The sequence below is a fragment of the Mya arenaria genome, chromosome 11 (assembly GCF_026914265.1).
Source record: "Mya arenaria isolate MELC-2E11 chromosome 11, ASM2691426v1".
NCBI classification, from domain to species: Eukaryota; Metazoa; Mollusca; class Bivalvia; order Myida; family Myidae; genus Mya; species Mya arenaria.
This window is the reverse complement of record NC_069132.1, coordinates 27310548-27369324: the sequence shown is the minus strand read 5'-3', so window position 1 is coordinate 27369324 and position 58777 is coordinate 27310548. Positions and strand designations below refer to the sequence as shown.

At 35.6% G+C, this 58777-nt stretch overlaps 4 protein-coding genes across 6 annotated transcripts; 1 reads left to right on the top strand and 3 right to left on the bottom strand.

The window, feature by feature from the left end:
* Positions 1 to 2923: 2923 nt before the first annotated feature.
* On the bottom strand, positions 2924 to 18005 carry LOC128208282 (putative transcription factor p65 homolog). Its single transcript, XM_052911804.1, has 11 exons — positions 17871 to 18005; positions 15101 to 15241; positions 14640 to 14860; positions 13946 to 14183; positions 11439 to 11573; positions 10599 to 10697; positions 9849 to 9940; positions 9487 to 9625; positions 7746 to 7811; positions 7180 to 7287; positions 2924 to 5135 (listed from the first exon to the last, which is right to left on the bottom strand). Exons 1-11 carry the CDS (start codon positions 17896 to 17898, stop codon positions 4390 to 4392), a joined length of 2013 nt encoding a protein of 670 aa, XP_052767764.1. The 5' UTR covers positions 17899 to 18005; the 3' UTR covers positions 2924 to 4389.
* Positions 18006 to 27574: 9569 nt separating this feature from the next.
* Positions 27575 to 40723, bottom strand: LOC128209534 (protein FAM50A-like). Of its 2 annotated transcripts, none has more exons than XM_052913604.1 (6): positions 40634 to 40723; positions 34925 to 35133; positions 34527 to 34666; positions 33187 to 33286; positions 29559 to 29628; positions 27575 to 28417 (listed from the first exon to the last, which is right to left on the bottom strand). In XM_052913604.1, the coding sequence occupies exons 2-6, from the start codon at positions 35115 to 35117 to the stop codon at positions 27907 to 27909; spliced, it is 1014 nt and encodes a 337-aa protein (XP_052769564.1). In that variant the 5' UTR covers positions 35118 to 35133; positions 40634 to 40723; the 3' UTR covers positions 27575 to 27906. The 2 variants fall into 2 exon arrangements, with proteins under 2 accessions (XP_052769564.1, XP_052769565.1); XM_052913605.1 differs by lacking the exon at positions 40634 to 40723 and adding an exon at positions 37533 to 38463.
* Positions 40724 to 40733: 10 nt separating this feature from the next.
* LOC128209532 (NADP-dependent oxidoreductase domain-containing protein 1-like) lies at positions 40734 to 45749 on the top strand. Its single transcript, XM_052913603.1, has 5 exons — positions 40734 to 40936; positions 43330 to 43526; positions 43642 to 43980; positions 44684 to 44867; positions 45335 to 45749. Exons 1-5 carry the CDS (start codon positions 40734 to 40736, stop codon positions 45498 to 45500), a joined length of 1089 nt encoding a protein of 362 aa, XP_052769563.1. The 3' UTR covers positions 45501 to 45749.
* Positions 45750 to 48163: 2414 nt separating this feature from the next.
* LOC128209699 (delta(14)-sterol reductase TM7SF2-like) lies at positions 48164 to 58073 on the bottom strand. Of its 2 annotated transcripts, none has more exons than XM_052913860.1 (11): positions 57987 to 58073; positions 57708 to 57765; positions 57151 to 57393; positions 56845 to 57003; positions 56149 to 56341; positions 55584 to 55778; positions 54340 to 54563; positions 53225 to 53393; positions 50790 to 50870; positions 50139 to 50261; positions 48164 to 49892 (listed from the first exon to the last, which is right to left on the bottom strand). In XM_052913860.1, the coding sequence occupies exons 2-11, from the start codon at positions 57711 to 57713 to the stop codon at positions 49732 to 49734; spliced, it is 1554 nt and encodes a 517-aa protein (XP_052769820.1). In that variant the 5' UTR covers positions 57714 to 57765; positions 57987 to 58073; the 3' UTR covers positions 48164 to 49731. The 2 variants fall into 2 exon arrangements, with proteins under 2 accessions (XP_052769820.1, XP_052769821.1); XM_052913861.1 differs by having other exon boundaries at positions 57888 to 57991.
* Positions 58074 to 58777: the final 704 nt, after the last annotated feature.

Here is a 58777-nt window from a genome sequence, read left to right as displayed (position 1 = left end):
AAAAGGTAAAATTGCTGACGTGGAATATTTTATTTGTGATTTTTTTTTCTTTTGTTCAACTTTAAGACCTTATCATTCTAATAAGTCAAGTGTAATTTATTGGGGGTTTTTTATGAAAAAATACAATTGTTTTTGTACATGAGCCTTTTTTTCTCTTTCTGAAGTTGATCAGATAACCGGTTTATTTCGCAATGTCTTAAAAGTGTCCAATTTCACGCGCAAATGTTGTGTTATCACTGAAACGACTTTTATGGTCAGCGTACCCAAATTTAAAGCTTTACAATGCCAATGAAAATTATAATATTTAACGGTTTTTCATAAAAGCCAAACGGCAAGTATTATAGGTATATATATATTTTTAAACATAAAAGATGTCAGATTTGTTCATTTGTTTTAACGATATGTTTGCATTCTCAACAAAAAGCGGGTATTGTGCTTGCAATGAACAAAATGGGTGTAAATGTAATGGAACAAAAACTCGGCCATGAAATGTGTACAGATGAGTGATAACCATCAAGTTTGAAAACTAGGAAGTTATGCATGCAAGCACAGCTACATCATGTATAGAAATTCCATATTTGCATGGACTACTTTATTACACCATTTTATATATTTATAAAGAGTATGCTCTTCCCAGTTCACCATACACAGTATATAGATAGCAGCATTACTTGCAGACAAGTTAACACCTAGAATGCGTTTACAGAAACGCAAATGTAAACGCTCTATTTCTTTAGAGTTTGTAAAGACCCAAACTTCTCATGCATAATTGAGTAAAGACAGTACAAACGAATCAAACTATTGGCATTTTGTCTTCACTGTAAAACTAAATAAACAATATCACGTTTAGGGCCTTCAAGGCCTTTACTGTTAAAAACATTTTTTAATAATTACGATCTTCAATCTCGAGAGAAGTGTACTCATACATCCAGTATTCATCTTTGAAAACAGTTGATCATAGTTACAATTGTGTTTTTAAACGTGCCAAATACAATACGGCATAACCTCGACAAGAGGTGCCAACAGTCGCATCCCTTCTAGGAATATCGGGTATTTTTATTATTGTATATGCATGTGTTACGCAGGAGTAAGTATGCAATACACACGTCTCTAGTCGTATTTTAAGTCCTACAAACAATTACTAGAACGCTTCATGATCATTACCGAATGATGCCCTATTTTTTTGTAAAGGTGAGGCGACAGTCATGCACAAAAAAGGAAATTAAAACTTTTGTAAGTTGTTGGAGTTGTCTCTCAATATTGATTATATGTGACACTGAGGTCATGCTATTTCGCTTACTAAAACGCACCGTTAGCCATAACCATGCTAACTAAGCAAAAACAATTTTGAGGTTTTTTGAAGTATAGGTTGTGTATTAATGGTGCATTACCCATGTAAATCTGTCATTTTTTGCATTACATTAAGACGGAGGAAATGCTTTTTATATGTGTATTATCAGTCTATTTGTATTCAGTATGCCAGTTTTGACAATATTATTTGAATATTTATTAGAAAGGCCTTATCGACATGCATTGAACTAGACTACTGGTAAGAATAGTTCGGAGCATCTTAATAATTTGAGACTTAATGACCCAATGCTTTTAAGAAGTATATATCTTAACTATATACCCGTGAAAACTAAGCTGATATCATTATGAAGATGTTTTAAGCGTTTGATACAATTTTTTTGTGAAATCAGTAATTAAATACTCTATGATGGACATTTTTAAACACGCTTTTTGGAGAAAGACTTTCTTCTACGAACAAGAGGCCCATAAGGGACTCTACTGCCATGGCTTTTCGGTCATTTTCAAAGGGCTATAACCCATTCATACATGGTGGGATTTGGCTGGTTTTGGAAAGTAACAGTAATTAGACTTATCAGAAAAATAAAAGGAAGCTATTTCGTGTTCAGTAGTTAAATTATAGCAATTTTGACAAGTTCAAATGTCATTTTCCAGTCATGCATGGGCGGATCTGACTGGGTTTTGAAAGGAGCAGAGGTATAGTCATTATAAAACAATTTTGCTAGTTTGGTGAAGATCAGGAAAAAATTGAGGGTTTATTGTGCTCACAAGCTGTATTACAGCAAAGGTGATAATTTCAAAGGCCATAATCCAGCCATGTATGGGCGGATCTGGGTGGTGGTTATAAGTACTTTAATATGTAACTAGAAATGTGTCCATAGGACACGGATGCCCCCACTTCGGTTTTTTGTCACAGAAAATAAGCCATAATGATTTTTGAAGTATTTTTGGCAAAAAAGGGCCGTAACTCCTAAATGACTAAAGCGATTTCCATGACTATCGAACTTGATCAAGATATTATGGTCACAAACATGTGTTTAAAGTTTGGTGAGGATTGGACAAACAGTTTTCAAGAATTAGATCGGAAACAATCTTCGGGACGTATTTTTCAAGTCTTTTTTTGCAAATAAAGGGCCGTAACTCCTAAATGACAAAAGCGATTTCCATGGCTATCTAACTTGATCAAGATATTATGGTCACAATCATGTATGTAAAGTTTGGTGAGGATTGGACACATACTTTTCAAGAATTAGATCGGAAACATATATTTTTGAAGTATTTTTGGCAAAAAAGGGCCGTAACTCCTAAATGACTAAAGCGATTTCCATGACTATCGAACTTGATCAAGATATTATGGTCACAAACATGTGTTTAAAGTTTGGTGAGGATTGGACAAACGGTTTTCAAGAATTAGATCGGAAACAATCTTCGGGACGTACGTACGTACGTACGGACAAGGGCAACCCTATATGCCGCCACTTTGTGGGGGCATAAAAACGGAAGAATTTATTGTATTAACAAGCAATGTTTACAGATGCACGGACGGACACACGGATGGCCGACACCAGACCATGGCAAAACCTCTTCTGGCCTTTGGCAGAAAAATAAAAGAAAACATGTTCAACATTTTATTTAGAATGACAAAAAATATTGTTACAAATAATATTACAATCTGAAATATATACAGATGTCAATTATACAATGTAATGATAAGTCAAGGGAATACACATAAAAGCTCATGTTAAAACAAATTAGCATACAAAACAACTCTATTTAAGACAGTATCCCTAATAAAACTTGCATTCCATACTTCTTTTCCTCTTATGAAAATGTTAAATATTGCCCGCGCATTATGGTTCCCCCCGTAACATCCACTAATGTGACTTTAACAAAATTTTGAAGTAAAAAAAGGAATTTTACCTCTACTGGTTAGCATGGTATTTGTTTCTATTTACGAATACAGAAATAAATAGCAGTTTGAATGAGGCCTCTTGAAATCTTCTCATTACTCCATGACTTGATAGTCAAACCGGTCAACAAATTTTAATGTATGTTCAAAACCCCCTTAACAATAACAGTAAACATTTAAATGTTGACAACTATTGTTTCAGTTAAAACAAATTACATCACAATTTTAAGTGGTGTAATAGATATGGGCCCTATAGACCTAAATAATTCAGGTACAAATCCTGATTATTATCTTTTTATATTGATAAATTAATACCATGTCTTGATTCATATACTACTATTTCATTGACTGTTCATTCACTATGTTTGTGTTTAACTATGAAGATACAAGGACGATGTTCCTGGTACAAGTCATAATATCCTATCTGTTATGTTCTGTTCGTAATTCATCACCTTGATACGTTTCTTTCTCAAATTTTCAGTAAGGTTTTATTTTTTTTATGTATACATCAAAGAGCTGCGAATGGGCCTTTATAGAAATATGACAGCATTATATATTCCCATGGACTTGTTTAGAATTCCATTCAACTTATTAACTGTAGATCCACATGTCCTTCACAGCAGGACTTTGAATGTGATATTTCAGAAGAATTGTATCAACTCTTACCTTGCAATTCATAAACAACATAGCCAACTACATCAAGGGGAATATACATTATTCAAGTTGAAGACAACTTGTATCATTATTAACATGATTATTCACTAAAAATCAGACAATCAACAACAACATCTTTATATATAATGGAAACAAATCAACTCAAAAAGCACTTTTCAGTTTACATAACAATTTCATACAGTTTCGTCACACCTTTTCATTAGGGCTTTTGTATGGGTCTCTTTCCTGTTATTGTCAGTGAAAATAATATGTTGAATTCCTTGCAGGAAACATGACTATATTTTTCTTCAATCTTTAACCATTTTTTTAAATTGCATTCTACAAATCAACCATTTCATTCACTTAGAAAACGCTAACAGGACCGTAACATGCATAAAATGCAATAACACTTACCCATAACTTGTGCAAATATGACCTGAAACTCATACCGTGCATCTAAGTTTCAAATTACTTTAATTCTTCAATATTCATAAAACGCCTCAGTTGATTACCATTTATCAAATATTCTGAACAGCAGCACTCGTTTCATCGAATGCTTGCTGAGAGTTCTGTCCGCTAGTTTCCCCACCCACTGTCTCAAACCCACCAACATTGGGGTCATAATTCAGTTCGCTCGCATTGACAGGTAACGGAGTATCAAAACTGCTGAAGGATACCATTGGGGAATCTCCAGTCTGGTTCAACAAAGCATCCATAAGAGTTTGGTCAAAAGATCCAAGAGAATTCATTTCCACATTTTGCGTCTGCATATTCGGGTCACTGCTTGTTATAAAGGGGCTACTTGCTTGACCCCCAGCAGCCATTTGACCTTGGTTTTGATTGGTCATCGCTTGAAGCAATGCTTTTAACTGCTCAGCTTGTGGGTTTTGTTGCTCACCGTGTACCTGTTGCATCATGGGATTGGATTGGACAGGGGCTTGCTGAGCCTGTGGTAAGCCTTGATTTGATGAGTTGTTCTGCATTAAAAGATTAGCAGCAAGCATTTGGATAAGTTGTTGCTGAAGCTGCAGCTGACCTTGACCTTGGATTTGAGCTGGCTGCTGTGGCTGTGATGTGGTAGGATTGTACTGTATTTTTCCACCAGATAAACTGGCCTGAGATGTGATAGTGGTGTTCATGTCGATCGGACTTGGCTGGGTGCCAAGGAATGAGGCTCCTCCAGGCATGGATAGTGGAGCAGACACCTGGGTACTCGGTGCTCCAAGATTGGAGAGCGAGTACTGTGGCATGTCAGGACTCTGGGCTATAAAGAAGAAATAGCAAATTAAAAAAAAGATAGAAGACAAAATACCATTACAGGGTTGTCAATAAGAACCAGCCACCGGCCGAAATGGACGGTTCAAATGGATTTTGGGCCGGTTCATATTCGGAAGAAAAAAAATGATCGCGAGTTTTTTTGGTAAATGTTCTTTACCGCTTAAAACAGCCCTTTTCGCCTATAACATCTCTTTTCGATATTAAGAGCATCGCCTTGACTGGTTTAAATTTTTCCGATAATCTAAATCATTATCTTACGATTCGGCGTATTTGTAGACGCAGTAGACGATTTTTTTGTTGATCCAACATTGCCGACATTTTGTCACGATTCTGAACCATATCCTGTGACGTTAGGCGCGTGATCAATAAAATATAGTTGTATTATTGGTAGTTAATTATAACTTGCAGCATTGTGTAAATTTCCACGAGGAAAACGAGACAGAAATGCCCACAAACCTGCGCAGTCAACGTTTTACGCATCTTTTATACCAATGACCTTATTTCGCGATTTTCCAAAATTCTTAAAATAGTAACATAGTGGTTTTTTTTAGTGCTTTGTATATATCGATGTTTATACTTCATGGAAATTATTTTTTAGCAAATAAACAAGCAACAGATATGAAAATAAATGACCCTATATTATGAGTACGTAGGATTACGTATCTTTGAAGCTATCGATAAAGCGTGGATCTCCGAATCTATGAAGCTATGGATAGATAAGTAAAATTGCGTATCTATGAAGTAAAGGGTTAAATTAAATACTCCCAAAATGCCCAAGAATGCAGGAAATGAAGCGCTGAATTTCAAAATTTTCCGGGGGGGGGGGGGGCATGCTCACAGATCCACCTAGCTGGCCGCCTTCTTTTCTGTTTCAGTCGGTACAAAAAAAACTTATTGACAACCCTGCATTAAGGGGTCATAATTTGAGCACACCCCCCCCCCACTCCAGCAATATCTAACTCGAATTTTTACTAACTTTGCCTAGGCTATAGCCACAACATTAATTGATAACAATATTTTAATACAAGTGTTTGCATATTGTTTTGACGGTTGGGCCTTGATCCTTATTACAGAATCTATGTATGGTCATGTTACCCCCATACTGAATCTATGTATGGTCATGTTACCCCCATACTGAATCTATGTATGGTCATGTTACCCCCATACAGAATCTATGTATGGTCGTGTTACCCCCATACTGAATCTATGTATGACCATGTTAATTCCCATGCAAAATCTATGTATGACCATGTTAATTCCCATGCAAAATCTGTGTATGACCATGTTAATTCCCATGCAAAATCTGTGTATGACCATGTTAATTCCCATGCAAAATCTGTGTATGACCATGTTATTTCCCATGCAGAATCTATGTATGACCATGTTAATTCCCATGCAGAATCTGTGTATGACCATGTTAATTCCCATGCAAAATCTGTGTATGACCATGTTAATTCCCATGCAGAATCTGTGTATGACCATGTTAATTCCCATGCAAAATCTGTGTATGACCATGTTAATTCCCATGCAGAATCTGTGTATGACCATGTTAATTCCCATGCAGGATCTGTGTATGACCATGTTAACTCCCATGCAGAATCTGTGTATGACCATGTTAATTCCCATGCAGGAACTGTGTATGACCATGTTAACTCCCATGCATACTGTGTGTATGACCATGTTAACTCCCATGCATACTCTGTGTATGACCATGTTAACTCCCATTTTGAATATGTGTATGAGTATGTTAACTCCTATGCAGAATCTGAGTATGACCATGTTAACTCCCATGCAGAATCTGTCTATGACCAAGTTAACTCCCATGCAAACTCTGTGTATGACCATGTTAATTCCCATGCAGACACTGTGTATGACCATGTTAACTCCCATGCAGACCCTGTGTATAACCAAGTTTACTCCCATGCAGAATCTGTGTTTGACCATGTTAACTCCCATTTTGAATCTGTGTAAAAGTATGTTAGCTCCACCGCTAAATCTGTGTAAGCTTTAAAAATGTATAGATCACCAACCTTCCTCTTTGATCATGGGCTCCTGTTTCCCCCGGTTGGCTGCACTTGTTCTGGTGGCCTTAAGCTTCAGGCGCTGTTTCAAGGTCTCTTGGGTGACAACCTGACTCCCTGTGGGAAAATAGAGCATACTTTGGTTAGAGTTGATTATATTAAGCGGATATAAAAAGCGGGAAACTCTTTTGCTAAGTTGAGATTGTGTTAAGTTGAATATTTTCATGATAAACTGATTTAAATTCTAATTGCCTCAGTTCTTAGAACACATTTGCTTGTACTAGAACATGTACTCTACAGGCATTGAAATTGTATGATACAACGAGGCACCTTATGCTAATAGTCAAATATCTTTGTCTCCTTAACAGAAAAATCTTGGCCCTTTAATAGTTCACAAGAATTAAGGCAGACATATTACAATTGTATTGGCCAAAAGGGACCAACTTTCCTTTTAAAGCAAACATCATTACCCATTAGCACTTCAAAAAAAGGTCTTCTAAATGCCATGTGGATTACTTATCATGAAAAGACATGGACAAAATATATGCAACATGCTAGCCCATCATTTGACTTACCACCTGATTCAAGGAAATTGAGATTGGCCGCCTTCCTCTTCCTTTTTTCCATAATCCTGTCCGGATCTGTAAAATACAGTAAATTTTCAGTACTGTTACTGGGCATTATCAAGCCTTAATTAAGAGGCTGTTTAAAATGGCCCGTCCCGGTTGGTAAGTTTATATGACCGAGACATGGCTTTACATAAAACAAGAAAAAAACATGTACAATTTGTTAGGCTTTTCAAGGGGTCATTTTTTAAACTAAAAGCATTAAGGTCAGGTCAGCTTTGCCGCTGCAACCAAACAATGTTCTAATGATGGCCTTACTTGACATTATCACTTGATAAAAGTACAAAATATATCAATCAATATATCAATATTTAATGAAACAAACAAATGAATGAATAAATGAAACGAATCTCAACAATAACAAAATAGCAAGTACTTAAGTCAAAAATATCAAGTCTCATAATAAAGGTTAAATAATAGATGCACAAGTACAGATAAGATGACAGGTCTGTGTTTGGATGCAATAAAATGCTGGTTGATTGTTGTGTGATTGGTGGTTACCAAGGCTTCACAATTGGGATTCCAACAGATACTCTGGGTTCCCCACAAAGTCAGACCACAATGTCACTTATCATCCTCATATTGATCCTGATTTATATATATATTCATGTAAAACTTTGTTTTTCAATTGTTGTAAAATATTTCTGTATAAAAAAAAGTTAACTGGAGACATTATTTTTAATTGTATTCTTTTCCTTTGAATTAGAATTTCAAACCTTTTATTTCTCTTTTACTTGATCATAAATACTCTTCACTGTTTGCAAACATATTCCGAGACTTAGACTTGTAACCTTTGCTTTCACATACAATGTAATTTAAAGAAACAACAGAGCCGCAGACAAATGCCAACGCATGTATGTTGTTTTTTCACCACTTAATCAAGGCGAAATACTTGACAATTATTTAAGACAAAGTAATGGGCTTTTGAATAATTCCAACATCAAAGTAGATAAAACATCAGTATAATATGATGGGGTCAGAAAAAGGTATCAAATTTGTTCAACATTTCTTTGATTACAGATCAAAGGAGTTTTATACTTTCAATGAGATAAGACACCTTTGTGATATCAGCAACTCTGTTCATCTTAAATATCACAAGCTAATGACCAGTATACTAAGTAAGATAAAAAAAACACAATTCTAAATAATAATTCATTCAGAAAATTAAAGATAGTAAAAAAAACACCTTTACTTTAGCACTTCACACACTGTAAATTGAAAACCTTCAAAGAAACGATGGAAAAAAAGGCTTATGGAATGAAACTTGAGAAACGAACAATGAGTCAAAAAAATGGAATTAATATTTATGTCATTGTCAATGGTACAAAAGGATGACATAAATATTAATTCCATTTTATGGAAAAAATTGATACATCAATAAGAGCCTTTGAGTACAAATATCTTTTCTTGCTTTACATATTTATCAAGTTTCATTTGAATGTCCTTAAAACATTTTTTAAGCTTTCGCAAATGTTATAGTTTTTACACAATAACGCCGACAACACCAAGGCTCTGACAGAACATTGACTTACTTCTTTGAAAAAACAATAATAAGCCCCAAGGGTGGGGGTAGTTGTCTGAGGAGTTACCCAGTTTTCCAGCATCCAACCATGCACCTGTTCCAACATTTATCTTTAAAAAGGACATACAGGCTAAAAAGACAATGCAAACAAGAATCCCTATTTCTTACCTGGATCTTCTGGCTGGTAGGTGAACTTGATGGGGTCTGATCCCTCCAAGTCCGAGGATCTCTGGAGTTGCATCTCCACTTCTACAGGCTGCTGGATGTACTGGTTACTGTACGGAGGAGTCTTGAATACTATCGCATACTGGAATACAAATTATGAAAAGCATGTGTAAACAGGTCATGGTACAGTGAGAACTTGCACACAAGGGGGTGGCAAGTTTCATAGGCAGTTTCCTCATTGACACTTTGTAGCTAACAAACAACTATGTCAAGGCATTTACACAATAATGGCATATTGCTGTCTTTATTAATAACAATTAAGCTAAAATAAACAACCGACTAAAATCAGAACCTTCTAAAGTTACCTGTCTGTGCACGTCATTCTGTCCAAAGTCGCCAAATGCCTCCCATATAATCTGACCTTCTCTTTCTTCAAAGAATCGCACACGGACGTCATCTGTTGGTACATAATTAAACTGACTGTAAAGAATTGTGAAGTGCATACCACATATAAACAGTACTTTAATACTGTTGAATATTTTTCATGATAGATATATATTATAATGCAGGATATATATTTTTCCTGACCAATTCGGGACCAAAATTCCAGTCCAAAAATCGGCCCCATTCCGAATGCTTGAATTTCTTGTTCTCTAAATGTGATGATGAAATAATTTGACCCAAACAATTTTTGTATGAAAGAGTTGTGTATTTTTAAAGAAAAAAACTTTACCACATTCTTCATCTTCTGTGTCTATTTTTGAAATCATTATTACTTATTTGTAGGTAAAATTATAATTCCCAATCACAAAGGGCCTAGTCCCATTCCTTATGGGGTGGAACACACACTGTAATACCTGAACAAGAACGGAATCATTTTAGACAAAGTAAAATATTTTTGTTCTTCATAAATATGGGAAAAGTTTAGTTTTCCATTTTGCAAGGGACAATAATTGTACTAAAATTAAAGCAAGAGTTAAGGAACATCAAACAAGACCAATCCCATGCACATGTACATAAAGAAACTGCAAATCTATCTAGTACAGCAAACAGCTACTGTCACTCTGGATGATTTCTCACAGGAAATAAATTTAATTATTTAATTGTTTTAATACCTCGGTTGATTTTCTCACAGAGCAGGAACACCTCATCTCCTCCTTTAGATTTCCCCGAGGTTTTGTCCACTCGACAAATCACCAGGTCATTCAGAGCCTCTGAAATAATACAACAATACAATTTGGTTCATGCTGACATTGTGAACAAAGTGTCAAAATGAAAATACTGCATTGTACTGCATTGAAGTTCTACATGATAGCGGAAATGGAACAGAATTTTTTTATTGGAACAACATTCAGAGAACAGTTGTTCATTTATGAAATTTTCACCCTTCTATTAACTGATTAATAAGTTAGGGTGTATTTTTAAAAAAAACTAGAATTCTACAAATTGTATGTGTCTGCCTCAAGAGCATATAAAATTTTCTATTTAGTCTTCATGACCTTGACCTTTGACCTATTGCCACAAAATCAATAGGGGGTCATCTACTAACCATGACATATATGTCTACCCAATTTGAATTCTCTTTACCAAGCCATTCAAAAGTTATTGATCAAAACGCCCCCAACTCTTCTAGTGAAGGTTACCATGACCATGACTTTTGACCTATTGACCCACAACCAATAGGGATTCACTATGACAGATGTCCATCCAAAGTTTGAAGACTCTACACCAAGTTGTTCAAAAGTTATTAATCACAAACTATGTATGAGTCAGCCATACTTAACAGGCAAAACAGAAATGAATAAAACAAATACAGGATAAAATATTTTGAATCTAATTTTGAATCTATTTTTTTCTGTAATTCTTAAAAATAGTAAAGTCTAACAAAATTAATATCTCAAAATTCTCCTATAAATATAAGAAGTCTAACCATTATGAAATGTAAGAAATCTTACTCTTATCATGGATGGCTTGTGAGACAACAGGCTGTACAATGCGAGTTATCTTCCCCTGTTCGTCTGGCAGGAACACTTGGAAACACAGTCGTACCACGTTTAGGTCAATGTTCTGGCCCCGGTGCTTGAACCCAGCTAAAAAAAATTATAATGGTAATTCCAGCATACATCATTTCTATTGCATGTATTTGTGACTTCATTTGCAGAAATTAGTCCTGTAGGTGCAGGCACGTTATAATATAACAAACATTACATGATGCATCCATGTGATCTGGTTGAAAAAACAAAATTATCATCATATAAAAACAAAAATTGATCATCATGTGAGGAATTAAATTAGGGATTATTTTCAAATGAATTTCAAAATAGCAGGGAAGAGTTGACAAAAATGAAAGTCATGTTTTCTGCCATTTAATATAAGGACTATTTTAAGATATTCATAAACTACAGTTGTTATGATTGTGGGCTCTGTATTGTGCAGATTTCCTGTTTTGAGATTTTCATGTATGATATTTTAGGTTATTCCTACAGACTTTATTTCTACTGCTGTACTAAAGATGAAGACAAAATATTCTCACTTGCAAGACTTTTTCAGTCGATTTTATTTAACTGATATAGTAAAGAAACACAGATTCTCCAAAATAAAGATCTGTAAAAAATACTTATATTGTACTGAACTCTTTTTAAATAGATTAAAATTTAAGTAACATTGATGAGCATCATGGGAATGTTTAAAATGAAATTAGAATGTAATGAATCAGGTATTCCTAAATAGACATACACATATCTTAATTAGGTCATCTTGTGTGTTATCAATACAGTCATATTTGCTTTGTACCAGTAAACAATATCTCATTGAAATTTGTAAATTATTTTTACAATAATAATTCCTCTACTAGCCTAGTATTTTAAAATATAAGAGAGAAACAATCCTAGCCACTAAAGCTTGGTTTAAAAACATTCTTGATTTCAAACTCATCTGATAAAAGATATTTCTTTCCATATTGAGTTATGTAAACAAAATCTTGCAGTGTGCCCGAGATGAGAAATCTTGGATTCCCCCAAATCAATATAGTTATTTTAAAAGAATTTCAAACTATTGGTTCAAATCAGTTGTATATATGTGGGCTATTTGAGTAGGTGGAAATAAGTTCCCAAAACTAAGAGGGGACTTCCTGCTTAAACTATAAAGGTAGTGGGTTCTTTACATGAGGATAATGGCAGGTAATGCTGAAATCTGGCAGAACTGCTACAAAATCCATTCAACTTTTTTTGTTATATAGCAATAAATACATATTTCTGGTACAAAAAACCCATTATCCTTCCATATTTAACACGACGTGTATATAATATCAGGATGTTTAACATTTATTTATATATTAAACTTGATATTATTCAATAATCCTATATATATATATATCTTTAATTCATAAAAAAAAACAGTTTGTCACATTTCAATTCCTCCATGCTTGTATACAATATCAGTGATACAATCACATTACATAATTTGCAGTCCAGACGACAACCTTTATATGGAACTGCAACCTATCTCTTCAAAAATCGGAGCTGCAACCTATCATTTTCTTTTCGTCCTCATATCTTTTAAAATCATTAAAATATTTGTTGCCAAATGCATATGCCTGTTATGTTTAAACAAAACTTAAGTGTTTTTGCGATTTTCCCAAATTACAACCTCATTTTCTGCTAAATCCGAGCCAAAATGATAAATGGAACTGTAACCTACCAGTCGGATTTCGTACATTTTGGAATCATTGCAGAAGTGTTCTCGAGAACGGTTAAAGTTTCAAGGAAAACATGGATATGCTATTACAAACTAGGTAGGTGGGCATATGATAGGCTATGTTAAAAAATAAAGAAACTTTTATAATTATATGTATTGCCTTGATTTTCGGCTCCAGTCGAGCGTTTTGGTGACGCCATCTTGCACTGAAACCTACCATTTGGTCACGTGGATTCCCCGCCGTGAGATCAATGAGCTGGGAATACTGACACTAGTCAGATCAATGAGCTGGGAATACTGACACTGGTCAGATCAATGAGCTGGGAATACTGACACTGGTCAGATCAATGAGCTGGGAACACTGACACTGGTCAGATCAATGAGCTGGGAACACTGACATTGGTCAGATCAATGAGCTGGGAACACTGACATTAGTCAGATCAATGAGCTGGGAACACTGACATTGGTCAGTAACTTTGTGAACAATTGTACCTAACCCTGCTATCTAGAACATTTCCGCAGAGCTTGCAAGACTGCACTAATTTCAACCACAATATTGTTTCGCATTTTGACACATAGGTTTATCATTTGTGAATCAGGGCGTAAATAAATGACCTTATTAATATTTAATGTCAATTGTTGATAATAAATAAAGGTGCCATCAATTTTTAACCTTGCAAACTTGCCAAAACCAAAACTGATGATATAAAGGACCTTACCAATTTAAAACAATCTACTCTACCACATCTATATACTATAAACTTACTCTGAAAGGGGTCCACATTTATATCCTGTCTCATCTTCAAGTTTCCATCAACGTCTTTCTTCTTCGCGCACTGGATGCCAAGGTGTGGGAAACTGACTGTGGAAGTGTCGCGTATGCGAAGTGTGCACACGCCCTTCTTGCAGTCCTTACCCACAAGATTGTGAGGGTGGGGCTTGTAGGGTTCGTCTTTGGTCACACAGGACACAACGATCACCGCAGGGCCATTGTAGTTGTGTATCTAGAAAGGCAAACATTACAGATTTAATTTTTATTATTGTTTGTACATTTTTAAATGGTAACATGAGCTTAGAATAGGTATTAACCAATATATTTTCAATTTATGATCTAGAAAAGGGAAGGTATTAGAAGTATATATGCAAGTTTCAAGGAATGGATGATTTGGCCAATTTGCTTTTCAGTGCTTTATGTTTGCTCTGTATTTGTTTTATAAAACTAGAAGTTGGAAATTTGCACATAATAAACTATGTATGAACAACATGAACAAATGCCACCTATGTAGAATGGAAGTAAAAACCTAAACCAATGCCTCTAGCATAATGACAATCAAAAAACAAAACTTATCTCAGATCAGTTCAAAGAAAAGATCTGAAATTATTCCAATGATAACTTCTATACACCTACTTACAATGTATAACAGAAGTGCATCAGGCTATCAAGACAAAGATATTATTACCTTGATGGAAGGGAATATCTTCCTCTCTGGTGTACTGTTTTCTCCAGGAATGCTGCCTGCAGACCGACCCTCGCACTCATACCGGAACCTCAACCCCCGGGCCTTAGGCTGTTCCACAATCTCCACATAGGGGCCCACAGCCTGGGTCCCTCGGGACGGCTGCCTGCTTGTGCTTGGGCGGGGCCTTTGTTGTCGAACTGCCGCTGGGTTCAAGTTTGGGTCTGAAAGGAAGAAACAAACTTTTTAATACTTCTTAAAGGGAGGCTTTCGAAGTAAACAGTTAGATATAGAAAAAATATTTTAATTCTTATGAGATCAAAATGTTTGTACAAATGGAACTATGTAAAACATCATCAAAATTTCAAAAAAAGTTCTACCAGTATATTGTTTAGAGATATTAAGGATTCATGCCTCTTATAAATCTGATTTTCAAACTCTTAAAGCTCTTTCAGTTTATGTACCTGAAGTTTGCTGTGTTTGTCTCAGCTGTTGTATCTGCTGGGCCAGGCCCGGGTCCATGTTCATGAAGTCCATATTCTCCAAGTTAATACCACCTGACTGTAGGATTCTCATCAAGTCCGCCGAATTGAGCTGTATCACATCTAAAAAACAAATCTGTACATATACAGTCTGTTTCATTCTACCAGGACTGGTGTTCTTCTAGAGTCGCCCAAATGTGCTGCTGGTGAGACTTGCATTCATGACCTCTTTGCTCATAGGGGAAACCCATGCATATAGACCTTTTTCACAATCAAGCAATTTTCTTAAATTCTCTGTATTACTTAAAAGCTACAGTCTTCATTTAAATACTTCATACGTCATGGAGAACTATCTTGTCAAGTGCATTGTTTCTCTACAAAAAAAAATTGCCAGTTCTATTATGGGCTGCATTTCGTACATTGTGTACAACACATGCAGTCACAGTGTGACCTTAACCTTAGAAAAAAAGACAAATATTATGCAGGACAGCTTTCCATTGTGCTCTACATTTCCGTGAATTAAACCAAAACATACAAACCATCATAGCATTGTAACTGCTATGACAAGGCTGAAAAAGATGTACATCTAGGGACTTAAAAAAAATACACTTGGTTCTGGTTACCCAACCCTACCTATGAAGTAGGCGCCGATCCTACAGTTTATATGGTCTGTTGCTAAAATACATAATAATAAATAAAAATTCAAAAAAAATAAGTGTTTGTTTCAATATGAAGCTTAAGACCTTCAAAAAGGGACTTAAAATAACAAAAATAGCTACATAAAATTGATATTGTTGTGTACAACGCATTGAATCTTACTTACAGATGTATCCATTAAAAAATTACTAAATTTGTCTACTAAGTAAATCCCAGTAAATTTTAGAATAGCATCCGTATATATATATATCTGTACTTATTATGTGACCTTCAAAGCCTTTAAAGCTATATACAGAACATTACATTACCACAATTCTACAATTACATCAGTAATGTTCTTACATAAAAAAAGAAGCTTACCTTCCCTACATGTTTTTGAAAACCCTAACAAAACAATTATTTTTTTTTTTTTTATTTTTTTTTTTTTTGGGGGGGGGGGTCTAGGGTTTATGGGCTTTTTAATGTAGTTACAAATCCATATCAATAGCTCTTAAATAAAAAAGGAAAAACTCTATAGACCTATGTTGATAGGTACAGACAAACAGACAAAGGGAAATCATTATGCCCTCCTCCCTTTATTTTGGGTATATAACTTTTGTCAACACTGATAACGCATGACAGCAGTTTAATAACTAATAAGCAAACTAAGCAAAAAGACATGCTGATTACGCTTGAGTGTTATTTACATCTTCTAACAAAAGTACATGGTCTCATATCCAAAGAAGAGTAAAAGGACTAACACTGATTTTTATATTGTTTCCAAAGTCAAGAATCCAAAGATCTGCTGCAAGATTCATCACCAAAGGTCACCGGCTATTAACAAACGAGACAACATGTGTACCTCACTCCCCAGGGCCATAGACATTCAATTAGGGCTAAAAAATTTTAAATACCTGACCATATCAGTGAAAATCAAGTTAAAAATATACCTGTAATAATCGGAAGTGTTTTCAAAATCGGATAATTTCAAACATTCCTACTTCAATAGAACTGTATATGATTGAAATAAACTTAGTTACTTATCTATGAACTTACAGAACTTGATGGTGTTAAATCATACTATATAAGTATAACCTTTGACTAACTAAAAATGTACACTCTCCTGTCGTGTAAAAACGATCCCCCCTTGTTTAAAAGCCAAATTTGGTATCTATGATATACCCATACAGATACAGACAGCTTCATTTCAAGGTAGTTCAACCCCTGAAAATGATACATGGCCGATTCATTTAAATTGCCACCTAGTCAACCTAAATGGCTGTCAATGAGTCTTTTGATGATTTTTCTACTATGTTAGACTCGAGACTTCCACCTTCCCAGCAAAAACTAGCAAACAGTCCTTGCTCAGAGAATCCGCGCGAATTATCTTCCGTTATAAATTAAAATTTCTACGAAATATTATTGCCTACTATTAAACACGTATTTATTTATGTCATTATGCCAAAAAACATGTTCAGATATCATAAAACACTTACATGTGTCAATTGTTTATCAAGAAACCCGATATCTGTAAATCTGGGATAACTTTGACAGGTTGTGTACATGTATAAAACGGTATTTGTGACCCAACATATGTTTTATGTGAAAATAACAACTCTAATGACAAATTCAATCCAGTTAAGATCACTGTCGGGTATACATTGAACAATAATATTACCATATCTTATTTCGCCCAGTGTTAAATGGTAGAGAGTTGAAGCGTTACAGGGATACATAAGAACTGTCAAAATAAAAAAAAAAAGTATCCCTGATCGCTCATTATTGATATATCATAGCGAAATTGCCACCCTAATTTCCTAAATAATAACTGGTCAACTTAATCAAGTACCAGTGCCAACCATTCACGTGTGTAATTGATCAGTTCACAGTTTATTGAAAACATACATATACCATGCATGCTCAAACCGATGCAAGGTAAAAGCCTTAAATATATAAGTTCCTGTGAAATTTGATAAAACATGGCCGAATCTAGTGACAGTCAAGAAGTAAGCAAATGTTTGCGTAAGATATTCAGCTAAAGAGTGGAGAAACACATCAATCGACCATCGAGAAAATGTTCCTAACATTCTTCATAACACTAAGCAATTATTCTTACCTGAATTAGGTGTTTCTGTACTGGTCATTTTTAATCTTTTGCTGTTGTTTGTTGAGGCAGTAGAAGACGTCCGCGGTTTTCCTATACGTCATTCGCTAAAAATAGAATTTTCGGAATTCTGCCGGAACAGGAAAGTAGAATGGTTCTCGGCTGATACAAATAAAAGCGCGCGCGAATCTGACACCAACAGTCCAATCTAAAAATAGATGTGGTAATTCCATCTGTTTAATTTACACCGATATTGTGTACTGATGAATTGTTATAAATAGTATATTTTTAATGCTAGGGTGTGTTTGATATTGTTAATAGAAATTGAAAAAAATCAGTTCCTTATAATTCCACGGACCTGTTCACCTGTTTTACAAGTCCTTGATACTGCACACAAATCAAATTTTATTTTCAGTCGGTATGACATAACAGAGAAAACATTAGCTATGAATAGCTATTGACCGACTACATATATATTATAACAAGCATATATCTATATAACATATTTAAGTATAAAAGAAATTGTACCTAACTAAAAGTGAATTAGCACATGATTAAGACATAGATACCTGTAGATGTCATATACAGTATACACATTTAAAAACTGGGATGCTGGCGCTAATCTTGACCGTAGTCTAAAAAGATCTTAAGATGATATTTATAAAAAAGTGTGCATTTCTTAAAAGGATACTAAAACACATATCAGCTTGAATCAGATTCAAGGTAACCTGATTAGCACCAGCCTCTCAGAAGTTGCAGCAAACATGTATGCAGTGAACATTCAATCATATAAATATAATTTAAAGCAAATGTAAAGGCAGAGGATATCTATGACAATAGCGCTGATTAGAAATAGATATGATTGATGCAATACAGGCTAGGTAAGCACTAAGCATAACTAAACTAAAAAGCATGGCAAAAGCAAAGCATGGCAAAAGCAAAGCATAACAATATCAAAGCTTGGCATAATGACAACAAACAGTCAGGGTTGAAACAAAAAGAAGGGAAGGTTTAACTATGAAAAGCGCAACAAGAACACCTACAACTCTGTCCGTTCCATGCGTTGACCAAACTCCGAAACTGACTCAAGTTTGTTTCGTCACGAAAGTGCTGAGGGAGTGAATTCCAGTGTTTGGGCGCCGCTGACCGGAAAGAGTTGAGGCCATACTTTGTGGTCCTTACCTGGGCTACCTCTGCAGTGTTACTATACCTAAAAGAATAAGAGTTGTTTTTTATTTTAACTAAATCGTGAAGATAAACTGGTGTTTGTTTGTTTATGATTTTAAAGGTTTCTAAGGCAATAGTTCTAAGTCTTCTAATTTTTAATGATGGAAGATGTGACTTAATAAAGAAGAAGAATTTGATGTATGGTCATTGCAGATAAACCGTAATGCTCTCTCTTGAATCTTTTCAATCTTATTAGTATTTACTTCTCCACAAAAATGCCAGGTTAAGGGACAGAAATTAAAGTTTGACATAATAAAAGAGGAGTAGACATTAAGTTTACCTAATTTGCAGAGATGTTCCCAAATGCGTTTTAACACATTTAATTGCCTTGATGCTTTCTTACAGGTGTTTGAAACATGAGTATTGAAATTTAATCTAAAATCTATTGCAACACCTAATAATTTTACTTCTTTTTCGCATGGGATGATACTTTTCTCAAGTTAGATGGTTAAATTGCATTTTTTAGATTTAGGACCTATAGCTATGGCCTGAAATTTGTCTGGGTTTGCTTGCATTTTGTTTTCTGAAAACCAGTTTATCAAAGAGATACTGTCCTGTTCAAGGGTGTTTTTAACATCATTTATATTGTGATCAGAATGTGACAGAGTGTTATCATCAGCATAGTTATATTATTTACTTTTGTTGACAAAATGGAAAATATCATTTATGAAAATATTAAACAAGACAGGCCCCAGGATAGAGCCCGGGGGCAATCCCTTATAAATATGTTCAAAGTCACTTGTAAATTCACCTAGTTTAACGCATTGATTCGTATTGCTTAAATAGCATTTGATTAAGTTAAGTGCATTTTGACTTACACCGTAGTATTTATAAGCAAGTCATGAGTAAGGCAGTCAATTAACGCTTTAGAAAGGTCCATCAGTACTGATGCTACATATTTGTTTTCATCTAGTGCCTGCTTCCAGTCTTCAATGATTTTTAAGAGTGTTGTTTGGCATCCGAATTTTGGTCTAAAAGCAGACAAGAATATATTAAAATGTTGTTCAAAGAAATCAACTATTTGAGTGTTCATGACGCGTTCTATTTTTTTTTTGACATTACTGGAAGAATACTGACTGGACGATAGTTGCCCTTCTCGAGATTACTGTTCTTTTTATGTAAAGGAGTAACTTGTGCCATTTTTAAAATTGGTCCATTTTTAAACTATCAGGAAAAGTTGATGTTGAAAATGACTTGTTTACAATAGAAGTAATGTGATTGGCGATGACAGGTTTAGCTAATTTTACCAGTTTAGATGAGATACCATCGGCGCCTGTTGCTTTTTTTGATACATACTTTGTCGATTTGTTTATCAATAAAGTTAGAATCTACCGGTTTAAAATGAAGTTCGGTTTGTGTTAGGTCGTTTTGTTTAATTGATACAATACTTGGATGGTTTTCATTCACATCGAGAGAATTATTTCCAATATTTTTGGCTACGTTGGGGTCCAGGGATATTTGTGAACAGGAGCAACAAATATCAGTTTTGGTGGGTTTAAAAACAACTCCAACACATCTTTTTGTCAAGAAAAAATACAAATAAAAAGATGGCCCAACTCTGAAAACAAACATTTTGACAAAAGGAACAGAATATTCAATCTTCATACATAACCTATACTCTTATAAGTCTTTCTTCATTTAACATGCTGATCAAACACTAAAAACCAATGTAAGTCGCCTCTCCTTTCGTCTGGCGAAAATGTCAGCTACTCTTTCTGAACTTATTTCTTTTTTTCCGATAAATATTGAGCAAGCCAAGACCGGAGAGTCTTTCTATGGACATCGTATTTCTAAGCACGTAATTGTCGAAATAGACCTTTCACCTGTTGTTGTCGATACTGGCATCGCCAGTAGTATGGCCATACAGCTCCTGACATGCAGATATAAATCCTCTCGAGCCCTTTTGATGGTTGCCTCGAGCGAGTTTCGGACCGCTTCCGGTGTCACACGCGTCCGTCGCATTCTCCACCGGGGCACTTTGAACTCAATTGATCAATAACACCACCAACGCAATTAAAAAAACTTGGCGCAGGATCAGTTAAACAGTTTCATCTATTAGAACTTCAACAACTTGGCTCAGAATCAGGCATTGTGCCCTGTATTGGCAACAGTTTATTTCATTTTTCTATGTTTAAGTGCTTTTATATGTTTATGTTTTCTTTTCCACAGTTGACTCGAATGAGTATTCGACTATGCCATGCCACGCACCTGATATTTAGTGGTATTTCCTGTACGAAATTAACCGACTGGTTGTGAGCAGGAAACCAGGCGTCAAAATCAGACTAAAACCAGTTGGTTTTGAAAATTTTAAATCTAGCACTCATATGGATAACCAAGCGTCAAATTTAAAACCAAGCGTCAACCAAGCGGAAAAGAGGCGTCTATATGCGAACATCATGCAAATGAGCTGGTTTTAAATTCCAGCTGGTTTTTAAAAAAACAGGCGTCAAATAAACCAAGCGTCAAAAAACCAGGCGTCAAAAAAAAAAACAGGCGTCAAAAATTGGCATTACTTGAACACAACCAGTTTGAGTTAAGAACAATTTATAGTTTGGAAAACAGTACAATAAAACATTGTTTAATATATTTTCTTAAAAAAGGCACAGCTGAAAATGTTTTTTACACATTTTTACTATCACTTATTGTTTTAAGAGTTCATATTCTGTGTTTAATTTGTTTTCGACAGAATGAACCTTGTTTGGTTATCGCCCCATTTAGTTCTGCTTCTGTTGGTGATTCCGCTTCATTCTTTCTGCACCATCTGGGAACGTAATCTGTTAAAATAAATTTAAATGTATTTATTCAAATGATGATTTCTGGATCTATAGCTATAATTACAAGAGGGATGTAATTGTTAGAAGATAATTTATAGTTTTACCTCATGCCTACATGGATTTATATTTGTAAATTATAAAAAAAATAAAGTTTCAAAGGTGAAACTAAATGAAATAACAGTCAGCAACCCACCATTTTCAGCATGTTCTTTAGCCTTCCAACTTTCCCATCAAATCTTGTTTGGTCACAGGATCCTCATCTTTGTCACAGACACAATATTGGTCATCTATTGTAATTAAATAGGATCATTAGGCACACACATACACACCCACGTATATATAAAGTTAAATGCAGCTTACACTTTCATGTAATAGAACTTGTGCATATATCCATATACTTAAACACATTGTATTACAATCACGAGGCTTCAAAACATTGTGTTAATGGAGGTTCAGGGAGCAATATACAGAATGAATAAATGCTGCCAGATAAATAATTGCAAAAACATTCTCCTTGATAACTAACCATTTTGTATTTATGTCTTTTTTACTGTGTAATAGTATCAAAGATGCGTGCTGAAACTGTTCTTACCTTTCAAAGGAAAAAGGTTTATCCACACAAAATATGAGCTTCAGAAACCGCCATATGTTTACATGATTCTTCTCCATACATTTGAATTTCCTACACAGATGAATGTTTACTTAATGCTGATTGGCTTAGATAAAACCCTTCAGGAAGCCTTATTGCCTGACTTTTGAATGGACTGATAAGCCCAGGCTGTTATGTACCTGGACTCATGGAGAGAAATTTGGAAGCAACTTACCAGTATTAAACTTTTATAGTATGCTTACGGTTCATTTAAATATAAATCTTTATTGCTATGAATTTATGATTTGCTACTTTTAACATAACAAAATAAATCTATAAATTTAGAAACATTACAACAAAAATATATGTATTATAAATATATATTAATAATGATTTTTTGGTATGCAATCAATTATTCAAGCAATATCATAATAATTTGTCAAAGATGAATTCTGAAATTAAGCAGAAATTAAAAATCATTCAATTTAAGTCAAATTAAAAAGAGTTTGAAATGCAGAATATGGTTTTAATGTGAATGTTTACTTTGAAATGAATAATTTTAAAAAGAAATTCTAATGCATAATGCTTATATACAGTAGAAAACAGTATTTTTTCAATGATTTTCCAGTTTCATTTTTTATTCCCTGTATAGAATTGTAATTTTATCACATTAAGAAACAATTAATATGTACCATTAAAGATAATTCCATAATTTGTTTAAGTTTCTTGGAGGCTTTAATTTTTCCTAAGTTCCTTTTGACGCTTGGTTTGAAAATGACGCCTCAATACTTAGAGGCTGAAAAATTGTTCAAGTTCCTTTTGACGCTTGGTTTGTAAATGACGCCTCCTTTACTGAGAAAAATGACGCCTGGTTTGGCAAGAATTTGACATGTCCTGCTCTTGTCCAGTTGGTTTTAAACACGTCGAGGCAAAAACCAGTTGGTTGACGCCTCTTTGACGCCCGTCAACCAGCTGATTGATGCCTGATCATTTCGTACGGGTTACACCGAGAAGCTGTGTTAGTATTTAGATAACGATTAGGTTTTGAAGATCATACATTAAACTTTTGCTTAAATTTTAAGATATTTTATAAAGTTCAAAACTACAAGTAATCGACTACCAATAGGACTTGGAAGCTGGTACAAATAATATTGATCTTAGTTTAAGAAAATGTGAACATTGATCAGTTATCAGTTTCAAACTATTTTAGTTCTATAACTGTACGTATTGATTTTATTCATATATATTAATTGGTCTACAGTAAAGCATAATTGTACATTGTGAAGATACAGCTGTACTGCTTAACATAGATCTCCTCAGTCGAGTGCCCATCTATCACTGGGTGTTTCGCCCCTTATCTCAGTACACCCTCTAGATGGCGGGGCAGGTAGTGGTGATCAGTCAAGTGGGTACCTCGTCTATGTTGGCTTCCAAGTCGGTTCACTGCGTCGTAGCCAGAGCCAACTGGACGCCCTCTCTGCAGCTCTCCCAAGAACGTGGATGGCGGCATTTTCCACACTGACTGTGATTGAAAGCCTCTGCATCCAACTTCCACTGGGAAGAGCCACGTCGTCCAACCCCTCTCTCTACATGTGTCTACCAAGTCTTGGTATTTTCCCTTCTTCAGTTTGTATGCCTCCTCACATCTCTCTTCCCAGGGTACTGTTAGCTCGACCAATACAACCAGTTTTGGAGGCCTGGACCAAAGTACTCTGTCTGGCCGAAGGGTGGTATGGGCCACTTCCTCTGGAAACTTCAACTTTTTCCCCATCTCTACCAACATATCCCAGTTTTGCGATTCTTGTAGGATGCCACTGGACGTGTTTTTTTCTGGCTTCTTCTCCCCTTGTCTTACAAAGCTGATTAACTGGGGGCCTGTCTGTTTCAAGGGTCTCTCCTTCCTCCTCTCATTTTCTAAGATGTTTGCCATCTCTCTTAGAACCTGGTCATGCCGCCAGGTATACCGCCCTTGCGCCAAAGCTGTTGGGCAAGAAGATAGTATATGCCGCAGCGATCCGGAATTCTCACACAGTGAGCAGGAAAGGTCTTCTAATAACTTCCACTGCTTCAAATTGGTTGAATTGGGTAACATGTCATACAAATCATCATCACAAATGTTGTCGTTGGGAGAGTGAAGATTTACTTTAAAAAATCACCACACGTCAATGGAGGTTTCAGTCAAAGTTGTAGGGAATAGTGCCAAAATGACTAGCTCCCTCCACAGACAGAATGTAACCATGTTTATATCTTAACCCTGGGCCCGTTTCATTAAATAATCTTCAGAAGTAATTTTACAAATAATTTATAAACAATCAAAGATGGATACAAGTTCATACAAATATATAGCAAGGAACACATGTACGTGAACGGCTATTTTGTTGTTGTTGTTGATCAATCTCAATGCCTTGTATTTTTGTAGAGGGTCTTGCAATGAAGTTTCCTGTAAAGTTTCCGTGATTTTGGCCTGGTAGTTTCAGAGATGTTTTTTAAAGAAAAACAGGAAGATTTGTGTTATTGTTGATCAATGGCGACCCCTTGTTGTATTTTTGTAGGTTACCCAAGGAAGCTTCCTGTAAAGTTTCATTGAATTTAGATTGGCAGTTTTAGAGGAGATGTTTTTTTTAAAGCAAAACAGGAAGTTGGCCATTTTATTGTTGGTGTTGTTGATCAATCGTGACCCCCTGTTGTACTTTTGTAGAGGGTCACCCAAAGAAGCTTCCTGTAAAGTTTCATTGAATTTAGAGTGGTAGTTTCAGGGGAGATGTTTTTAAAGCAAAACAGGAAGTCAGCCATTTCGTTATTGTTACTGTTGTTGTTGTTGTTGTTGTTGTTGATCAATATCGTGACCCCTTGTTGTATTTTCGTAGAGGGTCACCCAAGGAAGCTTTCTGTAAAGTTTCATTGAAATTGGACTGTTACAAGTTTCAGAGGAGATGGGTTTTTTTTAAAAAAAACAGGAGGTCAGGCATTTTGTTGTTGTTGTTGCTCAATCGTGACCCCCTGTTGTATTATTGTAGAGGGTCGCCAAAGAAAGCTTGTTGTAAAGTTTAATTGAATTTGGACCAGTAGTTTTAGAGGAGATGTGTTTTTAAAGCAAAACAGGAAGTTGGCCATTTTGTTGATGTTGTTGTTGTTGTTGATCAATCGTGACCGCTTGGCCAGGGGGGTAGGCATTTAGGTTATGACCAGAGGGTCACCAAAGGAAGCTCCATGTAAAGTTTCATTGTATTTGGACTGGTAGTTTCAGAGGAGATGCTTGTTAAGGCAAAACAGGAAGTCGGCCATTTTGTTGTTGTTGTTATTAATCTTGACCCCTTGTTGTATTTTTGTTGAGGGTCACCCAAGGAAGCTTCCTGTAAAGTTTCATTCAATTTGGAGTGGTAGTTTCAGAGGAGTTGTTTCTTTGAAGCAAAACATAAAGTCAGCCATTTTGTTGTTGTTGCTGTTGTTGTTGTTGTTGATAAATCGTGACCCCTTGTTGTATTTCTGTAGAGGGTCACCCAAGGAAGCTTCCTGTAAAGTTTCATTGTATTTGGACTGGTAGTTTCAGAGGAGATGCTTTTTAAAGCAAAACAGGAAGTCGGCCATTTTGTTGTTGTTGTTGTTAATCAATCGTGACCCCTTGTTGTGTTTGTAGAGGGTCACTCCAGGAAGCTTCCTGTAAAGTTTCATTGAAATTGGACTGGTAGTTTCAGAGGAGATGCTATTTAAAGCAAAACAGGAAGTCGGCCATTTTGTTGTTGTTTAAATCAATCGTGACCCCTTGTTGTTGTTTTGTAGAGGGACACCCAAGGAAGCTTCCTGTGAAGTTTCAATGAATTTGGCCAGGTAGTTTCAGAGGAGATGTTTTTTTAAGCAATTGTTGACAGACGGACAGAAGGACAGACTGACTGACGGACGACGGACAAAGACAGATCACAATAGCTCACCTTGAGAACTTCGTGCTCTGGTGAGCTATAAAATTTCTCCTTCCACTTTAATATGAATAAGTCTCAATTATGAAAAAATTACTTCTCTTAATCAATTAGTTTATTTGTCAGATTTTTAATCCCTCACTTCCTTCTACTGGCTTATAATGCAGTATACTGGTAACTTGATATATCCATTTAGCATGTACTTTTATCTTGCATTTACTCACTGAAAATGTGGTTTTACACCATTGTCTAAAAAGGATATTTTGCAATGACTTCTTGATATTTAAAGCAATATGTTTTTTTTTTGTTTTTTTATAATTGATAAATATCATTATACTGCATTTTCAGGAATGTTTTGAAAACAATACGGTATTTTCCAAAGACTAAGTCGACAAGAGCAGTTCTCAGAATCAAATTAACACTGAAACTAATGCAGAAAGCTTTTAATCTGGGCAAATGCCCTTTCATGAAGCCATTGCAGATTTTTTGTACAGAATTTAGTTTTGCTTTGTTTGGTTAACCAAGTTATGACAGCTGCCAAACATACTTGAAGGTGAGAGAACAAGAGCTGTCACAGGATCGTGTCAAATGCTCCTGAAAGGCCTCATTGGACAGGAAACAATTATATTTAGGGCCTGTATGGACAGATAGCCTTGAGAATGTAACACATAGGTAATCATGTTCATGATGAACTACCTTCCCATGAAGTTTGGAAATATTGACCTGAAAGTTTTAAAGAGCAAAGAGTGGACATGGAAATGATAATTTACTGCAAAATAGAATATATGTCAACTGATTTCTAGGCGTAAGCATTATTCAGTCATTGATCAGAAACAGATTTTCGGCTAAAGGTCACCATGACTTTGACCTTTGTCTTCAAAATCAATAGGGTTCATCAGCTGGTCATAACCTAAATGCCTACCAAGTTTGAGGTCTCTGGTCTTAAGCGTTGTTTAGTAATTGAACACTAACATATTTTCAGCTGGAGGTCACCACTACCTTGACCTTTGACCCACTGACCTCAAAATCAATTGGGTTCCTCTGCTTGTCTACAAAGTTTGATGTCCCTGGGCCATAGCTGTCATCAACCATCATCAGAAACAATTTTTCAGCCCACGGTCACCTTAATGTACAGAGGGAGAGACGGTCCAATTATTATATGCCCCTTTTCGGGGGCTTCATAACTTACTAAAAATATGGTTGTTCCACAAATAGCCATGAATGTATATTTAATTTCAAGAACACATCAATATTGAATAAATTTGCCACAATGAGGTAAAATATCTTAGTCACAACAACACTTAATGCCAATCATGTGTTACCATTTTCAGAACAACCTCTCTAAAGTATGTAAGTAGTTTGCTCCATCCAACCAAACAATATTTTTTGCAAGGGTATAAATGTAAGTAGCAACACAACTGTATACATATTTCATGTAACAACATTTTAACATGTATTTTAGCAACATTTATCTGACAAAGAACACAATCATGTCCTACTTTTTCTGTAAAGTTGGAGCAACTGGATATACAATAGTATGTTATTCACTTTACGGTAATCTTTGCAGCATTTTTGTCTGACACAGAATATGAGTCCCACTTTTTCTCTGGGTCATAAGGCTCCCAGCGACTGGCAGGGAAAATGTGCTTGTTTCTTTCATACCACGAGCGAACACAAACTTTCCCCGCATGGGATTCCTCCTTCTCTACAGAAGCATCGTTTGTTATCCTGATATCATCTTTCACATTAAAATTGAACAGTGGCCCACTCTTTCCACGCGCCTTAGTGACAATGAAATCGTAGAATGAATAATGATGGGGAATGATCAAATCTTCCTTCACATACATCAGTTGGTCAACAGTAACGGCTTTAAGGTCATTAAACTCTTTGCGGAGTGTCTCCAAAGATTTATGTAGGAACTGCTGCATGGTATTTCCTTTCTTCATCCGGACTTGACGCCGATGTCCTGACCCATCCCAGTAACTATAGGTTATTTCAATCTCCTCATTCTTAATGGTCTCTTGTTTCTTTCTCCATTCCTGGGCAATCTGCTCTCTATAATGAACAAATAAATAATAATAATACATTATCTTATAAAAAAGGTCAACAAATGGTTTTAGTAAAACTCTCAACACGACTTATGACCATAATAAGATGAAGGCCTAGTTTGCATGAAAATCAAAGGAAATAGTATTTCATACATGGACTACATTGTGTGTTCCATATACTGTAGAACAATTTCTTTTCTAAAATGTTCCTCTTATATTCATGGAAAATAATTTATGACACCTAGATAATTTCAGTCTGTCTGTGATTCTCTGGGAGCCTTATGAGCAAAGGATAGTCAACAAAGCTCGGCCCATTTACATCAACCATTTTTCATCGGCTCCATTGAGAGACAGCTACAAGGTGAAATTCACCTTCATTCAGAATTAAGTGAACTGCTATGAATGCATATCTCTCAGATCTGTTTCCAAGCATAGGAACCAAGAAAACAATGGGGCTCAGACAAAAGAAGACCTATTGGGAAATTGTGTTTAAAATGCTGTTTATTTTTTACTATATACAAAAGCAGTAAACATGGTTCAATTGAGATGTGTTTGTTACTAGCTCAAGCTAGTAATGTAAAACTTGCTACATAGTTATGCTGATAAGCCCAAAGGTAATATTTGATACATGTTCATGCTGATAAGCCCATATGTAACACTTGCTACATAGTCATGCTGATAAGCCCATAGATAACACTTGCTACAAGCTTATGCTCATAAGCCCATCTGTAACACTTGCTACATTGTCATGCTGGTAAGCCCATAGGTAACATGTGCTACCTTGTCATGCTGGTAAGCCCATCTGTAACACTTGCTACATTGTCATGCTGGTAAGCCCATCTGTAACACTTGCTACAGAGGCATGCTGGTAAGCTCATCTGTAACATAAGCTACATGCTCATGCTGGTAAGCCCATCTGTAACACTTGCTACATTGTCATGCTGGTAAGCCCATCTGTAACACTTGCTACATTGTCATGCTGGTAAGCTGATATGCCCATAGGTAACACTTGCTACAATGTACATGTTTATGTTTATAAGCTTATGCACCACAAGTAGCCCAAAGTTAACACTTGCTTCATGTTCATACTGATAAGCCCATAACTTAGGTAACACATGCTACATGTTTATGCTGATAAGCCAACAAACCTGAGCCTGTTTTCCTCCTCCTCCCTGTCTTTGTCTGGCAGGAAGCTTGTGTCCACATCAGGATTCATTCCTGAAATACATTTGAGCTCAATTGTGAAGATAACTCACTCACAAGTCAAATTTCTTGGGTTGAAGAAAAATAAGCCTTAGTTTCTTGGGCTCAAACTACCATTTATAGAGCAAGAGGTGAACAGCTATACTAATATACTCGACGAATCATCTGACTAGAACACTCCCCCCTTCATGAGGCAAACCTCTTGGAAGAGAGAAAGACACATAGACAATCAAATTGGCAACCCTGGTTTCTTATTCACATTAGATTACTCAATGAAAAGAGGGTAATAATGGGGACCTCGAAGTATCCAACAAAGCTTTAAAAACTAGACGGCTTTCACAACATGCAGTACATATTCTAGAACCCAGTTATAGAAGCCATCTCTAAATCAATTTAAGTTTGTGATTGTATGTAATTGTATGTGAAACATGACTGTGCCTTTCATAAAATACTTCTGGAATTGAACAAAAAAGGAGAGAACACCAAAAACAACAGATAGATTTACATTAACAATGATAAAGATTAACAAGAGCTGTCAAAAAATCAGTATGACTATTTCACCGCTTTTAACCAGAATAATAAGGACAATCATTTGCATGATATGCAAGATAATTATCTAACTAAGTTAGTAAGATAAATTGGATGGTTGCGAACCATTCTGTAAAGTCTCAATGCAATACATCAAGTTGTTGCTGAGAATCTATTAAAATATGTGTACTTACATGCAAAATATTAACTTGTGAGAATATCTAAATCGAATAATAGAGGGCCATACTTAGCATTATTTGCAAGATAGAGTTATCCTACTTGACTAACAAGACGCCAATGCAGCAACGCCGCATTAAAGCCGGATTTTTATTTGACGATGCAATTTTGCAAACCTGAAAATACAATCATTGACTGTGGTGCTGACAGGTCAATGGTGTGTGTGCCAGTGTGAACGCATGTGTGCGTGTGTGTGTGTAAAGTAACCAAATGTCATGAAAATTGAAAAAAAATAATTCAATATCCTGCAGGAAAAAACTGTAATTTATGCTTAAATTCTATTATACTTTAATGTGACTATGATATCCTGGAGAAAAAAAATGTAAAAGTTTCTTGAAAATCTATTATACTTTAATGTGACTAAGACATCCTGGAGAAAAAAAATGTAAAATTTTCATGAAAAGTTTCATGATTTTTTTTTTATAACATCAGGAAAATATTTCCTTAGATTTGACCTAGTGCCCTAGTTTTTGATCTGAGGTGACCCATAATCACAAATGTTTAAGACAACAAGTAGACAAATATTCTGAGCAAGTTTCATAAAGATTTGACAAAAATTAATGAATTTTTATGGCCGTTGAATTCTTTCTCCTAAGGCAGTAACTCTGTAATTGGCTGAAATAGAATTGCAATTCCTGTACACTGCACTCCCTCTCATTATGATCTATCACTGTATGAAGTTTTATTAAATTCCATCCAATAGTTTTCAAGTTATGCTCCGGACAAGAAAAATATAACAAAGGGCAATAACTCTGTAATTGGCTGAAAAAAAATGCAGTTCCTGTACATTACACTTTCTCTCATTATGATCTATCACTGTATGAAGTTTTATTAAATTCCATCCAATAGTTTTCAAGTTGTGCTCCGGACTAGAAAAAAGAAACAAAGGGCAGTAACTCTGTAATAAGCTGAAATAGAATTGCGGTTCCTGTACACTGCACTCCCTCTCATTATGATCTATCACTGTATGAAGTTTTATTAAATTCCATCCAATAATTTTCAAGTTATGCTCCGGACAACAAAAAGTAACAAAGGGCATTAACTATGTAATAAGCTGAAATAGAATTGCGGTTCCTGTACACTGCACTCCCTCTCATTATGATCTATCACTGTATGAAGTTTTATTAAATCCCTTCCAATAGTTTTTAAGTTATGCTCCGGACAAGAAAAAAGTAACATAGGGCAGTAACTCTGTAATAAGCTGAAATAGAGTTATGGTTCTTGTGCACTTCACTTCCTCTCATTATGATCTATCACTGTATGAAGTTTTATTAAATTCCATCTGATAGTTTTCAAGTTATGCTCCGGACAAGAAAAAGTAACAAAGGGCAGTAACTCTGTAATAAGCTGAAATATAGTTATGGTTCTTGTGCACTTCACTTCCTTTCATTGTGCTTTACCATTGTATGAAGTTTTAATAAATTCCATCTGGTAGTTTGCAAGTTAATGTCTGGAAAAAAAATTGTCAGCAAAAAACCCAAATAAAGGCAAATAACTCAGTAATTAGTTGAGGTTGAGTTATGGTTCTTAAACACTGCACTTCCTCTCACTGTGCTCTACCATTGTATGAAGTTCCAATGAATTCCATCCAGTACTTTTCAAGTTATACTCCGGACAAAAAAAAGTAACAAGGGGCAATAACTCAGTAATAAGCAAGAATAGAGTTATGGTTATTGTACACTGCACTTCCTCTCACTATGCTCTACCATTGTATGAAGTTTGATTACCATTGGATAAAAACTCTTCATTTTATCACATAAAATGAAAACTTTAATGCAAAATTGTTAATGCCTGCCCAAAAACCGCTCGCCTGCCCGCCAGGTTTTCGCCATTCTATAACCCGTAATTTTTCGATGAAAATTCCGGCTAATAAAGTAAGTTGGTTGGAACATGTTTCTTACATTTCGAGGCGATGTATTTGCTGAGATATTGGCTTAAATGTTTTTACATGAAAAACCTTAACCAAGATGTGTTGCCGACACCAGGGTGAGTAGAATAGCTCTCATACTCTTCAAATAGTCCAGCTAAAAAGTGTCTGTTTAAATCTGACCACATTTTACAACAAAGCTTCAGCATTTTTTCTGCTATGTAGGCACATGTGAGTAGTTATTTTTCAAGTTAAGGATTAACAAGAGCACCAACTGAATTTAAAAACACCCAGTGAGGTGATATCTGGTTGTGGGTTCAGCCAAATTTAGGAAGGGACACTGTAAATACAGATTCAAGGGTCATAAATCTTGAGTGACAGGAGCATAACCACTGCTAATAGAACCTGACCAAAATATTCTGCCCAAACAAATTCAGACCAAATTTGGTGATGATTGGACAAAGGCTTCTAATGTAATTGATTGGACAAGACCATTTTTGAGTAATTTCCATAATTAAAGGGCAATTAACTCTCGAACAACTTTATAATAAGCAATACGGCTGGTTATTCAACTTGTCTGAGATCTAATGTCCATACTAATTTTGACCAAATTGGTGATGATTGGACAAAGGATTCTGAAGTTACCATGTTGATCAGACAAGAAGAATTTCAAGTAATTTCAATCATTAAAGGGTGATAACTCTGGAGTGACCAAAGAAATATGGCTAGTTATTGAACTTGTCCATAATTATTATGACAATACACATTCAGACCAAATTTTGTGATGATTGGACAAAGGCTTCTTACACTTTTGATCGGACAACATATTATTGGACGGCTGCCAACTGTAGACCACAGTTAAAAACTATATCTATTAACAGGCATTTATAAAATAACAGTTTCATTCAGACAGTCAAATCTTTTTTTTTAGGTAGCCTTACCAAGTCTTTTCTTCTTGGCAGGAACAGGTACCTCCTCCTCCTCCTCCTCTTCTTCTTCATCCTCTTCATCTTCATACGGATCAAATGACAGGGCTGCAATCTGCAGGAAATACAGTGAGAATGAGGCCACAATTAATAAACAGTCTGTTTAACATTTTCCATTTAACATTTTAGCAGCAGGTAGGCGGGTATTATTTTGTATTTACTTTCTTACCCCTTTATTCTTTAATAAAAAAAAAACAAATACAAGAATATGACCACTCAGGGATGTGATTGACCTGGCAGCTGGAGGGCTGAAAGAATTTCGGCCATGGGTTCTCGAGGTACTTTTGGGGTCAAAAGCACACTGCCGTATAAGATAAACTGGCTTTTTAGAAGCTCTTTTGAGGGTTCTTCTGACTTCAAAGTGAAGCAAACTGGAACATCTACATAAACAACCAAAAGCACTAGTAACTTTTTAAATCACCTAAAAATAAATTTATTTTTATTTTTTTGTGGGGGTTGGGGTGGGTCCCTGGGGCCATCAGATCCGCGGAATTCCGCGGACAAATCACATCCCTGCCACTGAAGAGGTTAAAAAAAGTTTGGGTTGCAATAATTTGTGCGAGTCAGTAGGGACTTGCAAAACAATATATAAGTTGTGGTACAGATCTGCCCTCTTATTGGTTCTTTTCAAAAATCAGGGATCAACCTTAAAAGGAAGACTCCCTAAACTGTCAAAATTCTCCATGTTTTGATAGGGGGAGATTTTCTCTATCATACAGAAATACAGAGTGGAAAGGGTAACTGTTAATAATGATAGAAAATTCTCCCTAATTGTGTAAAACTCCCTTTTCCATATTTTAGCATGATTCTTGCAAGACGATGGGAGTTTTTGATGCAGTACAGAAAGAGTTCAACTTCATAAATGTTACGGTACATGTACGTCTTTGACATAATTAAGGTACCGGTATAAGAGACATAATTACACATATCATTCTGATGGCTTTTCAATAACAATTGTAAACCTATGATGTTTAAAACAAATTGTGTCTTAAATATATGTACTACAATAAAAACAACTACTAACATGATTAACCTAATGATAAAATCATTTCTCATGAAAACAAAATTAGCTACGTAAGAGCTACCAGAAGCCAAAATTTCTATTGAGTATTATTTTGCTAATTAAATTTGAAAATATTTAAAAATGTGGTATACATGTTTGGGGAAATTCTTCAAAATGGCAGATTTTTCATCACAAATTTGAAATTTTGTCTACTACTTAAATTTTAATTTCGAAACTCCATCCAAGACAGTGTTTGGTTAGTCTGATACCATACCGTGCTTTAAAACAATACCTGTTTCTTCTCATTTTGTTTTCTGTCCTTTCTTTGTTTTTCAATAAGCCTGGCTTCTGCATCCTTCTTAGCAAGCTGTTTCTCACGAGCTTTAATCACATCCTCCTGCTTGGCCCTCATCTCCGTTAGAGTCACGAGTCCTGTGTAATATACCAGTGTTTTATGAAAATATCATGCTTGATATATTTTTACTGTTTTTATTGGTAGACAGGCAGTCCATGAGACAAAACATGGAAAGTGATTAAACCTGGGTGTGGAACAAAACACTATATATTCCCATTGTTAGCTATAATAAAATGGGTGACCCAGTAATAGAGCTATATAAATTGCAACTAAAAACATGTGAGCGCAATTGAAATATAACTTGTGTTAAAAGAGCTAACTGAGTGTTTCAATACCAACGGTGTTAGATTTGAGCTGCTGCTCTATAGCATCGTAGTGGCTTGCAAACTTATTTTGGATGCTGCCAACATTCAAGTCTTCTTCAATCTTCTTCTTCCTCTGTTCTAGTTCCTCCTGCTCTTTCTGACGTTTCTTTATCAAGATCTGCGCCCTTCCCCCCTCTGATGCTGCTCCCTTGTAGTGAGCCATGATGTGGTTAATCTTTCTGCAATAAATCATAAATATATCATATACATATAATATATATATGGAGGGATTTCTAATCAGCCAATATGCTAAAAATAGATTTACTGATAAGCACAGTCCATAGCAACTGTAACAAGTAGTACAAACTTTGTACGACCTAGCCTCTGTTTAACATAGATTTGCACTGGATTGGGTATGGACTAAGAGCCTTTGTCTTTTAAAAAACAACACTCTGTTATGACACAAAATCAATATTTTTTCATACCTTTCCCTTAACCTAAAACAAATGAAATTTAAGTGCAAGAGGTTAAGAGGATTTCACAGTTGCTAAATTAAAAAGTGGACAATTACAAATGCAGTAAACATTTTGTTAGAGGAAAAGGACCATCTGAGGATCATCCAGACTCTAAACTTGAAAAATATACACATACGGTACATATTAAGGAATTTGAAAACTAAATGTAATAACACCAGACAGATCTTTTTTTCAAAATAAAAATATTTTCGTTTTTGATGCTTCAATGTATAGAAACCTTATAACCGAATATGTATTGATATTACATACTACAGTGGTATTAAATAAGAAACAATTTTACTAGAACCATTAAAGGTGATTACAATATGTTTAAGATTTTACAGCAGGTTGATAAATAGAAACAGAAAGGCCTTAAACACTAACAGCTACATCTGTATCAAAGAATACAATGAAGTTTCAAAGACTCTCTTGCAGTATGACAAACAACCGTTTAACTCACCTTAAATACAAAAACACACAATATTTAGATTGATCAAGTCTTGCAGGAAATGTGCCATATGTTTGTATGCATATACATGATAACTTATATAATTAAGGAAGACCATTACGCATGAACACTCTTACTCATGTTTGTCATTAGTCCAAATTAGATTTAAATGCAGTGACCTGAGCTGTGAAGCGGATTTCACTCAAGGTAGTCAAAAAAAGGAAATAAGGTATACATGCTGTAAAAGAAAGAAAATATATGTCGTTTGAGCAGCTTCTGAATGATGTTAATTAAAGCTTACACTGGCATCACCATTCATCAATTTAGTCATTTAATTATATTAATCCCTTACACAGAGTTTACATTTTTCGGTGAAGGATTATTTTTCGGTGAAGGATTCTGTATTCTTTGTACACAAATAAAGCAACTTTGAAATGGATTACTGTATGGGTATTCCACCTTCTGATGCGATAACATTCCTGGGATGTGGATAAAGGGAGCAAGGGTGACAGGGACATGGTCACCGTCTCTGTGGCCTAGTGGTTTAGGCGTCCGCCTACTGAGCGGGAGGTCGTGGTTTCGATCCCCGAAAGACGTGAAAAGTTTGTACAAGTAGCTCCCTTGTCTGGTGCTCGGCATTTAAAAGGGTAGTGCTTGGAAAAGTGGTGTACTCAGTTCTGGTTCAACCCATGAAAGTTGTGCCCAGTGCCAAGTGGTCTCGCTCAAGAGCTAGGGTATCGCACCCGGATCTCTTGTATCTCACTCTGTTTCTTACTTCCAATTTCTGGATTTGACTGCGAATTGCTGTCACTTCTATCTCATGTCACTTATGGCATTTAAACACGGTCATAGACTCACAATTTGCACACATCTTAGAGACTGGGAAATTAGTAATCGCTAATGGGGGATTTAAGACATCCTTCAGTAAAACAGGGGATTTAACATCCTTCAGTAAAACAGGGGATTTAAGACATCCTTCAGTAAGACATCCTTCAGTAAAACAAAGTGCAATTGCACATTTTACCATTTTTAAGCGGCATGCAGTGACATATTGAAATTAAATAAATACACTTTAACGAAACACAAGAATGTATTTAGTATTATATTTTAATATCTGTATTGACAACACATCGATGTATATATATATATATTTAGTTGTTATGTGTGTACCCGATAAGTTACACACTATTCTGTATAAATCATGACATTGTTGACTGTTTTTCATTGATTCATTTAAAGGTCAACTGGCATAATCCATCATCAACCGGCACTTTAATGACCTTGTATTGTCCAGCTTTAATACAGGCACTGCATCCGAAAAAAATAAATGCAATTAACTTCTTAATCATAAAACATTAAAACCTATTTTATACATTTAGTATCTGGGTAGATATCAACTATTCACAAATACACATTAGGACACACAGACAAGATCAGCTGTATGATAAGTAAGAGAAAGTGTTCCTGTTTCGATCTGACCAACTGATATATATATCCATTTCATATGCATGTTTAATAAATTCTGGCCTAGAACCAATATTACAATAATTATTAAAGAATTCCAATGCAGCTGTTAGACTAAACACTTTATGTTAAACCTACAGCATACCATATCACAATATTATACGTTTTCTTAAGTGTAAACACATATAAATGGATTGCATAAATTGCTTACCTGTTAATTAGTTCTGGTCTTTTATCCGATGAAGTTAAACCTCAACAGCACTGTGTCCATTACTTAATTCAACAACTAAATTCTGAGAGAAACTTTGCACCAGGAAGATCATTTCCAGTAAATGTTACTGCAAAAACCTTATCAGAAGTAACCATTGTTTACATTTCTTTGTACTACCTTCCTGGAAATTGTGTATCACGTGGTACACATAGCAGAAAGCAATGACGTAGTTGTAAATCCCTCCTACCGTATTATATCATGCATAGGACGCACTTTTTTACCCCCAATTCTCGTCTTAAAAATTGCCTGCGTCCTTTCTATGCTATTAGAATTTCATCTGTTTTTTTCCAAGTCCATTTCAGGTCGAAAATATCGGACCAGGGAAGAACGCGGTAATAGTAAGTATCTGTACTGCGTCACCGAAGAGAACAACTGACATAGGTAAAATCACGCAAGTTAACACACGCAGAAATATATTGAATGTTTACTTTAAAATGATTTATTGATAAATAAATTGAAAACAAACATGAGTGTTTACTTTTTTACAAAAGGGACGCTACTCACGGCAACGGAAAATCGGGAAAGGAGGTAAATATCAATTAATCGTTGTTCATGATTTTAATGTTTCGATATTTTACAAAACATTTTGTTGTATGTTACTGTTTTAAAAAATTAATAAAGGAATGTGCATAAAGCAAAGTAGCATTATTGTCACTATCAAATCTTTTCAAATGTGCGAAGGTGTGAAAAACACCCGCTGTCTGTCATTAGAAAAACATCAATAGAACGAACTATTGCGATGGTAATACCGTATGGTTGTTTGTTCGCACTTTACCCGTCGTGCCTTCCGCTGGCAAGGATAATTACCGACACGCATTAATTATGCCTGACATGCTTTATTCCGCGCAGCGACAAGCAATCATCAATTTTGACGATACACAGTTTAGCAATGGTTGACTGTCATTTAGAAGGCATGTCGGAACTATTGCAATGGTTGCAACGGTTGACTGTCAGTCAGAAGGCGTGCTATTACAGCATTTGTATAAGTCTTATAATATGTGTGAATGTTCTCAAAATGTCAAGACTTATATCACTGTTGTGTACACTAAATTACCGAAATGTTAAATTACCGAAATACGACGATAATTATCGAAATACACATGACAGTTATCGAAATATGCCTTATATACATTAATTTTTTTTACTTCAATATAGGTTATAAATACTTTACCAACCTCAATTTTTCGGCTCCGATTTTGACATTTTTCCGCTGTGTCCTATCTTATATATTAAGGGTTTTTACCCGTTTTCAACTATTTTTTTGCCTGCGTCCTATCTATGCTAGCGTCCTATACATGATATAATACGGTATATATATATATAATAATTTTAAGAAAACATTCCACTTTACTTATCTAATGTAAATTTTACACGGTTCATTTTTTTTATTTTTAAATTGCAACCACTTCCCTAGCAGAATCCAGGAAATAACGTTATAAGCTCATGATTTCTTCTAATTTACTCTCAGGCCGGGGGGCTAAATGATGAGAAGATAAATGTATCCTCACACAAATTTGCTCCTGGGCCTGGCAGATGATTCAATCTGATAACTAATAAGTTTCCAGATATTTGCAAAAAAGCTTATTTGGCAATAACATGACATGACATATCCACTGAGCCTCAGGTATGTTTTGTTCTACCTTAAAACATAGAAAATCTTGGGTGTTGCAGGGGTCTGCATGATCTACAGGTCTAACACTGTGTTCTGCAGAAGTTTCCTCGACCTAACATGTGGTGCCCATGAATAATGCTGTCACCACAGTGTCCCTTTGATGACCCTTCCTTTTTTGTCAATTTTTACACTTTGAACAGTGCTTATCATGCACCAGTCAATTGTAACCACGGCCCCCCCAGGTCCGGGGAATAGCGGGGACTTTGACTTTCGGTCAAGCCAATCTCGGGTAAAATCCCCGCAGACGCTCTCTGGGGACGAACTGATGGTGAAATCCCTGCCAAATTCCCCTGCACCCCAGGGACCCTAGGTAAGGCGCTGGTTACAATTGACTAGTGCATAACAATAGTTTATTTATTTATAATAATAAGGGATGCTCATGGACGTTGCAAGATACTTTAGTCCAAATAATTGTACGTTGACAGATTTTTTTTTAGATTTTTGATATGGCAAATCCTTCACGTACAAATTGTTAAGTATCAAAAGTGGGTAGTTGTTCCGATCAGGATTCCGGGTTAATGCATATAGCGTCTATAAAATATCATAAAAACAAGAAATATTACCAGATAATGTTATTTTATATTAGTTCCGTACACAAAAAAATAAATATCCAACTTATAATTATGAGTTTGACGGCTTTTCTTCATTTCATTCTGTCAAAACATAACGATATATACATGAAGGGCACCTGCAAGGCTTTAGGGCACAGTTTTAAATCGCTCGGAACATTTCGGCCATGGCCGAGTTGTTACCATTGCATAACGAGGTCTATCTCGAAGCTTTATCGGAGGAGGCCGAGCTATTACGATTGTATCGAGTTGTTCCCCTTCGCATAATTGTTGTCTGTGTCAGTCAACTTTCGTTTTATTGGAAAGGTAAACAACTTGTTTTAATGCATTAAATGCATGTTTAGTGCAAAATAACATTTCACTTACATGGTAAAATATGAATATAACTCTTTATGATCAATTTCAACCATAAAATACTTCACTACAAACAATTTCAATATTTTTAAAACACCCCGGTTTTTTGCACATTCCCGTTTAGACGTTAGGGATTGGAAGAATCCCGTATAACACGTCTATTATTTTAGACTACAAGATACTTGTACAATGGTCTGGAAAATCTTACAGATGCTGTATGATTTTTGGCGCTAAATTTTTCCCAAAATCATGCGACATACGTACGATTACGGGCATACTTGATTTTTTTTTACTTCATCCGAATTCATTCAGTATCCGAATGCTAACATTCACTTCATGTCTTGAACAATGTGTTTGGCAGTATTACAGAACATAAAAATGCAATGCAGTGACATAATGTTATAATTTTATACATCAATTCGTTGTTTTATATAGCACTTTCTTACCTAAAATTCCAAAATTCAAAGAAAAATATGAAAATATTTCACTTCCTGTTCATCTTCAAAAGTTAAGCGTCTCTTGACTGTGATCATACGTAGAAACAAAATGGCGCTTGCGACGCGTCATCAGCAACCAGTTGTAGATACAACACCAGTTGATATCACTAGTAACCTGCCAACTTTACAATTTGAAAGTGCTTTAAGTGAAGAGGAGAAGCAACTTCATTATCTGAGAAAAAGGGGCCACTGTTTGACCGTCACATCATGCGCACAATCAACTTTTTTGGTTTCCATTCTGAATGAAGCAAGGTGCTTGTCTTTTTTCTATTTATAATTATTTGTTGTTGTTAACAAGGTTGTTTGTGGGTAAAAACTAGTTCTGGCTTCCTTTATTTTTTGAAATTTACTACACATTAATGGTAATATATAACGTGTTAGCTAAGTAATAACAAGACAATCATTTAGCTCTGCATTAACATCATCGGTGTTTGGGACCCAGAACTGAACTCCCCTTTTTACCGATTGTTGTAATTTAATTAGCCTTCTCAGGTAACATTGGCGTGATCGATATATGGCCCTTTTACCAGTTAAGGGGAAGACACCCTAGCTTTTTTCCAAACAATATGGACAATTAAGTTTTACAAATAGAATAAAATAGCAATAACACAGTTTATATATCACTAATGCACCCGTCAATTGTAACCACGGCCCCCTCAGGTCCGGGGAATAGCGGGGACTTTGACTTTCGGTCCAGCCAATCCTGTGTAAAATCCCCGTCCTGTGGGGAAGAACAGATGGTAAAATCAACGCCAAATGCCCTCGCACCCCAGGGACATTAGGTTTGGCCCATTCCCCGCTATATTTTTACGAACACAAAACCACCTCATTCACCCGGCACTGCGGGGCCACCTGGAAGGTAAAAACACGCCCATTTCACCGGCTATCTCCAGTATACCACAGGACCTGGGGGGGGGGGGGGGGGGGGGGGGGCCGTGGTTGCAATTGACTGGTGCATAAGAACCATCATTTAATGAATCGAAAGATTCTCATCAAATAGAATTAAAAAAAATATTTTTTTTGTCTGTTTTTGAAAATGAGGAATTTAGAGGCTATTATGGATAGGAAAAAAACAGGGTCTGGCCCTTTGGGAATTAGACGGGTATCAGCTACAGCAACGAAGGGTGAAAATGCCCTGTATTCAATGCACAATTACAAAATTAGCAGCAGGATGGTCACAGCAAAAATCCAAGTATACTTTTACTGAAAACATTTTGTTTCAATGATGTTTAGACAAAATCTTATTTTGTTGGTGAGGAAAGATAAAAATTTCTATAGGTTTGAGGGTCTGTTAATGCCATTGATGTATTCATATAAAGGTTGAGAACATTCAGACAGAATGGCATTTTTATGTGTCCGGCTCAATAACTGGTGTCCGGGCTGTAACTTTCCCTTGTATGGGCAGATTTTAAAATAACTTGCCTCATGTGTTCCACATACCAAGACGACGTGTCGCGTGCAAGACCCGTGTCCCTACCTCTAAGGTCAAGGGCACACGTAGTGTTTTTTCACAATGGAGTGCTGCATATAGGACATGGAGTATAGGTTGTCGTGTCCAGGCTGTAACTTTCCCTTGTATGGAGAGATTTTAAAATAACTGGCCACATGTGTTCCACATACCAAGACGTATGTCGCGTGTAAGACCTGTGTCCCTACCTCTAAGGTCAAGGTCACACTTAGGTGTTTATTCACAATGGAGTGCTGCATATAGTACATAGAGTATAGGTTGTCGTGTCCAGGCTGTAACTTTCCCTTGTATGGACAGATTTTAAAATAACTTGCAACACATGTGTTCCACATACCAAGACGACGTGTCGCGTGCATGACCCGTGTCCCTACCTCTAAGGTCAAGGTCACACTTAGTGTTTATTCACAATGGAGTGCTGCATATAGTACATAAGAATATAGGTTGTCGTGTCCGGGCTGTAACTTTCCCTTGTATGGACAGATTTTAAAATAACTTGCCACATGTGTTTCACATACCAAGATGACGTGTCGCGTGCAAGTCCCATGTCCCTACCTCTAAGGTCAAGGTCACACTCAGAGTTTATTCACAATGGAGTGATGCATATAGTACATAGAGTATAGGTTGTCGTGTCCGGGCTGTAACTTTCCCTTGTATGGACAGATTTTAAAATAACTTGCCACATGTGTTCCACATACCAAGACGACGTGTCGTGTGCAAGACCCTTGTCCCTACCTCAAATTTTCATTTAGGAGGGTCACTGTTTTTTTTATAGAAATTCAATAGGCTTTATTTTCTAACAAAATCTCATATATATATTTTGGTATAAATATCACTCAGCTAGAGGTAAAATTTGATATAATTTCTAAATTATCAAAATTCTAAATTTTTTGGTTAAAATGAACATACAAAAACAGACAGCCAAATCCTTCTGTCTTAAATTGTAGATTTTTGGCACTGGTTTCCAATCCCGTCTTGTTGTATTTCTAAGCTTAAAAGAAAATTAATCATAGAATTACACTTAAGGACTTTTAATTGCAAACCTAATACTGACATCAATAATTTCCTATATAGCAGCCATTTTCTTATGTTGATGACAAAAAAAAGATTGTTATATAGTTATTAATTAATTAATTAATAGTTATGTACATGCTTAATAAAAATCTTTCATCTTTTGCAGACAACTTAAGAAATCACTACGGAGCCCAAACAAGCGTTCAAAAAGACTCTTGAATGACCCAAGTCTGAGAGATCCCCTGAAAATTGGTATCATTGGCTGTGGTCGACTTGGAAGTCAGTTGGCTCACTGCTTTATTACTTTTGGCAATATTGACCCGGATGATATCAAGATCTCTACCAGACGACCAGAAACTCTAGGTAAGTTTATTTGATCTTGTTTGTTTTAGCTTATTTTACTATTTTTTCTCATGTACTGTATATTTTAATTGTCCTTCCCAAGTGATGTTTAAAACATTCAACATTGTGATTTCAGAATACCTTCTCAACAAAGGAGTGGACTGTTTCCATGATAATGCTAAACTGGTGTCCTCAACTCACATAGTCTTTTTATGTGTACTACCATCCCAAGTTCCTGCCATTGCTGATGAAGTGAAGCCTCATATTTCCCAGACATTGTTCATCTACAGCTTCGCCAGCTCTCTCCCTGCAAAGAAACTCAGCCAGTTGTTTGGGACTCCCAACATTATCCGACCTGAATACAGTTGGGATGATGAGAATCAAAATATTCCTTGGGACTTTACAATCAATGTCAACTCGGCCTTGGAAAAGAAAGATATCGTAGCTGTCACCTGTCCACTAAGAAGAGAACATTGTACGCACCATTTATTTTCTCCATTTTAAGCTTGCCATTGCCATCAGCATGCAAAAATCATTTACCTTGGTCATAACTCTTATCTTTAAAGATATTGCAATCAAACTTGGTAATCAGTTTGACACAGGAAAAATGCAGCAAGGCCCATAATGCTTGATTTGATAACTATTGAGTTATTCCCTTTGTCAATTATTGAATTATGCCCTTGGTTCAACTAAAAAACAACAGACTAGTTTATAGCCCTTATAGCAGATACTGCCTGCTGCTTCTTTTGACACTGCATAGTTTCACATAATGAAATCAGCTCCCAATTTAAAACAATGAAATCAAGAATCCAGATTTTAATGGTGTGGACTCTGGGGGGCATTCTTTGCAAAATCTGACTACAAATGGTATCTACAAAATAGGCCTGCAGCTAAACCTTGAACAAAAGAGCCTTGTTCATATTATTGAGAATGTTTATAAACTTCTGCATTGTTTTGACCACTATTATTTATTGTTAGTATTTAGTAATTGTTTAATATAAAAAAGGAATAGTTCAAAGTATTGTATTTTTTGTCTTGCCTAAATTGAGTATTGAAACTACTAACACTTTGTCCGATTTTGGAATATGTTTGTCTTTGCCAATTAAATTGTTTAGTTTACCTAAACATCTATGAATGATTAAAAGTTATTGTGATATTATAACATAAATTATGTACAGGTGTGATGACAACCAGCCACAAAACTGCTGAGCTCATGATATTCGTCTTCGTGAACATGTGCACTCACCTTAATTGTACCAAGTACGATGCCTTGGAGTTGCTCCACATTGTGCTGTTCAACAACATACCAGAATGCCAACTGGAAGTGAATGACTTCATCAGAAAATCTGCCGACAAAGATGAGTAAGTGGTAATCGGAATTGTTTAAACAAGTTATTACAACATTATTTAAATTACTCAGGAGTGTAATCTTGTATTTTGGGGAATACCACAGAAAACACACTTTTTAGTCTTTGTGACTACCGTATCAACCAAACTGAAAAAAGTAAATGCAAGGAATAGAACCCTGAGACACATTGGTGTGAAGAGAGTGTGGTTTTCTGGAATTGAAATGGACAATTTGGTTATACATTGTTCCATTAAGCAAAAACTCATAAGGTTGATGCCAGAAGGAAGCAAACAACCAGTTATGAATGTTTGAAACTGTAAATAAGGAAATTTTTGAGCATTTATTTGGATGACTGTCACCAGAAAACTTCTCTCCTAAATTTAGCACATCTAGCTTGTAGGCTGGTCATGGGTAGACTCAATATATTGTAAAAGATAGTTATTTTTTATTCATTTTGCACGTCATTCTTTCTATTTTCCAGGATATTTCCACCCTTCGACTTGATTAAAGTTCTTGACAGCAATACGGCAGTGTTGAAGAGGCTGAATCAGTATGAACCATTGTACGAGGCTTTAGTGGACAAATATAACCATGTGTTTGAGGACTATCTGAAACAGAAACTGTACAACGAAATGTATAAGTCTTAAGAAGAGGCTGTGATATAAATGATGGCCTTTTAACAATAATTACCCTTGTGTGAATGACAGTGTGAATCATTCTCTGCCTGTGATATTGTTAAATTATCATATTTCTATCATTAAATATTGACTTACATAGAATTTTTTTTTTTTTTTTTTTTATAAAATAACTTCTGATATTATATTGCTGGAAACTTGATCCAAATATATTGCATGCTAACAAGTGTTAAAAATGTGATCAATAAAGGAATGGCACAATAGAAAAATGTGACTTCATGGACTTGATCTAGACCTTTTATTAACACTATGAGAAAAGTGGCAATCATTATCAATCTTTGGCTTATGCCACTGCAAGTTTCAAACTCCTTACATGTCCCATGGAATCATTAAAATAAAAATTTGATGAACTATTTGACATAGAGCTAGAACCACTCACAATATAAAACAAGACAATTGTTTTGATCATCCTCTCAATATGTTAAACACTTATGGCAAGTTGTTATAAAATCCTTCAAGTGGTTAAAGAGATAATGAGCAGACGCAAAATATAGTAATAAAGCTGTTGACCTTTGTGACCTTTACATTGTACTGATCTGGTTGTAACAGCAGCTGAAGTGCTCTTTCTACCAGGAGTTTGGGAGCCACTTTAGGCCTCCAAATTGGTAAAGTGTCCTGCACACTGACAAAATTTTCTTTTTCAGAAGCTCAATGGAGAGCTCTCCTTTCTTCCTTTTTGAAGCATTTCAGTGTCAATACTTACAAGAATGAAAGTTACTTCCGGAGTAAACACCTTTTCTCTTTGTAATTAGTTCAATACAAAATAATAATAATAAAATATTCATGTTGGTTGGTACGGAGGTGGTCCTTTGATCCATCAATCCTTTGAAATCACTCCTGAATGGGAATTGACTGACCTGGCAAATATTGACCTTTTGTAAATCCATAAGCAGGTGCCTTTTTAACCCTCAAACCTACATGAAGACTCTAGCTTAAAATATTTTTATTATTTCACCAGTTCTTCCTACTTCACAATAGGTAAGACAGGCATATGCTTTAACTCTCATTCAAACAAACATTTCTCTGCCCATTTGCAAATAAGCAGTTCTTATCCATGTTTCGAACAAACATCTTTGAAATTTACAGAACAATCATACATGACACAGACATGATGGTAAATAACTTTGAATTATAAGTCTTCTTCATAGCCACAGCTATACCCTTTTAGTTTATCAGTTGTGTGGAAGTCGTGCAAGATGATCTCCAGCTCCTTCAAATTGCAACAATGTTCAGTCAATACACGCAGATGTATGAAAAGAATTAATCTGGACAAAAAGCTTTTGTGACGAAATGTTGCTTTATTAACCACAGCTTAAGTTAAAGCTCATTCAAGTAATTTTTTGACTGATCAACATTCAGACTTTTGATGCAGACATAATGCTCTTACATGCCATTGCAGCATAAATAACATGGAGTTGAACAATTCATGTATCTGCCAAACTATGCCCAGCATGGTGTATCGCAATGGCAAGTTGTTTTGAAAATCCTATAATGCTTGGTAAAATTAAAGGGGCTGTACTCGGTATGATAAAATAGCGAAAAAAAAAAAAATGTTGAAAACTGACATGAACTTGGCATTGATGTGTACAATGCATTGAAACTTACTAACTGAAGTACCACATAGTTTACAATTTATTTAAGTTTAGCAATTATTTCGTATTTTTCCATTAAAAAACTTTAAATTACTGGGTATGTCTACCAGGTAGAATTTATTCCTTATGCATGATTGGCTGGTCGGTGTTATCACGTGATATTACCGAGGTAGGTCTATAGCTTAATTATGTCACCTAATCAGAGTTAGCCTTCATAGCTCAGTGGATACAACGCTGGACTGCAATTGGAACCTGGTCTCCGATACATTTTGGTACTTTTTTCACAATTATGATATCAAAGGGTAACACATACTATTAGATAATTGTCCTGATATTTGTTACAGAAAAAACTTTTTTTGGTGCCAATCTGGTGTACAGTCCCTTACAGTTAAAGCCCACACTAGGCTGAGTCAAGACCAGTCCTCTCGACAGTACTTATTTTGACATTAAACCTTCAAGTGTGATCATTAAGGTATACCTGGGTCTTGTACGTAAACGCTGTCATCATGGTGAAATTTCATGGCATTTTTTTTTTAATCCTACAATATAACAATGTATGTTCAAGATACAGCCTGGAGAAGGATCATTTCAACCTTTGAACTCTAAGCATGACCAAGGTCTTGTGTTTGTAATGCAATCTCATCATGGTGAACCTTCATTGCAAGTTTTTTGAAATCCTATATTGCATGGTCAAGATACTGCCGGACAAGAATCATTTCAACGTTTGTTCTCTAACCTTGACTTGAGGCACACCCCACCTGATCATGGTGACTTGACTTTGACCTTTTGAGGTACATACCTGGGTCTTACGCACAACACAACACCTCACCATGGTGAACTTTCATGGCATGCATTTGGAAAATCATATATTGTGTGGTCAAGGTAAAACCTGGACAAAGTTCAGTCTCTTCAGGCACACATATACATGGAACCACCACGGGGCCAACTATGTTTTGCTCACTGCAAGCAGGTTTGACAAAAACCAGTACTGTTAAGTACATTTATAGCATAACAAACACCAAATTGTAAAAATAATTTTATTTACAGACTTTGGTAGACAACTTGAAGTTTGACATTTAGAGTGAACATGATTTAAAATATTCAATTGCCATTGAAATAAGACACACAGAAATGACCATTGAAAATTTTAACAATCTTTCTTCCAAAACAAATTTCAAGATAGCCCTATATCATATATTAGTAACTAAATTATCTCATATACCCTACCATTATATGTATATTTATTCTAGAATGTTGTGACTTGTTTGGATGTAATAAATGCTGACATATGATTTCATATAATATTACAATTGTATTGTTTGTATTGAAAGATAAAGAATTCAATGAGCAAAATTTAAACACTGTATCATAAAACTTGAATTATGAATAAGAATTGCCTTATCATTCAATTTCAATAGACCTTAAGAAATCCGTAAAAATGCAACTTCGTTAATTCTAAGAAATTGCACACACAAATATCAATGTTGACATTAGTAAGTATTTTGTAAACAAATGCTAGTTACTGGATACAAGATATTTACAAGAAATTACAAAGTAAAACAAAATACTGAAAGGTTGTAAGACCAGGAATAAAATATTTTCTAAAAGGAGATATAAGGAGATTAATATCATTGTATTGTTAAAATTTCACAAAATAAAAGCTGAACAATAGAGTTAAAAACCTTTGCAGTGAAACTAACTTATCAGCTAATTTTGAATAAGTTAATAATACTAATGTACAAATCTACACATATACATTAAGTGCTACCGCACTTGCCTTTTAGCCATGATCTTTGAAGGTTTATTCATGTACGTTAAGGCATTTTGCTACAAAAAACTCTGGAATCAAAACTGTCACTAAAGTGTTAACACCAAAACAAAACATGCAACGCTGATATTCAAAAGCATAATAAACAGTGTACGAAATTTAATCAACTGTTTCATCTCATTAAGATTTTAAAGGTTGACTATTGATTTACCAAATTAAATGTAAATATTGGTAAATACATACTTTAATATAACCTTTAGCCATTCCTGAAATGGGAGGTAAGCACTATACGTTATTGTATGAGATCAATATGAAACCTGGCTAGAAGCATTATAAGTGCAAAAGCTTAACTGCATTCAATTTCACTAATGCATTGTGAACATTGTTGGCAAATAGTTTAATAGTTTTATTATGCCTTCCTAAAATCTCTGAAAAAAACACATGATTGTGTTAAAGCCAAAATTTAGGATTCATCTTTGAAAATTTATGATTATGATTATGATTGTCTAGAAGGTAATCGATATATAAAGTACATTTCCCCATTCCTGAGATCTTATCTTTATACATATTCAAAACTATTACAAGCTTTTTTACCATTTTCGCAAACATACATGCTTTAAGTTGTAATTGAAGTGAAGTTACAACTTTTCACGTCACAAAACCAGAAACTGTATTCATACATATTTTGTACATGCACCATTCAATATGACCATGAAAGAAAGCAAATACAATAAAAACTTGAGTTGAACAATAACAACATGGATCAGGCTAATCAAACATAATCTCTATGAAATGAAATGTTGGTCCCGTTGATTCTTAAGCCCTAGTACACATACGGAATGATCCGGTAGGGTACTCTTTCACAGTACTTGTCCCATGATGCCCGGTATTTCTTCTGACATATGTTGCTGTCACGTCTCTCTCGATGAACTAGGAGGATGAAGAAATAGATGGGGTAGAAGTAGGGAAGGATACTGGAGAAACCTGGAACATTGAGAGAAAAAAAATCCAATACATTCAGTGACATTGTATTTCTATTAATTCAATCACAAATATTAAATTATCAGTGACGAAAAATAATATCATAATGAACATTTTGATTTAATTTAAACTGAAATTAAGTGTATTTCATCTAGGATTGAGGAATCTTGATGATGATACATAAATAAACAAACTACCAATCTAGATCAAATTCTGTCTATAAATCCATTTATAATTAATATCAATTACCGCAAGGCAGGGACCAGGCAATAGACATGATGATGTCACCAAGATAGTTGGGTTTGCGACACAGGCCCCACCAACCGGACACTAGCAGTCTCTTTCCACGGCTGGTTGGGATAGATTCAAGATCTGAAAAGCAATTGGAAATATTAAAGTTTTAGTATTTTAAAATTAAGATGGCATGGTCATACAGCCAGATAAGCAAATAAATCAAGGCGATTTCCAAGTCATTGAAATTAGACTTTCGGAAGTCCGAATTCTCATACTAGTGCTAGGCGTCAAATTTTTATACAAGCCCTGCAATATAAAATTCAGAAATTGAGCAAGCCCGAAAAATATTTTACCAGTGCAGGGCTTGTATTAATTTCGACCACTGCTTAATTACACATATCTGTAACTAAGTAACCTGCAAAGAACCCTGATGACATTCAGCGAAAAAGGGCTATTTCTGAAACTAGCATCGCAAAAAGCACTACAACCTTTGTCTGTTGTTTCTTCAGTCGTACAAGAACCACAACTGGGTAATTAAGGCTAGAGTTATGTGGCTTTAGTTTCTGGCAATATGTGTACCATGTTGAATATAATGAACAGCCTTCAAGAAATAGCAAAAGTTCTTGCATTAGAATGCAGACATCAAGGCTATTTATAAACACTTACGAGCCAAGGCAGGATTATTTGGATTTTTTCTGAACTCATTCTTCTGGGAGTTGCTGCCACGGAAAATGTAGTATCCAGCACCTGCAGAAAAAAAGCATAAATAAAGAACATCAGGGAAATCATTGACAGATCACTAAAGACGACTTATTGAATTTATAATGATGGCCATAAACATTAATTAGGTTTGTTACCTAAAAATTAAATATAAATGGTTTGCATATAATTGTCAATTCTGTCCATTTAAGGATCATAAAAGTTGCCCAAGACAAAATCTTTTTTAATTTAGGCATTAGTTTCTAGGATTTTGTCCAAATCACACAAATTTGATAACAAGAGGCACATCAGTGCCTGTGCTCCACTGGCCAAAAGGTTCAAGCAAAGACCACCTAACGAACATTTTCGTCAAGTTTCATAGAAATACAATCATCAATTTTTGAGGAGAAGTTATTTAAAATAATAAAAAATTTTTTTACTTTAATAGCTCTGGCTGCCATGTTGTGCAGTGGACCGAAATGATTTGGGCAATTTGAGTAAAGGAGCACCAAACAAACATTTCTGTCAAGTTTTATCGAAAAAAGGTCATCGGTTTCGACGACAAGTCGTATAAAGTTTTTTTTATTTTTTAGCTCTGGCAGCCATGGTGTGCAGTGGACTGGAACCATTAAGAAATTTTGGTTAATGACCACCCAAGGAACATTTCTGTCAAGTTTCATCAAAATCTGATCATCGGTTAACATTTAATCTGAATAGATTATGAAGCAAATATCTAACCTGAACAAGAACTGACGAGATAGAATCGACTTGGTGTTTCACTTACACTTTTCGGCCATTTAAGTTACTAAAAATAGCTGTTTCATAAACTTTCAGAATGTCACTTAAACGAAAATTAATGTTCAGTCTATATATACTTTCCTATGTATAAATGTAAGGTTTTTAAATTGATCTTTTTGTGAGAACTTTATGCTTATATGTTTACTCATAAATTATTATTGTTTAAAAATTATTTAAAGATGCTATACGTGAAAAATTAAGACATTATTTTTTTTCTATTAAAGGGAGGTAATTCAGTAGTAAAATGTAATCAAAGCTATTAAAGCATGGCATTTCTTTTCTAACCATGTTGATATTATTACAGTCTATTCAAGCAAGATGCCTTTTGTTTTTACATAGTACCCATAGGTTCTGAAAAACAAGGAGCACTATTCCCAACAGAAGGATGTCACTCCCTATCACTGCATGAGCATCATAATAAAGAAATGTTTACTCAAACTGCAAGCTGCTCAATTGAAATAGGTATTTACCTCAAGCATACAGTTTTATAATGTGGCAAAATAGTCTACTAGATTGTCATTCGGACTAGTAAAATATGCCATTATGCTAGTCCAAATGGCTAATAGGTTAAAAGGTTTTTCGTGAAGACTGCGGACAAGAAGTCCTTACAGGTTTTTCTATTTTTAACTCTCGCAGCCATGTTGTGCAGCGGACCGGAACCATTTGGGCAATTTTGGTTAAAGGGCATCCCGATGAACATTTATGTAAAGTTTCATCAAAATCTGATAATCGGTTTCTGAGAAGATGTAGTTTAACGTTTTTTTCTATTCTTAGCTCTGGTGCCCATGTTGTGCAGCAGACCAGAACTGTTTGGGCTATTTTGGTTAAGGACTACCCAAGTAACATTTCTGTCAAGTTTCATTGCAATACGATCATCGGTTTCTGAGGAGAAGTCGTTTAAAGGTTTTTCTATTTTTACCTCTGGGGGCCATCTTGTGCAGTGGACCGAAACCATTGAAGCAAATTTGATAAAGGACCATCCAAGGAACATTTCTGTTAAGTTTCATCAAAATCTGATCATCGGTTTCTGAGAAGATGTTCTTTAAAGGTTTTTCTATTTTTTTGCCCTGGCAGCCATGTTGTGCAGCAGACCGGAACCATTTGAGCAATTTTGGTTAAGGACCACCCAAGGAACAATTCTGTCAAGTTTCATCAAAATCTGCCTATCCGTTTCAGAGGAGATGTCATTTAAAGATTTTGCTATTTTTAGCTGTGGCCGCCATATTGTGCAATGGACCAGAACCATTTGAGCAATTTTAATAAAGGACCACCCAAGGAACATTACTGTCAAGTTTCATCAAAATCTGCCGAACCGTTTCAGAGGAGATGTCGTTTAAAGATTTTGCTATTTTTAGCTCTGGCGGCCATATTGTGCAATGGACCGGAACCATTTGAGCAATTTTGGTAAAGGACCACCAAAGGAACATTCCTGTGAAGTTTTGTCAATATCCGCTTATCAGTTTCAGAGGAGATGTCGTTTAAAGTAAAAGTTTACGCACGCACGCACTCACGACGGACAATCTGTGACGACATAAACTCCATGGCCTTCGGCCAGTGGAGCTAATAAAACCATATTAAATATATAACAATAAACCCAGACATACCATTAAGGAAGACAATGGCCATTAGGCAGTACCAGGGCAGCTGAAGGGGATGCTCTAAGAGGTAGCGTCCTTGGAGGCAATAGAGGAAGGGTACCCAGGCAAGGTCACCAAAACTCAGCATGAACCCAAAGCCTTCGTAGATGATGTCCATCGTGGTGAGAATTGCCTCCTTTATGTTGATTTTAAAATACATTGCAGTAGCTTGATTGTCATACACAATAATTTAGAAACATTGAAGTTGCATAATAAATAGTTAAATTTCATTTTAATCTGTTTACCGTTAACGGATATTCAAAACAAGTATATAATCATTTAAAAAAGCACTAAACAATGCATTTTAGAATTTCATTATCATGTTTCAAAACCACGAGCAAAAGTGATAGTCCCAATCCTAGTTTATGCACAGATTACTTTAAAAATATGCATCATGCAAATGTGAAGAATAATAGGTGTTGAGCAAAATTTATCAGAATTGGACTCAAGACGCAAATAAGAGTTTGTCACCTGCTTGGAGCAAAGCAAACTATCAATATGTCAGCTGTTATATTTGCTTGAATACAATAAAGTTTCACTTTTATGTCAAGTTGTATGATCAGTGTTTTTTCAGTTTTAAGGTGATGGGCCTTTGATAGGGGAAAAATATTGTTGTTTTGGCAAAAAGGTGAAATGATTCATAAAATGTTCAACTAGTTTTTCAACCTTTTCTTCAACAAACATTCTGACATATTTATGAATTCAATGAACTCCATGATCTTCAGGGGGCTTCGCCCCCTTGGCCCCCACAAGGGCGCTGCCCTGGACCCGTAAGGGGGCCTATCGCGGCCCCCTTAACCCCCCGCGAAAAAGTGGCGACAACTTTTTAGAACCCAGGGGGAACCCTGAATTGCAGTGCATGGAATTGCTACATTTCCTGTTTTAGTGTTAAGAGGTCAATGTTCCTTAAAAAATAATAATAATAAAATACTTTTCAGGAGAGGAATGGACAAATCTCAACTTTAAAAAACACCTTTTGGGCAAGTTTGATATTTTGACTGATGTCTTATTAGGAAACATCATTTTTGTAAATATAGTCCGCCAATACATAAAAATGAAAAATAAGCACACAACTACTATACCTCAAACCAGAGGGCATCAGCAATGTACAAAGCTTGGAAGAAAGCAACAGCTGCTAGAGATGGATTAAGCTGTCCATTCTCCTGGAAATCCTTGACTAGGAACACAAGATTGATCATCACCCAGCCTATAAGCCCAGGCCTCATTTCACAGAAAAACTTGAAGTCAAACAATCCGATGCGAGGGTTGAGCTCGTGTCCCATGAAGAAATCATACGGCCAACAGCCTGAAAGATATTGAATAATGGTTCAGGTGTTTTTCTCTGTGAAGGAGTGCATCAGGCTAACCCTTTACAAGTGGGAGAGGATTAAGTCAAAATCAAGGATCTACGCATGATGAAAAAGGTCATTGTCAATGAAAAAAGAGAAGTATTTAAAGTTAATTTACAGGTAATAGCTTTAAAACAATACTTAGTCGGCTATATTTTTAGTAAACCACTTTCATTGCTGCTTAAATGCTCCTCTTGGGAGTCACAACCATGGGTCCTGAGCAAAACTTTGTTAGCCTTAGACAATGCTGCAAAGTTTTTTATCCACTTTTTTAACGGGTATTATGATAAAATTAAATCACCAGTAAAATGAGTCACTGCATCTGACTCTGAGTGAAAAATGTTAAAAAGAAAACATTGATGTTTACTGCTACCAGTGCATCACAGTGTTGTTAATGTTTGTCTGTATTTAGTGCAAATGCTTTTCATCAGGGCATCATCAGGAACAATTATAGATTACTGAGGATACATTTTAGGTAGATTTAAAATGCCTGTTTATGACTATCCAATGCAATAAATAAAACTACCTCTCCAGCACCATACTTCCTCAAGATAGTAGGCTTGAGAAACTCATTAAATTTTGAGATAATTTCCAAAGTATGACTTGGTCAATAAAAAACTCAACATTTTAACTTCTACCACCAATGTGACATTGTCAACACTTTTAAACAAGGGCACCTTCGAAACATCTGACATTTCACCGTTTACAACTTACGATGGCAGATTTTACCTATGCATGAAGGACAGCAAGATCAAAACAGTGGTCGAAATTAACACAAGCCCGCAAGCCCTGCACTGGTAAAATGTCATCTGGGCTTGCACATTTTCTGCATTTTATATAGCAGGGCTTGTTAAAAAAATTGATGCCAAGCAATAGTATAAGAATTAGGGCTTGTTCATCCAAAAGTCTAATTTCGATGACTGTCAAAAGGCCAAGAAATTTTACTAAAAAAGGAACTAACTTTTTATTCAACATACCTGTGTTTCCACCTGGAGCAAGAGCACTGGCTGGAGCTCGTCTGGCCTTGATGTAGATAAATAGTGATAGCAGGAAAGAGAATACAACTGCGGAGGTTGCTAGCTGTAGGAACTTATCGTAGACGATAGTCACAGGAACTTTAAAGTACAGGGCCACACAGAATGCAAGAATACTGACAACATAGGCGAAGAAACCTGAAATAAGATAAATACGTTGAATGGTACTGTATATGACAAGTGAATGCCTTAGGGCTATTCCAGTAAAACATATAACCCACAGGTGGGGGGGGGGGGGGGGTAATTTGGACAGGGTATATTTTTTTCTGTAGGGGTGTGGTATAATTTAAAAGTGCCTTCCCCCCAGAGGTTATATTTTAAACGGAATAATTCTTATATTGGACACACTTACATAATTATTAAAATATATACTAAAATGGTAACTCAAGAAAGAAGATAAACTGTTGTTCTATTAATAATCAGGGCTTTAGATAAATATATTCAAAAATCATTGAACTGTCAATGACAAATGTAGTATTTAGCAAAAAAGTTTTTCCATGAAACATACCATTACACCTATATTTCAGGCTCTGGTGATTTCCAACAATAACCCTTGGACCCTGAACCACTGGACCAACTGGCAACATGTAGAGAACAGCTTGGAAAGCAAACCAGCCAAGGAAAATCAGGGTGGCTTCCAGGTCGAAGAAAGCAGACAACTTGCCTGGACAGGGGGGGATTTTCTGAATTGAACAACTCTTCTGGAAACGAAAAGGACTTTCACCTTATTTATTTTCAACATAACTATAAAAGCCATGTGCTTCATAGTGAATACAAATGTTAGCGTTTTCCAATTTTCAGTAAAAAAGGTATAACTTTACACTCATTTAGTCATGAGTTATTTGCCTTATAATTGTAATACAACTCGGATAACACTGACAGTCACATTCTCTAAATATGTGCTTTTTGTCAGTGGAAGTTGAGTTATGGTCAAGGTTTTTACTATTGTCAATGCAAATAACGCAAAGGCTTAACTAGAGCTCAATTGTTGTTGTTTTAAAAGCAACAGAAAACTAATATGCTCATTGTCAAAATTCTGAGAAAGAGTGGTGACTTAAGGTCTTAATTTTTTCCATCTGTTTACAAATACAAACACTGAAACACTAAATAAAATAGCTTAAGTATGATAAATTTCCAAAAAGAAATAATCTATTTCGTTTCCAACAAAGGCTGTCTTGAAAGAGATGTTAATGAAAAATCAAACCTTAGTACAGGCCATATTGACGTAGAACATAGTAGCTGGCAGGAAAAAGATCATCAAAGTTGCACCCAGTGGGCCTCCAAACTCGTGAGAATGTGTAGATTTCTTACTGCTTTTCTCTGTAACAACAGGACTCTTCCGTTCAACCTCTGGTGAAACGTCCTATAATTAAAATGTAATCATTTTGAAAATCAAATAAAAACAAAAACAGTACCTTGCCAAATTCCTGTTATCATCAAAATAATAAAAACAATTAAAAAGCACATCACCTTAATGGTTTTTTAAATGATCAATGGAAAAAAAACTAACCTTGCCCAATGTGGCAAGTCTAGCAGACATTCTTGTAGGTGTCGACACTTTTGCTGGGTTCAATGTACGATTTGGAGTTGCTGGTTTCACTGTTGTCTTTGTACGGGCTGGGCTACGTCCACGTGCTGGGCTACGTCCACGTGCTGGGCTACGTCCACGTGATCTACTTCGACTCCTGCTACTGCTCTTGCTGGTTCTGCGACTGGTCCTCGTCTTTGAACTCCTCGAACTTCTGGATCGGGTCTAGTTGACAATCAAGATACTTAATGCTTACACTTTAGAACATCATCAAACTAGTCAACATGATATGAATACATATGGCATGTATGCTACTCAAGTTTCCATAAAAAACTCTGTATAAGCACAATTGCAAAATAACACAAGACTTTAGACTTTTACATAACACTTCAGAATTTAAACTGCAAACTATGATCTATAATTAGAAATAAATACACCATCAGCCCATGTCATGAACTGTTTGTTTATTTTTAGATACGGGTATTTAGTACGTTAACATAATTCACTTTCGTTTTGAAAAATGAGAATCTAAATATTACCGGCATGGCTGCTATCTTCTGAGTCCTATGTCCTCTGATGCCGCTGGGTGTCTTAATTCTGTGGGTAAGAAAAGTTCAAACATCGAACCAAGATCTACTTTTCTGCATGAACTTTTTAAATTCAAAAATGCGAATATGGCAAGTTGTCAAACTCATATACATAATTGAAATCACATGCACCTTGGGTTAAAATAGGGTATGTCGTTCTCAACCTACAGCAAGTTCTCTGGCACAGTTAATTTCAATTAAATTGAAAAGGTAATACATGAATATTATTACCCTCGCTCGTAGATTCCGTCTTGTGTACACAAAAAGGACGCTTGACATACTTGGCGGGCACTTCTCCCATTGGTTGATTTAAAGGTCAGATGTGTCATGTCTTTTCATTGGCTAACGGAGACGAGTAACAAAATTAAGAGGATACATTAGACTAAAGTATTCACATGACATGAACATATTTGAAAGATTGAAAAACAAAGATAACGGTGTGTAGAAAGATTCCATCATTTTAATAATGAGCAACTTTGAGTCAGTTGAATATTGACACCAGGGGGCATTTTCAACGGATGACGGGTCAATATTAAAAGTTGAAAACTGACCCGACCTTAAATTAATGACACTTCGCGTGTAAATTATGACCCTTGTTGAAAATTGGTTAAGGGTGAATGAATCTTTGATCATTTCCTCCAATACATTCAAATCAAATCAAATCAAATCAAATTTTATTTTCAGTCGTTATGACATAACAGAGAAAACATTAGCTATGAATAGCTATTGACCGACTACATATATATATTATTATAACAGGCATATAACATATTTAAGTATCAAAGAAATTGTACCTAACTAAAAGTGAATTAGCACATGATTAAGACAAAAATACAGATATCATATATATACAGTCTCCGTGGCCTAGTGGTTAAGGGTTCCGCATACGGAGCGGGAGGTCGAAGGTTAGAGTCTCACACGGGGCTTGTTCTGACATGGCCGGTTGCCGACCCAGCAGCTAGTTAAATCGAGGGGTATCGATTGCCTTCCTGCTAGGCGCCTGGCATTTGGGATAGAAATCG

Coding starts and splice junctions, on each gene's coding strand:
- LOC128208282 (XM_052911804.1), bottom strand. CDS start 17,898: ATGACCAGTACAGAAACACCTAATTCAG. Junction 14,184..14,639: donor AGATATTCCCTTCCATCAAG/GTAATAATATCT, acceptor TTGCCTTTCTAG/ATACACAACTACAATGGCCC. Junction 9,941..10,598: donor CTGTGAGAAAATCAACCGAG/GTATTAAAACAA, acceptor ATGTACCAACAG/ATGACGTCCGTGTGCGATTC.
- LOC128209534 (XM_052913604.1), bottom strand. CDS start 35,117: ATGGCTCACTACAAGGGAGCAGCATCAGAGGGGGGAAGGGCGCAGATC. Junction 29,629..33,186: donor TGCCAAGAAGAAAAGACTTG/GTAAGGCTACCT, acceptor AATGTATTTCAG/GAATGAATCCTGATGTGGAC. Junction 28,418..29,558: donor GAGGAGGAAAACAGGCTCAG/GTTTGTTGGCTT, acceptor TGTTCATTATAG/AGAGCAGATTGCCCAGGAAT.
- LOC128209532 (XM_052913603.1), top strand. CDS start 40,734: ATGGCGCTTGCGACGCGTCATCAGCAACCAGTTGTAGATACAACACCA. Junction 40,937..43,329: donor TCCATTCTGAATGAAGCAAG/GTGCTTGTCTTT, acceptor CATCTTTTGCAG/ACAACTTAAGAAATCACTAC. Junction 43,981..44,683: donor TCCACTAAGAAGAGAACATT/GTACGCACCATT, acceptor AATTATGTACAG/GTGTGATGACAACCAGCCAC.
- LOC128209699 (XM_052913860.1), bottom strand. Junction 55,779..56,148: donor CCTGAAATATAGGTGTAATG/GTATGTTTCATG, acceptor ATCTTATTTCAG/GTTTCTTCGCCTATGTTGTC. Junction 49,893..50,138: donor TGCCTGGTCCCTGCCTTGCG/GTAATTGATATT, acceptor TCAATGTTCCAG/GTTTCTCCAGTATCCTTCCC.